General features: G+C 35.1%; 3 protein-coding genes across 4 annotated transcripts; 1 reads left to right on the top strand and 2 right to left on the bottom strand.

Moving 5' to 3' along the window:
• Nucleotides 1–1245: 1245 nt before the first annotated feature.
• Nucleotides 1246–10146, bottom strand: LOC143451572 (uncharacterized). Of its 2 annotated transcripts, XM_076952231.1 has the most exons (10): nucleotides 7608–10146; nucleotides 7173–7377; nucleotides 6797–7047; nucleotides 5396–5504; nucleotides 5073–5299; nucleotides 4857–4994; nucleotides 4602–4772; nucleotides 4277–4419; nucleotides 4058–4160; nucleotides 3680–3763 (listed from the first exon to the last, which is right to left on the bottom strand). In XM_076952231.1, the coding sequence occupies exons 1-9, from the start codon at nucleotides 7623–7625 to the stop codon at nucleotides 4121–4123; spliced, it is 1302 nt and encodes a 433-aa protein (XP_076808346.1). In that variant the 5' UTR covers nucleotides 7626–10146; the 3' UTR covers nucleotides 3680–3763; nucleotides 4058–4120. The 2 variants fall into 2 exon arrangements, with proteins under 2 accessions (XP_076808347.1, XP_076808346.1); XM_076952232.1 differs by lacking the exons at nucleotides 4277–4419; nucleotides 4602–4772; nucleotides 4857–4994; ... (3 more) ...; nucleotides 7173–7377; nucleotides 7608–10146 and adding exons at nucleotides 1246–1943; nucleotides 2033–2220; nucleotides 2523–2594; ... (1 more) ...; nucleotides 3044–3136; nucleotides 3290–3470 and having other exon boundaries at nucleotides 4058–4269.
• Nucleotides 10147–16793: 6647 nt separating this feature from the next.
• Nucleotides 16794–50773, top strand: LOC143451480 (AP-1 complex subunit gamma-1-like). The gene is made up of 20 exons (XM_076952066.1): nucleotides 16794–16828; nucleotides 17127–17340; nucleotides 20384–20508; nucleotides 20917–21058; nucleotides 21204–21300; nucleotides 26518–26594; nucleotides 35122–35217; nucleotides 38291–38470; nucleotides 38603–38658; nucleotides 42279–42392; nucleotides 42902–42985; nucleotides 43052–43163; nucleotides 46609–46752; nucleotides 47125–47196; nucleotides 47275–47402; nucleotides 47491–47740; nucleotides 47838–48066; nucleotides 49417–49574; nucleotides 49904–50002; nucleotides 50081–50773. The coding sequence occupies exons 1-20, from the start codon at nucleotides 16809–16811 to the stop codon at nucleotides 50180–50182; spliced, it is 2499 nt and encodes an 832-aa protein (XP_076808181.1). The 5' UTR covers nucleotides 16794–16808; the 3' UTR covers nucleotides 50183–50773.
• Nucleotides 50774–51276: 503 nt separating this feature from the next.
• LOC143453142 (stomatin-like protein 1) lies at nucleotides 51277–53309 on the bottom strand. The gene has a single exon (XM_076954305.1). It carries the CDS (start codon nucleotides 52733–52735, stop codon nucleotides 51563–51565), a length of 1173 nt encoding a protein of 390 aa, XP_076810420.1. The 5' UTR covers nucleotides 52736–53309; the 3' UTR covers nucleotides 51277–51562.
• Between the last annotated feature and the right edge of the window lie 451 nt (nucleotides 53310–53760).

Here is a 53760-nt window from a genome sequence, read left to right as displayed (position 1 = left end):
TCCAGTCCCCAAATAAGTCGGAATAATAGTTCGCTCACGTTTTGTCGAACTCGAACAGTTGGCTCACGTTTTGTCGACAACTTGAGTCACTACGCAAGAAACGAATATCCCGGATCGCTTTGGAAAGACAAATGATACCTTTTGCTCGGGCACTAGGCTGCTACTCTCCGTAAAAAAGCGATGGTTTTACTTTACTCCATCGCTGAGTAGCTTACTGCACTTGTGTCTGGTGTCGCATCACACAACCACCAAGTACACATTGTCATAAACGGTATTTTGCATACTACGATGTTTAACGTACTGGATGTCTGGGTGCCATATCATTGAAAAACCTTCTCTTCCTTGCGGTCAGCAAGTTGCCGGCATCCAACCTCCTGTGCTTTCACTCTTTTCCACTCAGCTTGATGGGCTGAATAACAACTGGATCACACGACGACAAATACTACTTTTTTTGTTATTTACTAGGTGAAGATTTTGACACGGAAATGAAAATTTTCCATGATTGTAGCTCTAAGAGAATAAAACAGCATTGAAATATTGAATAAACAAATTAGGCATGGTTAATCGCAACAATTTAAAAAAAAATTCATTTTTTGTGCGGACTGTTTTAAGAAAAATTGTGCATTTTTCTTTCATTAAAGAAACCAACGCCAATTATTATAAGCCTTAGCCTGTATCTAATTAAAAAAAGTTATACCGGTAACATTTTTGCTTTGGCCAGCAAAAGTATAGACTAATAAGAAGTTTGTTGATCCCACGCACGTTTATAATTGAAAGTTAAACAAGTAAGCTTACAGCGAAAGAGTGACAAAATACAGAGTGTACTAAATTTTGCATGCTTATTTACTGGACAGTTTCATCGAAATTGGAGAATGCTTGAACTCTGAGGGTTTGATGTGTTCTGGCAACAGAAGCGGGGTCTTAATCCCTAAAATGCTGTTTCTTATAACCGAGTTCTATTTTAACCGTCCATGTGCCTATCAACAACGAGCACGTTCTGTAAGTTTCCTAAAATCTTATTTGGTACAGTATCACCGTGAAACGCATGGTGTGTTGGGTAGCCGTCGTTAACCTTTCACCGTTATAGCACAAAGGGTCAAGGTCTTTCCACGTTTTAGGTCGACGTGCATTGCTCCTTTTTGCAATCATCGTACTCTTCCTTTCCGACAATTAAAGGCGAAATATTTGATAGACTGCCTACTGCCTAGGAAACGTTTCTGAGGCAAAACAAACATATGGCAAGTATATATGTAATGAACGTTTAATAACTGAAATGCGTACAAAAAAATGGAAACAAATGCAGTTAAACGTAATTTTGTGGCATAACTGACTCAAGGACACGGGTTAAAACTAATTAGTTTAAGCTTCATCTTCGTTATCTGAACCTTCGCTTTCCGAGCCAAATTCAGTTAAAATGTGTTGAAGCTCAGATAAATTTATTGGTGATTCACTTTCATCATCTTCTTTCTCCATTGGGTCCAATTTTGCCATATCGGAAGTGCCTAGCTTCTCATTGAGCAGAGGTGTATTTGCTTGAAAAGGTACTGTGCCCTTAATGTCATTTATAAAAGAAAGAAGTTCGATCTCTGCTTGCAACTGATGGGTAACCACATATGGTTCCACAACCTCACAGCCTTCTACAAGATTAGACACTATGTTTATTTGCTTTTGATAGAAGTTCATCACACTTGTCATATCTTCTTTTAAATGACACATTTCTTCTTTGCACCTTTCCCGAATGCAATGTTGTTCCTTGATTTTTTTTTCAATAAAACCAGGTACGTTTTTAACTGGCCCAGACCCGACAACCATTTCAAAAGTTATGCTTTTCATTTCATTTTGTGGAACATTCTGGTATTTATTATACATAGTAATCTGATGACGAATGTTGTTGTTAACCTTCCTGATGCTTCGCACTAGTCGTTGAACAATTGTTTGACCAGCTGAAAAATCATCATGTACAAACTTGAAAATAACAGAACAGTAGCTTTATCGATAATGTAACCCCATGCATAGTGCATGCACAAATTACCTGGGTATTTTTGAATCAAAGTAGATAAAAATTTTCTTTCGATATTTAATTTATAAATGTTCTCCAAAATTTCTGCTCTTTTTTTCTTCACAGCACTTGACAAATATTTAAGCATCATATCATCTTTTACATCCCAACGAATCAATATACCGTTTTCTACTTCAACTTTGGAAAGATGACTGTCAAGTCTACAAAACAACGCATACAATATGTAAAATAGAAGAACATGCAATACATCGATGAAGAAAGCATATATCATGTCCTGGCAAACAATACTCTTGGCAATTGAACTCCCATATACTGCATTTTCACCATCATTGTGTGGGTTTTAACTTTATCACAGTAAATTTGGTGGATACACTGTTGTTACTGTTTTATAAGCTTTTCTAATGGTTTCTGATGTTGCAGCAGTGGGAAGTAACAATATTCGTTTATGTCTGGGGAATTATTGTAGTAACTCAATTTAACATTGATATGTCCTTCAGCTTACTTAGCAATTTGGTCAACTTTTCCAGAAAGTATTTCAGACGTTATTTCCTTGGTCAAATCTTCAACTTCTTCTCTACAAATTAACAAAATTATATAGTTTCCTATACAATTATACAAAATTCTATTCCTAAAGGATTCAGTACTTAAATTTGTATGTTCAACAGTTTCGCAATTTTCACTTTTGCAATACAACCCACAAACAGTAACTAGCATGAATTTTATACACCACAAAATTGTATTGAAAAATGTATCATTCAGAAAACATTTAGTCAACTCACTTCAACCAGTAGTATTCTTGAAGTTTAAGTGAGTATTCTTCTACCCAAGAAAAAGATGCCATTTCTGCAGAAGAATACGGCTCTGGTTGCAGAGCTATTGCTTTTAATTGATGTTGTGTTAATGTTCCTGTAAGGTTTATTGTATAATGTTATACTCTCATTTCTGAAAATAAATAACATGGAATATAATAATTCAAATAGATGATACAAATACAAATATACAAAGACACATAATCATACATACCACCAGGGTAAGAAGCTGCCATAGCTTCTAATTCACTCTTGGCCAATTCCATTTTGCAGCTAGCTCTCTTCAGCTTGTTCATCAATGCATAACCTTTGAAACAGAGCTTAAAGCTTGTCATATTTATTTTAGTTATTTAGTGCATGTTTGAAAGCTGAAGAAAAAGAAAACCTAAATCATGCAAGTTTACTTAATTGCGTGAAGATATCTTAAGTCAATCTGGACCAAATCACAAACAAGGCTTACCCAATTTTTTTTTGATCTTGCGCCCATAAAGAATCAAGCCATCGGTAAGCAAATCAGTACGATGTTCCGGTTTCATCTCTTTTGAGATTTTGTTAAATCCACGAAGGTATGCCCATAATCGCTCCACAGTTTCACCATCCGTAAGTCCAAACCCGTCCAGGAACCTTGGGTTGAATTGTTTCTAAATTTTAAACAGAACAAAAAAACTGAGAGATAATTATCTCATTACACTTGAATACATCATTATATAAAGATTTTGTCATACAGACAACAAGTTTTTCAAAATTAGACCTTAATATTTTCGGTGAATTTCTTGTGCTCAGTGTAATAAAACTAAAAGACTTTGACCTAACAGTTGTACAATATATAGGTATAAAATATCATGTTTACCTGACAAGAGAAAATATGGCCATATGAATGAAAAACAGGTACTGCAAATGTTATTTTATTAAGAATTGCAAAGTTTTTTCGGACCTAAATAATGAAATCATATTGGAATCCAGAAAGAAAATCACAAAATCTTAATTATTATTTAAACATAAATGCAGTATTTTATGTAAGCAAAAATGATTAACTAACTTGCACATACAGCATCGTCTGCAGTATGCACTAACATTAAGAACACTAATGACATGCAATCAATGACCCAGGAGTAGATTGCTTACAAATAAAATATGTTTCGAAAAATGGGTTGTATACCTATAATTTAAACGTATATCAATGTTGCCATACTAACACAATATCATGTGTAAATTCTTAAAGGTATACCTGAAGATGAACTTTCAGTTTGCAAGCTATGTCATAGAAAACTCTTATTTTATTTTCGTTTCTTTACAGAAGTTTTTCAATAGCTAAAACTGCATATGCTAGCCTGCAACAGAATCAGTTTTAAAAACATTGTTTACAAATACTAATACACAAATTCTACATATATACCGTAGTAATACACCTTCCACAAAACAACTAAAGCAAGAATGTACACTTTACCTTTCACCATGTTTTAAGTCAAAAAACATTGTCGGAAACTCATGTTTACAACAAACACCAAATACACCTTTGATAGCCAGTTTACTGCTTTTAGATTTCGATCTAATGATGTTGCCTGCTTGAAAGTCATTGCAATTTTTGGACTAAAAATAATGATTCTAATTAATGCATAAGTATGCAGCATTTATTCTTATAAATATGCATGAAATTCCTTGAAATGTATAATAGGACCATAACAATATGATTGGAAATCAATTGTTGAAGTTATGTACTTGATTTAATATTTTTAATGCATTTTGGTACATACTGTTAAGAAATAACTTACAGCCGAGCCATATTTGTTTTCATCATAGGTGTCTACAAAGCTGTCGACTTCGTTTTGGTTTAAAAAAAAAGATTGTTTGTGGTGAGGATCACAGCTTCTACTCCCGGACAAAATTCTTCTCACCAAACCAAAATTTGCATCTAAGCAATATGTCCGCATACCTTCAGGATTCTACCAACAAAACGCAGTTAAAGCCAAGCATTTACACTCGATCACAGAGGCCTGGGAACTTTCAATCACACTTCTTAGCTTTACCCCTTCACATGCTGGACACAGGGTACCCGTATCTATATCATCAGAAGAGACCAAACCATGCAGATGTTGCAGCTTATAGACATGGTGTCTATATGCCTCAACCACTTCTTGTAGCAAAACTCTTGACAAAGACTTTACCTAAAACAAAAAAAACAAGAAACATCCACAGGTTGTTTCGGATTTTCTTAGAAATACAAAACACTAAAAAGTGCTAACCCCTGCTGTATATCCAGGTACTCGCAAAAATCTATTTTCAAGAGCATGGCAAAATCCTTCAGTGGAAAGATGTTTTTCGAGACACAAGGCTCGAAAGTATTCCAATAGGTCAATGGATACTGCTAGTTTAGGCTTTTTGGGCGAACAGGTCCACAGATTTAATCTTAACAGAGTTTCAGGCTCACTCTCACAATAGCAAAATTGTACAGAAACCACATTTTCAAAACCTAAAATGCAAACTTTGCCAATGAACAAGAAAACAATGGATGAAAGAATGGCAGAGATGATTTATAATAAATGCAAAGGAATAAAAAAAATTATACCTTTGTAATCAACCACTGTAATGTGTCGAGTGTAACTTGACTGACATTCATGACCATCAAATCTCTTCAAAAGTCGTATCGGAGTGACCATTTTGCAAAACATGTTACCCTGTAAAGTGTAAATAATACCATTAACAATGTGTTACAAGTAATATGTTGACTAAAATTGCAAGAGCATGTTTGGATATTTTAACTAAGTGATATTGGTACATACACAAGAAATACAGGAATAGTTCTGTAAAAAAACTAAGTCTGTTTTAATCAACGATTTTAACATGGGTAGAAGCTTACCGCTTAATTTTGTTTTCCTATGTGGTCAAATACCACAACAACACATTTTTTTGATTTCGTGTAACATGGCTTCTACACTGAAATATTTAGGCTGTCTCAAAAAGCAATCATTTACAACCTTATCTTACTCCAACTGTCTTCTGTGATACATTGTGAGCAGAAGCAGCTAAACTTTAACGAAGAACTGCAAAACGTTTTCCCTAAATATATGCTTAACTTAAAATCTCCTTCACCACTTTAATTCTATAATTTCATCATGCCTGGATGCTTCACTTTGTTGCACAGAATTTTTTGTTCCAGATTTGTCTGAATAACTGCCTATCATTGATATAATTGATGACATTGAGCGATTTGAAACAACTTACAGCTAAAAAAAGAACAAGCACAAACATCATTCTCCAGCTGCCAGTCTTGCTATTACTGATTTGGCAGAGACCTGGAGATGTTTGAGCATTTAAAAAAGTTTTATTAGTAAGTAGTAGTGGTATAATGGAAGGGCTTTGAAAAATGTGTTGGAGGGGAATCTTTTGAAGGCCATGAAATAAAATGTGTCATACATATGGCACCAGTATTGTCTTTTACTTTTTATACTTCAGATACATTTTTGACACATTTTGCATTTCTCAGCTGTGAAAATGTTTTTAACAATATTGTAAACAGAGATCTAAGTTCAACATTATTCGATACATTCCGGTAAAAATGTAGGAATAATTGCAAAGATACTTGGTTTACAGTATTAACCCAAACAGTTTTTACATTCTACTGCACAAAAAGCAACTATGACATTGTTGTCTAGACCAGTTTAAAGAAATGTAAGCTACTGTTTCTTTTCCTCTAATATTCTGCCAGTGACAACTTTTTCTTGTGGTAATTAATTAAAGGTATGATAAATTATTTTATGTAGACGAATGTATTTAACTTATTATATATATACATTTGAAATAATTATTGTTGATTATCAACAGACAAATTAATAAACATTTCTTAAGACTGCCTACAGCACTAAAATGTTTACAAACATTAATGGCCTTTTATATCCAGATAAATGAGTGGTCTTTTTGTGAATAACCTTTACAAAAATAAAGATATTTGTATATAATTATTAATTACCATCCATATGTCTGGCAAATGATACCAAACAAAAGAATGACAGTTATCCCAGCACTGACGACAGTAATATACATTTGGCCCACAATCTCCACAACGAATTATGTTGGCAACTTCTTCAAAGCATACACAGCAAGTACGTCGCTCAGGAGAATAGAGGGTTATGGACAACTTAAACAACTTTTCTTCAACTAATCGCCAATCTGAAGACAGCTTCTCTCTTCTGATTTTGTAATTTAAATTTTCTTCCAACTCTGTGATAACATGAAAATTAAAATGCAGTATTCAATATGACTGTTAAGTGATTATTTTCAGAAAAAATGTAGCATAAAAATGTGAAATATATTGTAAATCTCCTTATATTATTTCTTTCATTCACCTCCACAAGAACTGTTAACATTACTAGTGCTTGGTATTTCAGGATTTGTAGCAGTTAGATCACCTTCCACAGAACCTCTTGTAACTATGTGACTGTTTGCATTGGGTTTCAACGCTGGACCAAATGTTTTGCCAAAGAGGTAAACGGGTCGTTTTCTTTTTTTGGGTTCTTTTACCCAATATCGAAACTTAGCTTTTGTAATTCCCTATGCAATGGAAAAGATATATCAATATATTGATTACTCTAACCACTATTATTGCTGCCCCATGTAGAAAAAATAACAGGACTACCCTGATTTAGATTAACAAATTCTTGGTATTAACGCTTGAAATTGGTATGAAAAGAAACTAATTACTATCTTATTAGCTATCCCATTTAAACAGACGTTAGATAAAAAACGTAAAAAACATAGTAAAATATAGTAAATGTACTTACTCCTTTTATTTTTCCCATTTCTTGACACGTAGGTCAAGTTTCCATTTGCAGTAAACATACAGGCAAATTCTTGTGCTATAGATATTTTTGTCTAACAATTACAACAATAAATTCAATCCTACAAAGAGGGAGGGGTTATGTAAGAGTGTGCAATATTCATTTCAAAGTTAGATCACTACTAACTCAGTTAGATTTTGTAGTGTAATTTAAATCAGCTGGGAAGCCTATATCTGAAAATAAAGCTAAAAAGAATACATTCAAATGTATATATAAAATATACTGCATATGATTGCACAAAAGTTGAGAATACCTGGTCTCAATAGCTGTCTCAGTTAAGAAAAAATTATGATCCTATGTCATGATTCATAATTTACAATACAGTGTTGCAGATTATAATTATTATTTAATGTAACTATATTAGCGAGTTTTTCAAGTACTGTATGTATAAATTACCAAACTTACCGGTGATACGAATAAACAAGGCATTAACATGGAGGTACATACCATAGTGTAGTCTATTGTTTATGATACCTGCATACCATTGCAGCGACTTGCTTGCCCAGACAATTTGATATGATATATGCCACAAACACAAGGTATACATATCTCAGCAATATATTTAATACTTGAAAGTTCTAATCAGTGAGATGTGAGTCATCCACATCTATTTGGGTCTGTTTAGCCAGTGGCAGTAGCCTACAATATATACTCATAAACAAGAAAACGTTTTCGTGCAAATAATTTTTGTTCATAAAAGGATTGCATAGGTTAGTAATAGCCCATTGGTTAAGATCTGCTCATGTAGACCAACAATATATAGTAAAAATTGAGTAAAATTCTATCTGCTTATGAAGTAAGTAACATGGAATTCTAACATTTTAAATTAAATTTAAGCAATTTAAGGTAAGTTAAGTCTTACACCACACTTTCTACTACGGTAACCAGCAAATATTTACAAGGTTCATTTCATTACAATTGGGTACACAGGGCCTGGAGAATGAACTATGCAAGACTCACAGGAGCTCAACCTGCTGACCCATGATGTTTAATCTAGCCCTTGAAATCCTGTGCCGGTAACAAAAGTCTGTGTGATGTGTGGAAGACCTTGATTTTCAAACAGTTAGTACTTATAAATTAGCTCCTGCACAAAATGCCAGCTCAAAGATGTAGCAGTTAAAGCACCTGGCTCAGCTTGCTACCGCTCGTAGTTAGCTATTTCAAATTCACTATACAGTTTCAAATTCGAGAAATACAATATAAAAAATTCAAATAAAAAAGTTGAAACTTAGACAAAAACAAGTTCAGTTACTAAACTCTAGTCACGCTGCGCAAAGATAAAGGTTGTGATTCTGTAACGAAAAAGTTGATTATTCTGTCTAACGCTGTAACCGTTAAGTTGAAAAATTACAATGCATGCAATCAATGTTATATTCACAACTACCCAACTGTGAACCGTAAATACTGAGAAGCAAACCTTCCACGTGACAGACTAGCCAAACTGCCATTTTTCATATTTGTATTTTCTTACTTCGGCTACTGGCACCTAGTGAAATAAGTGTCTATTTCAAGACCCAAGTAGACTAGCAAAATACAAATAGCGTAAGCTGTAACCGACTAGGCATGTACAGTTGTAGTTTTTTTCTGAATTTAGAATCTGACCACACTGAAATCATTGCACCTTTCAACGAGATCTTAGAAGTGCAAGATGGCTGAAACTAGAATGACTAGGTGGAGGATGAGTAGGGGTGGGGTGGGGTACACTTTGCAATTTGGTTGGCAAAATCTAGAAACTGTGGCCTGTGTTTGCAAGAGGTAGTGTCTACATGTGAAATATTCGGGTGCAGCAAGCATAGTCTTTAAAAACCTTGATTGTGTAGTTGCCACGCATTCCACAATGGGTATAACTGGCAGTCGGTGAGATAGATGTCACCCAAATTGCAAAGTTAGGCAAGGAAGCACCCAATATTGTTTTTCATAAACGTTAATGTCGCATATTGGGCTTGGCAGCTTTCGGTGAATGTTCATACTTAATGATGGGGAAAAAAGCTCCAAACTCAATTACTCAGCAGTCCGGGATGCTTACCACTACTAGCTGACAATCATCATGATAGATGCAATATTTAATATTCTACTGAAGTGTGTTTCAAAGTTAGTTATAGGGCATATAGGCCTTCTTGCAAACATTTTAGTGTGTCGGTGCAGTACTGGAATACTGGTAGCCTGTACTATAGGCCTAGACTATATACCTATATAATCTGTAGGCATAAGTCATTTCATTACAAAGGACATTATGTAGGCTATAGGCCAATACAGGGTCCTGTATTTCAACTACCGCCAATTGTTTTAGGTCTATGTAGGCCAAGCAACCTAGCTTATATGCGGGATGACACTATTTATTACACTGTAGATGCAATGAAGTCACTGTAAATTCACGTATGCTGTCTGTTTTCTACACAGCTACCAGCAATGTGACGTGCCCAAATGGATTACCTCATTCGAACACGATTAGCCTTACAACAATTATTTTAAGAGATGGAAATATTCTTTTTAGCCCATACGAATGGGTAATCCATGCAATCTTTTTTCCCTTTCCTATGGGCTAATCCTTGACGAATGGGGTGAACATGTTTACAGAACAGGTTGTCTATCAACTATTCTTCGATTGGTTAACAATTATGTCGTGAACTGAGAATGAACTTGCGGTAATTAGGACTTTATGTACTAATAGCGCGGTGAATAGTAGATACATATTTATAACATCACAACTTGGAAGACAATGGAAACAGCGTCTTCCAACTCCACAATAGACATACTTTTATCGGATTTGTTTTTATTTGAGGGGTCTGATCTCCACCACACTTTCCCTCCAGGATTATGAGTATAACGAAGAATAAATTAATTAGTTTAATTGCAAAATCCCTCTCATTAAATGACTTCCACACTTTACTTTAACAGATTTGTGGCCAGCAGGATGTCAGTACACCATGATGACTTCATCTGACTTCTTATAAAGTTGCATGTTCTTCTCGGGAAGCATAACTAAGTTACTTCTGACGGAAGCACGTTGGCCAACGAATAAAAACTGATAAAACTTTTTTTGCAAACTCGTAAACGTAATGTATGGTACTGAATAAAGCTGAAAACACAAGGGTAGGATATATATGGAAAAGTAATAATCAACGAAGGAGTGTAAATTAAAGAAAACGGGTACTTAAAGTCCGAAACGTGGCGCTTGCCGCCACAGTTTCCGTGCAGGCCTTAATTATTCCTTTTTCAATTCGATGACCACACATTCACATTCTGTTCCAATTGCTTACATTTGGTCGTTTTTGTTTGATTCACCCACGTCCATTTTAATCATCCGCTTCCATTTCACTCATAATCCTATGCAGTCCTCAATTTTGCTTCTATTTGGTCCCGATCGGTCCCTATTGATTTCAATTGGTTCCAACCGATCCGTGGACGATTTTCAGCCGGGTCACACAGGTTTTACAAGTAAAAGATTAAACACGGCACTCTTACCGGATAGAAGAAAAGTAAGAATAAATACAATACAGTATGCTTGGGACGCTAACACTGCTTGATCGATTGAGCCTACCGACAGACGTAAATGTTGGCGTGATGTGTTGATGGCATGCACTGAAGGGTTGATTTTTTGTTTATTTATTATAAATTGGCGTTCAAACAAACAGATGGGTAGCACTTTAGGCTAGCATGGGTCTACTAGCCTATACAAATGCATTACGCGATTCTGCACTTATTTTTTAAGTACTGAAAAATGTATTGGTCGAAAGTGTCCAAGATGATGAGGTGTTTTATATGGAGCAATACAAAGCCTGTATTAAGCAAAGCTATTGTTGGCTACTTGGTGGTGCGGTTAGAACGCCGTAATACAACTTGTGTTTGATACAGAGGCCTATTGCGCTCTTGTTATAACGCCCTCGGCCTTGAATAAGGTATGTACGACGCTTACTCCTGATAAGTGGACCTGTTTAACAGTTACAAATTGGAGTAGGCTAGTCGAGCAAAAACAGTGCTAGGATAAATATTTTGACTTTTTAGGTTTTTGTACTGGACATGGGTGGAAATAATCGGTTACCAGTGATATCGGTACGCTTTTTGAACAGTGGTTTTGCTTCAAGATTTTTTCACTTTTGTTCCCTCCCGTCTTCCTTTGATCTCGTTTTTTGTTTCTTTCTCTGTTTTCACTAATGGCAAACGATTCGTTCTAATGCCATGTGGTCCCTTTGGACATAAATGCACTGTAAACCAATGGACTTACACCAAGATTAGTCAATATTATTTAGACAAGATATCTTTGACAACTAGACATAAGAATAAACTGTGAAGAAACAAAACAAAGTCAGACTTCGTTAATCCGGACCACTTTGTTTCGTCATAAAATGTCGGTTTAGGGTGTATCCTGATTATCCGAAAGCGAAAAATCAATCAATCTTGCAAATGCAGCACCGTGTTCCGAAAGTAATACGCACCTTACTCCAATTCGAAGTATGCGTAGGAGTTTAAAGAGAGAAACTGCAACATTATTATGCATAGATAATCGGCTATTGTTTTTGTCAACTAACTACTGTATCTAGGACAATCGTGAATCATTTTCGCTTCACTCTCAATAATACGGTTTATCGGATTTTATTGCTATTTATTTAGCACATTTGTTCCAAAACTTTTGTGTCCAAGTCGGACAGCGGGGTTTCCGAATTAAAAGGGTAAAAAGCATAGGAAGAAATCCGTTTCCAGCAGTTTTGTGTCGAATAACAGGGATTCTGGTTGTTCGGGGTTCGGATTAACGAAGTCTCACTGTATATTACATCATTGGCACGTTATCGTATCGTTGTTTCTTTCAATGGTTAGTTTTTTAACCATAACATGTTACAAATTTTCATCTTGCCAAGATAAAATAATTTTGTCGATGTCCATTGTTTTACACTTTACAGCAATTTTGTTCAAAGGTACCACATGGCATTAGAACGAAACGTCTGCCGTCAGTGAAAACAAAGAAATACTTGGCACATGAGAAAAAAGAAAAGAAACAAACACTATGTACCGACATCACTGGTAACCGAAATAAACTGCTTTATAAATGAAACATATTTAACATATCAAACAAAGGTTTACATCTTAAAAGACACCAAAGATAAAAGGAAAAAAAAACTTTAATTACTTGAAGAACCGGAAGTTAAACACAAAGGGTCATCTCAAGACTGCTCAGGTGCATAGGCATTGATTTTTTTCAAAAGAAAATGAAACAATGGGGGTGAGGCAAATTGATATTTGGGGATTTTCCCATTGAGAGAGGGTACACAACATTATCGTTGTTGTGTTGTTATGTAATGCATTATCACAATGCGTTTTATCGAGTGATCTGGTCTGCTTATCCAACTTGTCCCAAGAAAAGTATTTTGCCTACTTTTATTTAAACTGTAAACGTAAAACAAATTTTTTAACAATTTCTCATAGTTAAAGCAAGTGCTCCTCACACAAGATGTTATCGAAGATGATTTGACGATGTGTCTGGGAACATGGTAACTGCCAAGTTACTGTGCAAAAAGCTTAAAAGCAAACTCTGCAAAAGATTTAGAAATGTTTTACTTGTGAGTGAAAACTCAGTCCGAATGCAATTACATGCGAAACATGTTATTGACCTAAAATCAATAACCTGCCAAAATACTATCCGATAAGAAAGTCAGACTGCATGCAGTGAGCTTATCTTTATCGTGTGGTTAGATAAAAGATAGGTCAACAAAAGGACAAGAAAAGCGATATGACTTTATTGCATAATCCGGTTAATTCAATAGAAATAAAAGCTATTTATTTGGTTAACCGAAACCTTAATTGCTAGATTCAAGTGACAGAAACAATTGTTGTGAATTTTAAACACGCAATGCCAGAATGCAATGTGTGTGCTGAACGCTCTTAAAATGGAAGCCGCCAATTGCGCATTTGTTTCATTTTTATTTGTTCTATACATCGTTTGTGAAACATCGCAGATTTTAGTACTGTATTTTAAAAGAATGGAAACATAACCAAACAAGCAACCAAAGTGAAAAGATTTATCGTTGTTAGACAAGACGTTGTTAGTCCTTGTTGTTAAGAACTGAAAAGAAAACATCTCAAAGTGCAGTTGCTAAAAAGTTTGGGATATCGCAGATGTCACGAGTTTTAAAAACAAAAAAGAAGTTTTTGTTTACTCATCGTAACACCAGGCATTTGATACAAATTCGGCGACGATTACAATTAGAAGCGGTGGACATGGATACATTTTTTGCTTAGAAAAAGAATTACAAGAGAGGATGCTTAAAAACATTAAACAAACAACAATCATTAAGTACTTTACGTGATTGTGCAATAAATGTTTTCCTTTGTTTTGTTTGCATGTTATTACTAATTTCACCAGTTTTAAACCACACGCAATGTGAGCTCGCACACAATGCTCAAGAAAGCCGCTGATTTCCGATGAAAGACAACCGTCGATTTAGTAATTTTGGATAAACGCCTAATCTGGTTAATCGCATAAAAATGCTGGGCTAATTGATTACGCAATTAACCGGATTTGTCTGTATATGTTCCATTTTCTACAGTATGTTTGCAGAGATTGAAAGTGATAGTAAATTGTGTTTAACAAAAATTTGAGCATGGCAAAAATTTGAGGATGACAATGACCATAGAAACTTGAGAGCGACTATTTCACTGTATGTACATCACGCAGTCCTTTGTTTAAGAAAGGCTGTAAGGTTAGGAGAAAAGTTGGGTATGCAAAAGTTGATTTTAGTTATTTGCGATTTAAGTGAAGTAAGATTTAGATTAAAAGGAAGACTTAGGTTAGGTTAAGGTTACTATGTTATACCACTTAAGTTAACAAGAGACTGTAAATCACTGGGCAACAAATTTTTGGTTTTTGTTTTATCTTCATTTTTTCATTTTTCTTTATGGTTTTTGCTGCGCTGAGCCCGAAAATGACTTTTGACCATTTTCATGTAATTTGCAAATTACTGGTTTTTTGAAATAATGAAAAATTTCCAGCAATGCAATATGCTCTAGATCAGTGTTTCTCAAACTTTTTGCGATCGCGTACCACTCATTCGTTTTTTTTGCTACACTGCGTACCACCTGGCTCCTGAATGACTTATTTTACTCAAATGTACCGGTAGTATTACCGTTAATAATATTAGTTATTACCGTTATTACTATACCATAACACCAATGAATAGCAAGAAAACACAATTTAATTTGATAGAAGCAACTGTTTCTTCTGCACAAGCTTGTCTATCCGGGGCAACATATTACTCACAGCACATCGAAAATCATGTTCAGCGGTACGCGGTACCACTTAAAAAGCTCTCGCGTACCACAGTTTGAGAACCACTGCTCTAGATTAACTGCAATTGTTATTGGAGAAAAAGCAAGTTGGCACTTCAGTTTATTTTAAATTAACTCTGAAAGATTAGCACAGCAACACATGAAGCACACACAAAACAAGAATTCTAGCCTGCAGCACATGTTCAATAATACTTGTCATGTCTCTTCGTCAATGTGCAAACCTTGTAGGTAGGATCCAGCAAATTCCATTCTTTGAGGCGAGAAGTAAGAAGCTCTACTTTTGAAGACCCAAATATCTAACTAAATCATCTATTTCATTTTGCCTCAGAAAATATGGAATTTTGCTGTTCATTTCATCATCTTTAAAGTAAACATCATCTGCTAAAGATGTTGTGTATAATAGAGCTTCTTGCCTAAGTGGTGGACTAGGAATAGGAAGATCTGTATTATGAATAAAAGGTGCAATCAATGAGGGATTATTGGGATAAAAATCTTTTTTCTGTCTTTTGGTTTTCTATACTTTGAAATATCCACCATGCAGAAATAACAATCATCGTGGTGATTAGCAGGCTTCTGCCAGATACGGGGTATGGCAAACGGCTTGCTTTTGCGATTGCCTCGCAACCATCCTTCTAATGTGGATCTACAACTTCCGCAACAAAAATGTGGTGCCCAAGGTTTATCTTGGTCAACCATTTTCAATGCCAAAATATGCCTCATATAAGATAAAAAATTTAGTTTTGGGCATAATTTTGTGCTTAATATGTTGTGGATATGACAACCACAGACATAACAAAAAGAGTCCGGAAAAGGTTGACAAGCTCTGTTTTGTACTCATTATTTAACTGTATATAAACATTAAAATAGTTAAAAACCTAGGTCTGAAAAATACAATTATTGTCAAGCATGCACAATGAGTCAATTAGTACTGTAACGTTTTCAGATTAAAATTTCACCTGAAGACACAGCACACTTTACATTTGAGGACAACAAGGTTTTTGCAAAATATTAAGCTATGTATACTCTCACCAGTTGACTTTCTTAAACTAAACGAGATTTCTGTGGTACATATGTGTATCAGTGTATCACTGGTCCTCAGTGTTAGCGAAATATCCAACAACATCACAGTACAATAAAATTCGTTCTCAATTGGCAAAATAATATTTTTTGCAATTATCTTAAAAATTATTGGCATTAGACAAAAAATAACATCGAATTCAGCATAAAAACACTAAAAAATTCAGATAAACAAAAATTTGTTGTCTAATCGCTTTGGACACACAATTTTATCCTGTGAAATATAAAGAGAGCAAAAAATGAAAGTTATTGAAAACAGATAATAATTAATAAAGGTGTCAAAGTGATTATAAATAAGGTATAGGCCACTATTATGGAGTTTAGAGAGTTTTTAGAAATAAGAAAATGTATATTTCGCGTAAATATGAAGATGGGCTTCCATTTACAGGTTAGCATAGCATATCTAGCAAAAGTATTTGAAAATGTTGCAGTCCAATTTGATGACATATTTTAGCTGTAGCCAGGCCAAGGGCTCTGCAAAAACCTCAGCGAAACCTAATTAAAAAGTAAGGTGGCAATACTTAACAACAATTCGCAAGCATATGTCTTTACACACTTGGCTTTGTGTATGAAGTAGTTTACGTGAAGTACCATAACATTACACCCCATTGTTTTATGAAGATACTGTTGCCGGTAAGTAGTCAACCGGGCAAATATCCGCAACAATGTCCGTAACTTGATGACATCATACCTTGCCACACCCCCAAAGATTTCCAAAAGTCGGCACCTATAATTACAAAACATTGGCACTGAGCACGACCTTACTGCTGATGTCAAAATCTTTTTATGGAGTGTTCCAAAAGAAGGTTGTGTGAAAATGAAATAGCATTCATTGATATAAAATTGAATATTTTTTTGAATCAATAATATAGTTATATCTGAGAGACACAGCAAATTACTAATCTAGTAATTTTCTGTTCTCACAATTGGACTTGGAGCTGTCCATGGTTGTAGATAAATTATATTGCAATTATGCAAAAACTAAAAAGATCTGTGTAAAACTCTGTATTAATTTGAAATAGTTTAGTTTTTCTGTTTTGTTTAAACTTGCAGTTTCACTGTATTATTTTATACTGTACAAAATATTTTTTTCATCTTTTAAAGACTTTTTAGCAAAATGCCTGTGCCGAACAGACTACGTGACTTAATTCGCAATATTCGAAGTTGTAAAACTGCTGCTGACGAAAGATCTATAATTCAAAAGGAATGTGCTGATATAAGAAATGGTTTCAGAGAAGAAGACAGTCAATTTCGTTGTCGGAATGTTGCAAAAGTGCTATATATATATATGCTTGGATATCCCTCTCATTTTGGTCAAGTAAGTAAAATGTTGTAATATTTACACTGTTGGTGGTTACTGAACTGTGTTAACCCACTATAACCCAATAAAATGCAGCAATAGACTAAGACAATATTTTTGACAGCAAAAAACATGTGAGTCAAAACACGTTTCGAAAAAAAACCGTCAATGTAACATTAACAATGTATCAATAACATTAAGAGTAGTTGATTGTTGCAAAATGTTGCAACGGAAACAAGTAAACAACAACACATGATCAATATGGTAATTTACATTTAAACCTTTGTTGCCTCTGACTCTCATCTGTTTATAGACTTGACGTCATTGAACACACGTTTCACTGCAACAAACTTTGGAATGTGCCACTTACTCCGTTTCAGCAGTTCTACTATCAATGAAGACCCATTTTTCATGTGATGAATTTATAAATGGCCGTCTCAAAACTACTCACGTGACCTGCATTTTTTTATATACAAACCGCAAAATGCGAATCCAAATCCAAGCGCACACCGTTGCTTCTAACTCTGCAGAAGATTTAAAAATACTTTGCGTGAGAATGCGCCACAACAAAGTTCAGACAATCAGTGTGAAACACGGCCTAAAATCAATATACAAAATACGTTGAGATAAGAAGGTCAGACTGCATGCAGTGAGCTTATCTTTGTGTTTAGATAAAAGATGGGTCAACAAAAGTGTTGGACATGAAAAGCAAGAATTTTTTTGTTTCTGTTTTACAATGGCCGGTGTGCATTTTTTGGGGAAAACCTGAGCGTGCCCAATTTGGGACATTTTGACCGTATAGGTAACAACGTACTTTTAAATCCCAGGATTCATTAAACCATCCAACTTGGATTCAAATACCTGTTTATTCGAATTTTTTCTTTGGTCATTCCTATCGCTAATTTGGTTACTGTATTATGTTTCTGAATATAAAACACATCTGAAACCATAGGAATCATCTAAATAACTGTGGCATTGAGGTTTCTTATTACTCTGATCTAAAACCTGTTTGTAAATATTTTAATTTGGAAGAAAAAGAAGTCAGAATACTACTAATCACTATTATTATAATCACTACTTTATTTACCAAAAAAAGACATAAAAAAAGATGCTAAGTTGTCTTAACAAGAACACAGTAACATTTCCAGAAGAGTTTTTTAATCGTTTCTGTTCTAAGGAAGCATCGTATATTGGCATAGGTGTCATTGCCAATAGGATCCAGGCAGTTTGAATCTGGAAATTTTCCGAAATTGGAGCTAGTTATTTTGGAAGCTGATATCATACCAAAATTGTTCCAGGCATTTTGACATAAAAACGTCACATGATTTCCAACACAAAACCTTGGTTTGCGGTCGGGTTAAGGGATAACTTCCAAGGTTACGAAACTTACTTACTTAAACCAAAAAACTTAAAGCAATTAAGCTTCCGATTGGTAAACTTATGCTGAGTCACGTGACATTTTCACGTTACAATGCCCGAAACAAATTTGGCATGACACCCCAATGTTCGTCTGGTTCAGAATATTCAAGCTTTCTTTAGCCTCGCCTTCAAGACCATTTACCATATTTTCTCAACAAACATGACTCTTTTGATCAAGGAAACTTTCATATTAAAACTTTGTTGTTCAAAATTTTTTAATTACCCAAAAATTTATAGGTTGAAAGCCTGGACAATTGAATGCTTGATATTGGACAATACAAAACAAGAGGCTTTGTTAAGCAAAGCTATTGTCAGCTCCGTGACGGTGAGGTTAGAGTGCCTTGCTGTTTGTAATGCAGCCTGTGTTTGGTACCCATTGCGCTCTCGTTGCCATGCCCTTGAGTAAAATAAATTCGATGCTTACTCTTGTTTAGTTTACTCTTACCTTTGAACAATCCAAATTCTGGCAAGTCTAGAAAAAAAAACAGTTGTGGATAGGGATTACTATACCATACCAGTACGTGATTTTGTCCGAATTCCAGACAGTGCGGGATTTTCCATGTATATTGTTATAAACAAAAATATAAACATGTGACAATAGTAGCTATTGAGGTGAATAATGGGAGTAAATGTAGTCCCCATTTTAAGACCAAGGAAAAAGTAACGTGCGATTTCAATAAGTGTTAGATTTTGATCAAAGTGAAAATGTCTGTACGAAAGCTAAGACAATTCAGACAAAGCCGGGTAATTGCATAGTCAATGTTCCTGGCATTTTTATATATTTAACCAATGCGGTGAATTGAGCAATTTAAGGCCAAAGTTTTTGTGAGTGAATCTGACTCCGTAACAGTAGTTTGAGATACTGGTATGTGAGTTTAGTCATATTCCAGTATGAGGTAGGACCAGACATGCTTTATCCAAATCCAAAATTTGCATGCAATCTGAAAGTTTCTAACGTGCCAACGGCTAAAGTATAATAATCCCTATAAACATCATCAACCGCTCTGCCTTTGGATCGAAACAAGCTTTTAAAGGCCCACATAAGAACCAGAACAAAATCAGATAAGTTTTTATTCTTGACCCTCCTCCATGCCTCGTTTAGAGACAAGCAGTTACATCTAGTTATTCATACATTACTCACTTCTATTCGGATAAATACGGTACTGGCTTTCAAAAATTAAAATTAGTGTTAGTTAGGTGTAAAGTCACAAAATTGATCAAAACCAGGGGATTGAATGAAGTTGGTTTCTTTTCCAACATCCTAGTATAAATTCTCATAACAAACTGCATTAAAAGCAGATTTGATTTGATTTCAGATTTGATTTGAATTCACACTATTATCAAAATGCTTTTTTGAACACACTTTCCCCTTTCTTTTAATTTAATGCATTCTTATTCTATAGTTCAGTGAAATACCACTTGAAATATACTGTAATGCAAATAGCAAAGTACAAGCAAATAATATAAACACCCAACCTGTGAATTTATTTTTTTACAGCTACTATGGGCTCTTGTTTTAAAATGTGTTATAAAATGACACATTAAAACAGCAGATCTTGAAACAGCAGGATATGTATTTTTGTGATATTTATAGTAAATTAAATAGAAGCCTTTGTAATTGCATTTGTGTGCTTGCATTTAGTTGGAAGCACTGAAGCTAATTGTCAGCAGCAAGTTTACCGACAAAAGAATCGGCTATTTGGGAGCGATGTTGTTGCTAGATGAACACCGTGAAGTGCATCTGCTTATGACAAATTCTTTAAAAAAGTATGTATTCTACCTAATACTTTTTAATAACTTTTGTCGATTTGATTCTGTTGAATACTTAACAAACCAGACAATTTTTCTTGGTACTTCTGATTCAGCAGCTGTTTTTTATTTTGTAGTATTACTTTCAAACATACTTGTTACACCGCGTCGCCACTTTTACCTGTTTTATGTTTAGTCTAATACGGCAAATAATATAATTATGTTAACACAAACAGAAATACATGATGCATAAATGCCCACTTTGAATATGTGTGGACTTATGACCGGACACATGTGAAGTAACTCTAGTCACATTATTATTAATTAGCAAGCAGTAGGCGGACAAAAATAACAAAAGGAATTAACAATATCAATATCATTATTTTTATTATTAAATTACTATATCAGTCTTCCTATACTGTTTAGTGACATGGAAAATTCATCACAGTATGTGCAGAGTTTAGCACTGTGCACACTTGGAAATGTTTGCTCCACTGAAATGGCCAGAGATCTTGCACCTGATGTTGAGAAACTTATGAAAAATGCTAATGCATACGTAAAGAAAAAGGTAGATACATGCACTACATGAGATTTTTGTATGAACTTGATTGCTTTGTGTTATTACAATTAAAATTACAATTGCCATTTTATTTAAAGAACAGATTGTATGAATTTTTTCTGTACATATACGTGGTAGTCGTTATTGTTTATAGGCTATTCTATGTGCATGTCGCATTGTACGAAAAGTTCCAGAGATGATGGAGAATTTTATCCCTTTAACAAAGCCATTATTAGCAGATAAAAATCATGGTAAGTGTTCTTAAAAATTGTTTACTTTTATCCTGGTGTTTTGTATGTTGAATAGTGTACTGGTAGTAGAGCAGATGCATAAATACGGTAATCTGCAGCTACTGCAAAATGACTTAGGACATACCTCAGTTTTGGTAGTAGTTTGGTAAGCCAAGAAGGTTTTTATTAAAAATATTCAATGTACATTATTAATATTTTGTCATATTGCCTAATTTTGTTAATATGTTGTGATGCTTCATGCTCAACAATACGAAAAATTAATGTTTGGTCCTAACTAAGTCATTTTGTGTGGAGCTGTAGGTTTAGTACTTGGTAATATTATATTCACAAGGCTATATGTGTTCCTGGTGTTCTATGATGTTCCTGATGAACAGTGCCAAGAAAATTCGACTAATACCACAACTGCAATGTATTAATTATGTTTACGAATAATCGCAAAATTTTTAACGCACAATTACTAATTGTTGTGTGGACCAGCCACAAGGAAAATGTGTTGAGCAGCACTGCGCCGTGCTGTCATCCAAGACCTCACATCATTTAGTTTGTAATGTGGAAGACAAAACAATAGAATATAACATGACCTATAGTTTGCTCCACTGCGCCATACTCACAGGCTACAAAATTTGACATTCCCCTTTTGTGCAAAGTTAAGCAGAGGTGCCTGACGCTGGTTGGCAGACGGTTAACCAGTACCCAGGCCAGGGTTGCAGTAATCGTTATTTGTAATCGATTGTCAATCATTAGCATATTGCTGATAACCGAATTTAATTTGAATAAATTCAGGATTCACCTTTAGTAGTCAGTTGAATATTCAATTGTTTAGACACCAAAGGAATAGTAATTGATTGATTAATTATTCAATTTTTATGGTACAAAAGTGAAAATTAATCGACGTATTTGTAATGAGTTTGCTGTTAATTCAAATTGTAATTGATCTTGCCGTTATACATATCGATTAACTTTTTACCATGTTGAATTGAATTTAATCGTTAACCACTTGGCAGTTTTACGCGGCCAACCATGATTGTTGTTTGTCAACACTTCATATACTGCACGGTCGATCATACATCTTTCATTGTAGCAAATATGCCATTGACCCATCATAATAACATAACTGTAGAACAACGTTCACTGGGAAAAATCTGAATTGTATCATAGTAACGGCAAAACTATTCAAGCTGGCTCAAAAAACTGTTGAGCTTGTTGACGATTGAGTTCATCTTACTACGTTGAAATGTTTAATTATGTTCTTGTTGAAACTTGTAACATCAATGTTACGTCTCTCACTGCATTATCCTTAATTAAAATTACTTAAAAAGTGACTACATTTGTTTGTAAGTAAATCATACAATCCATTGTTAAAGATAAGACGGTCAAGATAGTTCTGAGACATTTAATTGAAGTTAGATTGAGATTAGAAGGGGTAATTCAATTGGGTTAAGGTAACTACCTTATATTGTTCACGTTAGGTTAACTGCACACTTTGAAAAATCATTTTCAATATGTGATATTGTTTTTTTGTAAAAATGTGACTGCTAATTAATTCAATTAGTCAACTAGTTGTTCAATTCTGTTGCAAGTATATATTTTGCAATAGGTAAAGCATTGTAAATTTGAATACTTTAAAGGTATGTTTACGCCATTGACAATTAGTGGTTGTGTTGGTAACAACTTTTTGTTAGTCGTGAATTTCCTTCATCGACCAGGTGTTATACCAGTGGTTTCCAAAGTATGGGTCGCGTCCCAAATAAGGTTACAAAATAGACCCCGCTGGGGCGATGCAGACCTAGGTCTCGAAGGGCAAAAACATTTCGCTCCGTATATCTTCAACGTTCATTTTTTCTAGCTCATTCAATCTCTTTCATCATAGAATGACATTTATGATGCAATAATAATTATGAATGCGACGAGCGAGAGAAAGAATGACCTTTATTGTGGCCTAGCCCAACAGGTGAGATACTTGCAAAGATTGGAAGATGGTCTAATGGTGCTGGATGCAGACATCTATTTATAGTATTCAATGACAATGTCGAATTGGTGGTTGTGTGTACTGTAGCACCATACAAGTGCTCAGTATTCAGTGATGGAGTAGACTAGAGCCTGAGCTGTTGCACGAAGACTAGCAGAGCTGCCCATCATTTGCCCACTCAAGGTGTTGGCGAAACTTGGGCGATTTGTCCAAGATTACCCCGAGGTCCACCTATATGCTTTGTTAGCTAAGTACCTATAATAATAATATCAGCAATAAAAAAGTTGCCTTGTTAATTTTTTTTTTCAACTCAACATCTCTGAACTTTCATTGTGTCACCAGGATACAGTAGACAATGAAATGACTGGTTAACCTTCGTTTCCAAAATAAAAACTTGCATCTTTTACTGCTGGGGTCAATTGGACCCCAACTATCTAATGTTTGACAGTTTTACCAGATTATACACAAAATATTATTTCCTAGTTCATAATAGTGTAAAATAAATCAATCTTTTTTTTTGTAATTGTTTTTGAAATGTCTACGGTTTCAATGATTGAACACTGAAGATATATTGTGCACTTAGTTTAGTTTACTGCATCATAGAAGTAGCTCATGGCAATGCAGGCAAATGGTGTTGGAGTGCTCTCCACAGACAGTCTTCAGACATTTGCAACAGATGGTTTTGCATTTTCGATCTCTACATCTCTCACAAATCCAACATCTTGCCTTTTTTAATGGGAGAGCATCTTCACTATCTGCAGCTGTATGTCGTTTCCTGACATTCCGTGGAGGGTTGTTTATGAAACTTGTTCCGTTATGAATTTCGATATCAAACCTGCCAACTCCTTACCAGGCGTATTAGAATAGATCTTCTTCGTTTTACTGTTACTGTGCTACTCCTGCCGTTTAGATCCTACCAAACAATAAAAGCATTGACAGCAGAAACGTCAACCATGTTGAAAAAAAGTCTTAGAGGCCACCGTCTACTCATTCTCTTGGTACTGTATGTTTTCACCATTTTGTCAACAATGTTGAGTCTGCTTTTGGTTTTGTTATAAAATAAGATAACATTGGGCTTCTTTTTTTCGTATTGGCTTCAACATCTAGTTTATCCTGCATGGTAGAGAGCAACAACACTTTCTTCGGTCAGTACGAAGCAATCATTGCTTCTTTTTGATATCCAAACAGGGTGCTTAATACATGCTTCCCTCTTGCTGTTGTGATTTCTAGTGGCAGTCCTAGCTTGTTTTTCTCATTGTGCCAACAATTATTAATTTTTTGCTTAGAAACTGCCTTGGGAGTGAGAGACTGGTAAAGAAGTTGTCGCAAGTAGTATTTTTACCAGCCTTCTCAATTTCTTTGACTATATCCTGGTTGGCTTCTCGTCCAATAGTTAAATTGTCTTTTCCTATGTAAACTTGCATTTTGCAGGTGTAATATGAGGCAGCGTTACAAATGTTCCAAATCTTTATGCCATACTTGCCCCGTTTGGATAGGATGTACTGTCTAAACGGACAACGTCCTCGAAAAGGCAGCAGCTGTTCATCTGCAGTCATGCAAAAACCAGGTGTGTAAGAAGCAAGCATGACACCAATGATTCGAAGACTACCCTTATTGGCTGAAGCATGTCAGGAGACCTGAGTGCTCTACGCGACTGCGCATTATGAAAACGCAAGTCTCAAAGTAGATAGATACTGATCTCTAGATACTGATCTCAGCTCATAAGCTGGTTGGAAGCAGTTCTACCATGGTCCCTATTCTACAGTTGAAGAATGGTTTCATTTTTGGACTTGTAATCGCTGATGAAGATCATTATCCCAAGAAATGTTTTGTACTGAGGATCTTGTATTTCCTGCCATCTGTGATGACTGATGATACATTAATTGTCCTTCCCGGTTTGTCCACATCCGAATCGTATCCAACAGATTTTTCCTCAGATATAATAGAAATTAATCCACTGCTTAAGAGCAAAAAGATCTAACATACCGAGTTGGTCCTGGTCTCGCTGTGACTATATTATGGTTGATAGTTCTTCCTGTTGGAAGTGATTAAGATTCCAATTTTCTAATTTATTTTTCGTAACTAAGTTGCTTGCGGTTGATATGGATGGTGCCACATGTGCCACGCCCACACCAACATCGTCATCAGATAAATCCGAATCTGACGTAGAAGCTTCACTAACGTGATCTATCTCTCCATCATCGTCGGATGCCTCGTAGTCGCAGTTGCTAGCTTCTCCCAGAAGCTCAAGGTTCTGCTCATCAGACAAAATCTGACTGGTCATTTTGTTTATTTCAAAGACTAATTTTACTTAGATCTAAACACACCTGGAAAGAGAATTATCAAGATGATAGATCGAATGAATAAATGGATATTACTGCTAATGCAGATTTGATTGGTAGCCTGTACTCTGGAAGTTAAGCGAGAATTGAGCCCACAATAAATATTCAGGTCTAGGTATTGTTATATAATCTTCTAGCTATTGCTGAATAGCTCTCAGCCTTCAAAAACTACATTATGGCAGAGAAAACAGCAGGTCAGCAGAAAAAATAGATCACCACTCTGTAGAAGTTGTCTAGTTACATCCTTTGTGATGTCAAAAAATTCATGAAGAACGCTGTGTGTGGTCTCACATTGCTACAGCAATTTAAAATACTTAGCTGTCCATTATGTTCAAACCAAAAACAGCTTCATAGATATTGGGGTCCAATGACCCCATTAGTAAATGCTGCTTTTTAGAGCATCTTAGCATCAGATTAAGACTATGGACATACACTGTCATAAGTGTCTCATAAATGCATTAAAAGTCAAGAGGTATCAGGCCCAACCATTAACAGATGTAGAAGATCCCTCAACTCAAAAATGATTTTGGGGTCTGTTGTTTAGAAGCACTGTACTTTAAATTGCGAGTTTTTTTAAAAAATCTGCTCGCAAAAATCTTGTGTATGGAAATCCTGGCTTAAGACTGTTAGTTTTCCCTTAGTTAGTCTTACCATTGTTTATACTATCAAACTATGATCAGACATAGCCTGACAGTTTAACAACAACAAACAAAATTCTGGTTAGATGAATGATTATGTTCTGTAAAGCATTATAAAATGTTTGATCAACAAAATATTCCTATAGTGCCCTAACTTTAATATGTCTTTTCAAGGATAAGTACCTGTTTTACCAAAAATGTGACTGTTAATACTGTGTCTTGTTTAAGTAAATTGGAAAACTTAATAAAATAACTTTTTATTTTATAGGTGTAATGCTGGCCACAGTGTCTCTTATTACAGAAATGTGCCGCAAAAATCCTTCTATGTGCACCAGTTTTAAAAAGGTTATTTATTGCTTATATTACTAGAAATATAAAATAAATAAATTGAAGGTATGCTACAAGTTACGTTGTTTGGGTCTGCATTAATATTCCATTGTCACCCAGTTGTATTAACCCCATAATGTAATATACAGCAGAACCTCGCTAAGTTGACCATCCACAGGAAAGGAGATCAGTTCAGTATAATAGGGACAAACATTTAAACTTTTTGATCGACCCAATTTTTTTTTGCTAAAATGATTGTATTCAATTTATTATGATGAATGGAAAAATTTTAATGAACATTGGATTAGCAGTTTTCGAGTTATGGGCAAAACTATTTTTGACCACTAGGTGACTTCAAGTTGAGGAATAATATACAAAGTGTATTATCTCGAGATCCGCTCATCATAGGCATCATTCCCTTTATTGCAGACAGTGTGCGCACTGACGGTTTCGGTATTCAGTAGTATTTTGAAAAAGAATTTCGGTACTTTGTTGGTACTCAGTACCGATACTTTTTGTGTAAAAGATGCTGCTGCAAATGCAATGTTTGCTGCAATTATGTTCCTGGTAAAGGTTATTCCATGTCAAACCATATGTGACATTAATCGCTTGCAAGTCAGAAAGCTTGATTTCTTCATAAATTTTTTGGTTTTAAGTTTAATTTGAGACATTGTAAGTTATCCCTTAGCCTGATGGCAATATCCAAGGTTTCTGATTGGAAAACTCACAAAAAGTCGTGCCATGTTCTTACGTCATAATGCTTGAAACAATTTTGGCATGACATCAGCTTCCAAAATGTCTAGTAACAATTTTCAGGTTTGTACTGCCAGTTTTTTTCCATTATGACGCCTATTTCACTCATTGTATTGGGATATTTTTTTAATATACTCCCTTGTTTTCAGGGGTGGGCTTTTTACTTATCCACATAAAAATGCGTAGCAACCTATAGTTTTTGAATTAATACTTAATATATGTCCTAACTTTTCGTGACGCGACACCTGATCGAAAGACACTTTATCGAACGACACTTAATCGAACGACAGTTTATCGAAAGACACTTAATCGAACGACAGCTGATCGAAACGACAGTTGATCGAACGACACTTTATCGAACCGACAGCTGATCAAACGACACTTTATCGAACCGACAGCTGATCAAAGCGACAGTTGATCGAATCGACTGTTGCTTCTCCCGCACACAGTCATAGCAAAACGTGGCGTACCGTTGCATTGTTTGCTGTAGAAAATTAAAACTTGGTGACTTTTCATAAAAAATGTTCAGCTATCTGTCCATGTTTGTTTGATAAAGTTGGATTTTGTAATTTTTGAGATATTGTGATATTTATATAATTTTGCTCTCTTTCCGCATTGAAGCGTATTACTCATTTACGCACCAATAACTTGACCAACTATTCTCTTTCGTTCTCTTCTCACAGCGGGGGCGCGGCGTAACAAGAAAAATTTATAGAAATGTGTCACTTTTAGAAATACCTAATTTACACTAAATTCACTTTGTTTAGTTTTACAATTATGATGTATACAGGAAGCCAGATGATGTTTCTACTAACCTGTAAAAATCTCATCAGTCTACGACGCATAGTTTTCTATTAATTAACGATTGCAAATGTGTGTGCGGGGTTGGCCACACCTAGTCTTTTTAGTAAACTCGCGAGCCTGGTTAGGATAGGGTTAAAATATCCACAATTTATCGAAACAACTGACGATATGCACTATTAAAAGAACGACAATTTATTAAAAGAACCACAATTTATCGAAACAACTGACGATATGCACATTTCAATCGCATTCATTTAATTACAAGTTGTGTGCAATTTCTCGAAGATAACTTTTTATGTCAATATTCGTTGAGTCATAATTTTCGACTATGCTCTTCAGCCGTTGGTTGACAGCGTCGTAGCGCTTCTTCCGAGGTGGGCCATCAATTCCAGCACTCAACTGCTCAATTAACATTTCGTTGGAACCTTGTTCCCGCTTAATTTTTTTGACGAGTCTGCGAAGCGTCGGATGGGATATTGAGACACGCTTGCTGAACGCATTGTGCCATCCTTCAATGCTATTATTCGTTCGTGGAAGGTCATCTTGAACCCGGTGGAAGACATTCCAACACTGGATAGGAAATAGAGGTTGACGACGATTCCTGCGACACAATCGTCCAATCCAAGTAGTTTCGAAATAGTCAATGTATTCAGACAAGTGCTGCTCATCGTCGTCACTGAACGTGGCCAGGAAGTCCTCGAACCGTTGTACAACGTCTTCAGGCGGAACGAATGCCAGTGCCTGGAAGCATTTTATGCGAAGGGCGTGCTCTGCATCTTCATTGAACCACCGCTGCAGAGAGAGAGCCTGAATTTTCCGGAAGCTACATTGGCCAAAATGGAAAAGGCAGCCGAGAATTTCTGCCCGAGGGAAGCTGGAAGATTTGAGGTAGTCCTCACATCTCCAGTAAGTTACGCCATTTGTTGTTTTGTCACGAACGTACATGAAACCGTTCAAGGCCAACTTTCGTTTGCCTTTATCACTTAAAATGAATTCTATTTCGAAATGTATACAATCGTTATTAACGTGGAAAAAATTACAAGAATTCTTAAGATGTCTAAAATCAAATAGTGTGGAAATGTAAGTATACACAATATGATCAAATAATGTAATTATAATAGTCATATAACTCATAAATAAATAATAACATATAAATAAATGAAATATTTCTTGTTGATTATGAATTTATAGCACAGACTACGGTAACACTTTTTCCCTTCTAGCGGTTAGTCACTTTATTTACTTACCTGATGCCTCATTAATACTATAATTCACACTCACTTCAGTATATTACACCACATTGCTGCAATCTCAATCGTACCAATCACAAGAAGAGCAAAATATCTGTATTCACACTTCAACAACACAGCATTAAAGTGACACTTGATGCTGCTTGCTTTGTGAAAGTTTTTCAACATCTGGTGACAAGTCATACGGCCGCCATGCGAAATCGTACACTTTATGATACAAATATAAAATATAAATCGTCAACTTTATGATATATACATCACAATTCATTAATGCACACCATTACAAAGACTGCACATCACAATGGCTTATTGTTTCAATGTTTGAGAAACACGCAAAAATCTTGCTTGAACTGTCGGTTCGATAAAGTGTCGTTCGATCAACTGTCGGCTTGATCAAATGTCGGTTCGATAAAGTGTCGTTCGATCAGCTGTCGGTTTGATAAAGTGTCGTTCGATCAACTGTCGGCTCGATTAACTGTCGTTCGATAAAGTGTCTTTCGATCATCTGTCGTTTCGATCAGCTGTCGTTCGATAAAGTGTCGTTCGATAAAGTGTCTTTCGATAAGGTGTCATAGTACCTAACTTTCAATGACAATAAAACAATGATGCAGAACTTCTAAAAGTATATTATTTCTTAAAAATGGAAAAGGTTGATAAAATTGTGCCACAACAATATATTGTTACAAGAGATGTACCGATGCCGGTTTTTGCCGATGTATTGACCCTTCTCAACATCGACACTGGCCAATGGTTTTGACCTTTCACAAAAGCAACATTTAATGTGATGTGACATTTTTCTTGCCTACTGTGTCATGTAATGTATGATTTTTAGGTTTTTCCAAACCCCAACTGGGAAGTATGGAAGTTTTTGTCAAGAAACTGTGCCTGCAAAGATGCAAATTTTAGCATGCACCGAAACTTCAGTACTTTATTTATTATAAATTGACACAAAGACAAAGTTTGGCGTGCATGTTGGTAAATCTCATGCATACAGGTGCCACACTTTCCACTATTGTCCAAACCTAACTTGCCATTATAAACCTGTATTTATCTGTTCACAGTGTTTTGTTAAGTTGTTTTGGTGGCCGAATCTCTTAAATACTTTTCAGTATTTTGAAATTTTTAAAATCTATGGGGTAATTCTAAAAGTATCAATATTTTTACGCTTCGCCTGTCCTTTTCCATATGAAATTTGTGACCAGTTTTGATTTGCAATAGTCACATGATCCGCGCGATTGCACAACTTGTGTTTTTCTATTGACTTTGGTTTTGCTCATGACACTTTTAATACGTCACGTATTTTAATATGATTTTCTTTTTTGTGTGTGTTACAGTCTAATCACTACTCACTCTTCATTGTTAATCTCATCATTCATTCTTAACTTGTACGTTAACAATAGGGGAGCGGTAGATATAATATTTAGTAAAAATATTTTTAACACAGTATAGTATGGTTGTACTACTCATGTTGAGCACAGTTATTTGCGTAATGGTTAATATATATGTATCCAAAATTAATACACTTGTTAAAGGAATAAAAACTCATTAGATTTTGGTTATATTAAGTATAGCATTTGTACAATAAAGTATAACTTTCTTTTATGCACGTTGCATTTCATTCTAAAATTTATTAACAGCACATCAGATAACCACCTTCAAATTTTGGTTTTGTGCGACGCGGTAACCTTTGTGGTAAACTGCATGTACTGTTGAGCAATTGCAGCATACCATAAATTGGGCGCTGCAGAAGTGTCCAGGACCCGTTTGAGTAATTGGACTCGACTCGGGCACTCGGCCCATCCCTAGATACGAGTAAACGTTCTTTGTTAAAACAGCTAATAATAGGCGGAAAAGCAATTTCAGAAAAAAGTAAAAGGTTATACAAAACACCAACCAATGCATTGGCATCGCCTCTTTTTGCAGATGCATCGGACATAAAATTTTTTGGCCAGTTTTTAGGTCAGGTGTATAAGCCCCCTCCCATATATTAGCCCTATATTTTTGCTGGTATATATAAGTTAATTTTTAAAATGGAGTGTTCAAACACCTGAACACTTAGGCTTAGGGCGTCACTTGACTGAAGTGCAAAAATGAAGATTGAAGACAAGTTCAGTTTTTCATTTCAATATCTAAATTCATTTCAATCCTTGTGTCATGCTTGATGATAATTGTCACTTTATAAAAATGAACGATGAGTGCATGACAATAAAACTTAGAATATATAGTACCCCTTAGTAGTGGTAGATGAGCTAATGCGGTTTGGATGGAGTACGATTTCGCATGTGTGCAGTAAGTTGTTAATGTTTATTTTTAGCATGTAAATATCACAGGTGACACTACGTCTATGTGTACTAGTGAAGCATTTGTATCTGTGCTGTAATTGCTGCTGCCAGACTAGGACATCACTAGCTCCGAAGACTGAACTTACTGTTCTTAGGTTAACCAAAATGAATACAGCAACTTTAAGTTAGGTCTCGTATATAAAGCGTTCTATTCATACTTTATGAAAACAACAGTGTCATGCCCAAGGATTTCACATTGTGACATCAAAATTGCCACATAACATAATTAAAGCTGAATTTTGTGACATTTTTTGCAATAATTTCTTTGCAACAACTCAACTTGATTTAGCGGTTGCCAGTTCCTCCCTAGGACTACCACAGGGGTCAATTGACCCTTTTGCAATTTTATTTTTTAATTTAACAAGAAGTGTTTTCTGCTAGGAACCTCAAACTTTTTTACTTTTATTCTTTCTGGGTATTTGACACATCATCAACACGACAATGGAAATTTGTTTTCAAAAAAGGTGTTTTGGAATGAAAAACGGTGAATTACCACAGGGGTCAATTGACCCCTAAGCCGAAAATATTCATTTGTTCAGTTACATTTCGAAACAACTTTTACACACAGGTGTACTACACGTTCCACAAACAAACTTTGAACAGTTAGAACATTGTACCCTTGTTTTGTTTGACTGGCATATTTTACATTTGGTTCGTTTATTGAGTGGTAATTCTTCTTCAGCATGTTCTCGTGTGCGTTTCAGATGAAAAACTTGGGGAACTGTACGTCTTCTGTTTTTCTCTGCTAGGCACAGCTTTTCACCCAGTTCGATAATAAAATACCTTCTCTTTTTAATTGTTATTTGCACATCTTTGCATATTACGTATGCATCCAGTGTCACAATGTCCAACAAGTTGAAAAATGCAGCAAGTGGCCATCTTCGTGATGCTGCCTTAGTAGAGTAAGCGCGGAGCATTTCATCAGCGGTATCCACCCCACCCTTACTAGCGTTGTAGTCTAGAATAGCCCTTGGTTTCTTCTTGGCTTTATCATCTACCTCCATAACATTGTGAAGTGAAGAAAGTAGATACTACTAGATAGACACTACTTTATTCTTCTTCGCTTTATAACTGAGAAGCAAAATATTTTCTTGGGAATGTGTGAAAACAAATTTTGAAGTGTACAGTGGCGTATTTTTTCCAAGCTGAACATCAGAGGGAATTTCTCGACGATGGGATCTGATAGTGCCAATAATTGTAGTGTTCCTTTCCAGTAACTTCCTAGCAAGAGCCAATGATGTAAAGAAGTTGTCAGTAGTTACATTGAGCCCACAGTTCTTGTAAGCTTCCATCAACGACAATACCACATGCTCCCCAAGTCCACCTTCCCGGTCTTCTTTTCCAACATAAGGAAAAGCTTGCAAAACGTAGTAGGTCGTAGCATCGCACAACATCCAAAACTTTATACCAAATTTTGCTGGCTTTTGGGGCATGTACTGTATGAATGAGCATCTAAATGTTGATACGAATATAAATTGATACAGAGAGTACAGATATGGTAATTGTATGCAACAACAAGTATATGTAGCCTTACCTTGATCTGCAAGGGAAAAGTTGCTCATCGACTGTAACATGTGAATGTGGAAAATAAGACTTTTGGCAGTTGTCCATCAATGCATTCCACAAATCTCGAATTGCCGCAAACTTGTCAGATTGTCGGCGACGCTGCCTTGAAGTTTTGTCATCAAATCGTATGTATCGAATAATTGATTGAAATTTGCTCCTACCCATAGTCTCCGAAAACATAGGACGACCATATTCTAAATCCCAGAAATTTGTTAGCGGTTCATCCCTTCCTTTCAAAACTCCTCGAAGAAGACACAGGCCAAAAAACGCATCCAACTCTTCTTTCCTGAGGGAGAATTCGCTATCCCCTTGTCGCCGAGCTTCGGCTATTGTGAATTCCATAATGTGTTCAATGTTTCTATGACCCCATAACTCTTGAAACACATCTTTTGCATTGTCTACCCGTGCAAGAATGAACTGTTTAGTACCTGGCCTTGTTTTAATTATATTTCGTTTACTTGCACGTTCATTTTGTGTTGGAAACTCAGGTGCCCAAATGGTACCATCTCTACTGACTATCTTCTCTCTGTTTGGCGAAGTAGGGACATCATTTTCCGAACTACTTTCTTCTTGCACAACATCTTGCTCTATGTAACACTCTTTGTCAATCTCACGTATGCTTGGTTCTGGCTCATCAAAGTCTTCTTCATCTGAGTCTTCATCAACTCGAAGAATTCGAAGAACTTCTTGTGAATTATACCTTCTATCTGCTGTAAACCTAGACATAGTAGATAACTGCACACTACAAATTACAATTTAGCATTTGCCCTAACAGTAGCAACAGCGTTAAAGTCTGAAACAAAAACCGGTGTCTGAGACTAATAGCTACAGAATGTCTGTAGAACACAGTAAAGGCCGCTATCTAACGCTCAACTATGAAATTTCAGATACTCGCTGGCTAGGACTGCTATAAGATTACTGGTATCCTTCAAGCAACTTTACAAGGCTATCAACTAGATTAGTTTCTTGCTGCTTGTTATCAATGACAAATTCCTTGTCTTCCGCAAAGTTTACGCCGTCAAAAAGTCACTGCATTTATCTCAAAATCACGATAAGCACTTCAAAAAACTAAGCAAATTATTTAAATACAGAGAACATTGACTTCACACAATGATATTGTTAGTGTGCAAAACGAAACAATTAAAACAGTGTGAGGTCATTAAAGACAAAGGTCACAATGTCTAATCTAATTTCTATAAAAATATTTGAGAAAAATGGTGATATTTCCTTAAAATACCTTCATATTAAACGCAAGGGTCAATTGACCCTTTTGGTAATTCTTGAAGTAAAAAATTTTGGTAGTTCTAGGGTTAAGGGGGCGTCAAACACCAAAAAATGTCATGAAATCTTTTATTTGTTTTATTATACAGTAAATTTAGTAAAAAACTGTTTACTCGAAAAATCCTCCATGAGGTTCTCTGAAATTTTGCATGTCAGTTTAGTATGCTTTGAACTACCATTCCATGAAATGCCATCAGAAAACCATGACTAAAACTTTTTTAACAGACGCCCAAACTAAAACTAGAAATTTTGGTCTAAAAAACCCAATTTTAGCTACTTTCATGCTAATTTTTAGCATAATTCTGCACCCGACCTAGGATATTGAAGCATGCCAACTGCTAGGGTAATTCCCAGGCTAGAAAACAACACCAACAATGCTGCCTTCTGATCGGTGTAAACATGTTTTTAAAGCCCTACGTAGGAGTACAACAAGATCATAGAGATCTTAGTTTTAGGTGTTTGACACCTCCTTAACTCATTTGATCTTTCCGGTAGCTCTGCCAGTGATAAAGGGTATTTTCTTATCTAAACTCATATACTTGGTTTTAGCTTGTTTCAACACTGGTTCGCATTCTTAAGAATTTGATTATGGCTGGATATTCACCAGAGCATGATGTTAATGGAATTAGTGATCCCTTCTTGCAGGTACGTTGTTCTATGTTATTATGTGATAAAAATCACTTGCGTACGGTGTGACTCATTGTTATGAAGTCACGATCGTAGCAGTACCGTAGAATGCCTACACTTTGGCCTGGTCACATAAGACCAACCGCCAAGAAATGTCAATAAAGGTGTTGTAACTTTGTGAAACTTGGTTTTATACAGAGATTTTTTGTAGGTTTGTTGTCTAAAATGTTTCTTAGGTTATAAAATTAATTATCAAAAGTTTGTTTTCTTTCAGACTACATGTGACTTTTATTTCCAACATTTTAATTTCTTTTATTTCGTTCTTCGAATAGCAGAAGCTGTAACTTAACACACATTCAAGTTACATCCTTTTTGTTTCTATGTTTATAAACCTTGTATAGATGACTATTAGTGCAGTGAATATGAAACTTGTATCCTGTTCTAATAATGAGATACATTTCATTTTCTGTGAAAAATGCTCCAAACGTAAGTTCACTCTTATTTAATTACGAATAGGTGCCAAATGTTGCAAATTACAATTTACATCTGCTTTATGTGTCAGTGCACTGTTTGTCTTATACTAATCAGAGGATTGGGATCTCAAATAGAACGTTATCATTGGCAGGTCAAACAGAACATATAATAATTACACTAAGGATTCTTCGTGCAGGCGTAAATCATGCTGTAGAATCTCAAGGAAGTAATAGTAGTTCCCCATCCACAAGTAGTAGGAACTATGTGGTTTTTTAATAATGAAGTTTAGTGTGATGACTATGTAGCAGCTGTGTATGAGCAACAAAGGCTAATAGCAAAGGCAAACCAAAGTGAAAGAAATCAAAGCGGAACAATAGTTAACTTAAATTAAATGGAATCCAAAGGAGAAAATGATTTCATCTGGCCAAACAAGCAAGATATTATTAACATCACGCAAAAATATCCTTTGTAAAACAAGCCACCCATACCTGTTTCTTCAAGGTTTCTGGGAGCACAAGAAGATGACTTTGAAAAAATTAAGGCACATTTTCTGAACTTCATTCAAATGTGGGGTTGATAACCAGCTTACTTAATATATTAAGTATATATAAAATATATATTGTGTGCATTAATTCCTTAAGTGTTTGCAGTTCAGCAATTTTTTCACCAGTTGTGGGTTGGTTTACGTAAAACTGTTCTTTGGTGTTTGACCCTTTATAGTCTCTTAACTGCTGTATTTAGTAGTTCAACTTTCACAGCATGTATAAATAACAACCTTAACCAGCTATTTTAAATATGTAACAGTATAAATTGTAGCACATTTGCAGTTTTGAATTTTGTTTTCAAGTGTTAGTTGTTCGATGTAACCAGTTCTTTGCAGTTTTTTGCTCCTGTAAGCTATCCAAATATTTAGTAGTTCGATCTACAAATTAAAAAAGACATTAAAGGTTTATGTAAGGATTAAAGAATCATAAATTCAGCCATCCCTTCAAAATACACACAAAACACATGCTTTTATATATTGGACCAAAATTAGGATCTTGGGTCATTACAAAAACCCACTTTTTGTCAATAAAAAAACTAAGGTCATTACCTTGGTTCTGCCTGAATTTTAAAACCTATTTAATCCAGTAATAGAGTAAATAAAATAATCTGCATTGAAATCTGAAAAGTTAATGAAAAAAACGCAAAAAAGAATGGACCTAAGTATGGTGCATTTATGATAGCGGATTACATAGAATTGTTTAAAGCAAGGGTCACCACACTACAGCCCTGTGGGCTAGAGCCCGCATGTTTAACTTCTCTGGTCCGCCTCACTGAATAATCACAGATGAGCTTATTGTACGGTAGCCTATTAATCAAACAGGGAATTTTTGCCCATGATCGTCAGTATTCAAGATTATCTGGCCCTTAGTGAAAAAAGTTTGGTGACGCCGCGTTAAACAATCTGCCCTGGTCTCAGTGAATTTTTTGTTTGGTAACTGTTGATTTAAAAATTGGTCTGTCTTGTAGTAATAGAAATAAAGCATTGCATAATAGTTTATAAACATTATCTGACATACTGACAAGATAGACAAGTTCTACTGACAAAAAACAAATGAAAGAAGATGATGACACTTTTTGCCGAAATAGAATTGAGATCGTTGATTGTTACAATATAGAAATGGTTTTGAAAAATGTAGTTGGTTGAGCTTGGTTTATTAAATTTTGTAAAAACTATTGGAAATGGGTTATTAAAGCAAAATCTGCGCTCAGAAACTTGGTTATGTATATGTCTCTTCCCAAATCAGATTGAATTCATTGGCTTGTTAAGAGGATTCGACAGTATTGCTGGCAGACATTATTTTAATTTGTCATGGTAGTAGATATTTTATCAATTACAGAAAAAATTTTGTACATTTTGGAAAGATATATAGATTATACGGATATAATTTATTTGCAACATGCCACAAGTGGACTTGAAGTAATGGAAGTTCATTTAGTAAAAAGCATGCTTTTACAGTATTATTTTTGTATAGTTGACCCTGAAATCAATCATTATGATACATACTTCGCATGGCACCAATAAACGTTTTGTGTTAGAGTGCACTTGCTCTTTAAGTGGGTTTACTATAATTGCGCTCTGTTAAATTCATGATAAAGTCCACGTAATTGGAGTAATTGCCATCAATGCTTTACACAGGCATTACCAGTGCTCATGCTTTGAAAGCTCAACATTGTAACTTCAGCATTCCTGACGTTGTAACTTGTGTTATTCAAATGTATGACTTGCTGGCAGATTATGTGCATTATATTTTGATTTCACTCTTACTCGGAAATTTAAAAAAAAATTATATTAATGGAATATATTTGCATTAAGCACTTGAAAAACATCTTTCCCGTTAGTTATAAAACTATAGCAGAAGAACTTGAACTGCATATTCATGCATTTATACGGAACAAGACTGGTTTTAGGGAAGTGTAGATAGTATAAAATCCTTCATGTACCATAGAGATTAAAAAATATATGATTGTGGATTCTGATTAGTCATCCCATCACTAGCTTGAGTTTTATAGTTCTAATAATGTTAGTAAATTTTTATCAAAGTAACTTAAATGTTTCGATGTTTGACTGTAGGTGCACATTATACAGTTAATGAAAATTTTGGGTCAGAATGATGGAGATTCAAGTGAAGCAATGAATGACATTTTAGCACAAGTTGCAACCAACACGGAAACAAGCAAGAATGTTGGAAATGCTATTTTATATGAAACAGTGTTGACAATTATGGACATCAAGTCAGAGAGTGGTTTAAGGGTATGATACAAAAATTCAATGAAGGCATCATGATTTACGTTCCTGAATTATGTAATGAGGCTCAACTTTAATTGGGTTTTACGCTTTTACAGTAGTTTACACAATATATAATAATTTCAAGCTTATTTGCAGGTGCTTGCTGTTAACATACTTGGTCGTTTTTTATTGAACACAGATAAAAATATTAGGTAAGTGAATAACATTCATACGATTTGTAGAAAAGCGTTTAATGTTTTGTTTATTGTCCAACATAGTTGGAACTTGGTCTTTAGCAATAACCAGGATTTTCGTAAATTTTTAAAGCGGTTTGTGTAATGGTAAATTTTAACAACACTAGTTCAAAATTATGGTCATCTTATACCAGTTGTCAATTTTTGAAATAATTTTTAAGGTACCAGTTGTCTATTGTGCAATTGTTGTATGTGCTTTGAGTGATCTTTTTTTACCCGACTACAGAAGCAGGGTTTGATGAACAGTATACCAGCCCTGTTCTGATACAACCAACAAAATAGGCCTATTCTAGTAGGGTCATATTAAGGCCAAGTTACTGCACCCAGTGTAGGAACTACACCTTGGTTAGCTATTTTAAAGGGTAAAATTGCTTTTGAAAAGAAATCTGATGCAAAAATGATTCCGTTGTTATTCATAAAATTCATGTTTTGATAGTTTATATGTACCATGGTTGGATCTAAAAGCTTGTTACATTTTTTATTAAAGAAGTTATTAAACAGTGCACTTTTTTTAATTCAACTATTTAGATATGTTTCTTGGAAATTATCAGACCTTCATTATCTATGATATTTCGTGTGTACAACTAATTTCATTCATACATACATACACTGGTGCCGTACTTGGGCAGACGGGGCGGATTTTTCTTCGCTACCATTTTTGTTCCTGACAAATAGTAGCGGTTTAACGCTCTTGTAATCAACATGAATTGCTTAAATTTATTGTTGCTGTTTATTTGAAGAGTGTCAACTACAGTCTGTTCACTTCGACTAGGATTTCCTCATAACTTGCTCATCTTAATAGCAGATGCGACAAGCTTTGTAGACCTAATATTTTTATCAATGCAATCCAAAACTAATGGACTTTCAGCACTATCCCATTCACTTGTTACACGTTACAAAATAAACATTATTATAACAATGCAATTTATTTTTAAATGAACTCTAAATTAAACACGTCATGCAATAAGATGACCAGTGGAAATTTCTAAAAGAATAGTAAGGAAATAAAATTTTCCACTGTGCAATTTTCCAACACGGAATTTTACAATTTGGAAAATTGTCATCACAAAATTTTCCTACGTCTACGTAAGTATTATACTATAAAACCGAATTTTACAAGTACGAATATGCCAAGATTAGGCTAAATTTTCTGGTTTTCTTTTAATTTTGTTTAGGCATGAACAATTTGAGTAAGATGAGCTCCGTAAAATGCAACAAGGCAGAAAACTCAGGCAGGCAAACGTTTATTAGGTCGTTTTTTACTCAGAATAGACCAGCAAAATGACAATGAAGTTAATTTGCCACATGAGAAAGAAGACGTTTCGACTTCAATTCCGTCTATTCGTGGTTGTTCCGAAAGGTTCAATATAAGTATTTGAACGGAAACTTCAGCAACCTCGGGCACTGCAGAGAAATATGTTTTGCTATTGTTTGAGCAGCAGGAATAGATAAAATATGATCGAGAAAAAGACGTGGCTATTTGTGCAGTGTGCAACTGAGCTTCTTCAGCAAATCATGTCATTCCCGATGTCATTTCGACTTTCAAACACAAGTATCCAGTTTAGCGGACAGGATACAACGATTGGAAGCACACCAAATGTGCCGCCAAGAAACACAGCGAGAGTTCCCTTCACAAGATCTGTCTTGGTTAAACTTAAACTACGCCTGAAAAAGGAAGGTTGCCGCTATGGTTAATTCAAAAGCATAATAGGGTAGCATTTGAGAGTATAAGATTTCTCGCTCAGCAAGTTCTAGCGCTAAAAGGACATGAAGACAGCAATTCGAACTTAGTGCAAACAGTTTTACTACTGAGGAAATATAATGAAAATGTGTCACTCTGGTTTGAAAGATCAGCAAAACCGAAATGAATAAGCCATGATGTGGAAATGAAATTTTGCAAAGGACAGCAGAGACAGTAATTCGAGTTTTTGCAGCTGATATTAATAAAGCAAAGTTTTTCAGTGCAATTGCAGATGAAACTACTGATGTTTCAAATCAGGAAAAGGTTTCCATCTGCACTCGATATGTTGACGAGAATTTATGTGTACAAGAAGAAAGTTTAGGGTTTTATGCAACCGACAGCACAGATTCTCTCATCTTATTTAACGTTATTAAGAGCTGTGTTACTTTAGTTGGACTCGACTTGAAAAATTATTGAGTGCAAACATATGATGGTGCAACTAACATGCGTGGCCATCTCACCAGTGTGCAAGCACGATTTAAACAGACTAATCCAGCGATGACATAATTTTTACTGTGCAGGTCATCAAATAAATCTTGTTATACAAGATCCTTTCAACACCACTGCTTTCAAAGTATTGCTGCCGTTACAATCTTAAGTGCTGTGGTGAATTTTAACGTAGCTTCTCCTAAACGATTATCAAGCTACAATCAGTCTAAACTCAATAGCGACTTCAGCTCATTTAAATCTCTCCGACCGTTGTGTCCCACAAGGTGGGTTTTACGCCTTCCTTGTTCCAGATTCATTCCTTTCTCAGTATCGAAGCGTTCGGGATTGGTTGGCGAGTTTGTCAAACGATTTCTCATTTGACAGTTCCACTCATAGAAATGCAAATGCTCATCTCCACTCTATGAAGAAATTTTTAACTTATTTCATGCTTCGAGTTTTACAATTTCTTTTGATGCATGTGGCGCCTATTCATGTTGAAGTCCAACATCGTGGCATGAGTGTAGGCCATTTTCGCTATCTTATCGAAAATATGCTGATCATCTTGTCTGGTTTTGGCGACCAACAGCGTGCGAAGCAGTTTTTCGAAAAATGTGAATCAGAATCACGAGACTTGGGCCTCCAACATCCAAGGGTCTTACCCTGGCTTTAGTAGGGCAACCAGTTTAGATCTTCTTCAACCTTTTGAGATCTTCTGTTGGTAAAGTCAGTTGTTGAAGAACTGGAGTAGCCAATGTTTTGCCTTGGATCCAAAGTGCTTGATTTCTGTCACAAAGAGGTGTTTAGCTGTGTTCTGTGTATAAAAATGTGGACCTGTAGATATTATGATGAACAAAATCGGTCAATTTTTCTTGAAATACTTTGTATTTGAATATATCTTTTTGTAAATTTTTTTTCCCTAAGATTTTTGGTGGCAGGTGATGGCAGCATTGCTACACCATAAATGAATGATTAGCAATGATGACATGATCACCTACAGCATTCAACAATGTTGTCTACGTCTCAATAGCGTTAATATGTATCTTGAAATCTAACAAAAATAATTGTACAAATACCTTAATTAGTAAAGATGAACTTTATACAGCCAGAACTAGTACTCCCAAATAAAACGGCTTTATACTTTTGCTTAAAAGCATTGGAGTGATGTATGTTTAAAGTGCCCATTTTGTTGAAGATCAAACTGGCTCCTGAATTATTCTATATGTTAATTTTTGTGCATTGCAATCAGAATTGTGATAACTTGGATAAGTGCGTTTTTAGGAAAGTTACACAAGTTGATCCAGATCAAAGCTGCCCTCAGACCACACAAACTTCATGATAATCAACATCAGCATTGTTTTTGTGCTATGCAGTATGAACATATTTATGAATTTTATTATTGATACTATAGGTACGTTGCTCTTAACTCATTGCTGAAAACAGTACACACTGACATGAATGCTGTTCAGCGGCATCGCACAACTGTTTTAGATTGTCTTAAAGACCCTGATCCTTCAATTTTGAGGTATGACCATAGATATGTTTTAATTAGTCAATGTATTGTAAATGGTAAGCAATGCAAAGAATGTACTTGTGTATAAATTGCAAAACGCTCGACAAATTAATTCTAGCTGGAATCTGGATTACTATTAGACTTCTCCAGTAATAAAATTCCACCTAAAAACGTTCCATACCATAAAATAAGCTAGACGACAAAAAATACTGAGGTCTTGATGTTATTCAGCTTTTTTCTACATTGTAACATCTGTTATATTTTGTTAAAATAAAAAGTAAGCAAAAAAAACGCTATTTTGAAATTGATTAAATGTGTATAAAAGAAGCATCCCTCTTTCCTCGTTATGCAAACACAAATTGTTATAGTATCGGCATATATTTTTAACATTGTTTTCTGAAAAATAGATTTTGTTCCTTGGCCACGCTTTGAATAGAAATCGTTTAATTTAACAGAATTTCATCATACTAAGGTACTAGTCTCTTATCAGAACATTATTCTGTGATGCATGTTACTCGCAGGAGAGCTATGGAATTATGTTTTGCCCTAATCAACAGCACAAACATTAGAGGAACGGTGCGTGAATTAATCAGCTTTTTATCAAGGTTAGAAATTTACTTTTGTTAAACTCTTTTGTTATGTTATTTGCAACTTTTGTCCAATTTTTTAAGATGTCCTGTGGAGTTCAAATCTGACTGTTCATCAGGAATTTTTTTAGCAGCAGAAAAATTTTCTCCTAACACAAGATGGCATATAGATACTATGCTTAAAGTTCTCACAACAGTAAGTCATTCATGTTTTATTACTTGAAACAAATTACAACCATTCATGCGATTAATAAGTTTTCTTGTGAAATCGCAGACAAGTTGATGATCAATAAGTGGACGTTTTCTGTTGTATACTTAGTAGAAAAGGTGTAGAATTCAGCACATTTGCAGTTTGTGGCTCGTAGGCTGTTTTTTGGTAGGTTTGGTGGTGGTGGAGTTTATTTTTTGTGAGATTGCTTGTTCAAGTTTAACAAATAAAATATGGATCAGCTTGAAAAGTGTTGCATCACTTTGGCAAACACTTACAAGCCAAATAGTACCTAATGCCTCAGCTAAGCATTACAGCAAAGTTGTGGTAATAGGAAATGATTACTTTGGAATGAAACTAAGTCGGGAAAGAATGGCTTCTGCTTGTAATAAGGGTTGGGCCTATATATCATAAATATAAACTACTGGTAATTTCACTTTTAGTTTTATAGGAATATTTGAAATCCTATAGCCGTTAAAATCCCACTTTGATTATTTCCATCTGCAACATTTATTTCCTTCCTGCAACATTTCCTCTCTCAGGATGTTAATAGTGGATGTGAAAGGAAGGGTTCCGGGACTCTTTGTTGATTTTAATTAGGAAAGCTCAACGTATCTTTTTAAGTACAGTTGTTGGGGGGTATTTGGTCAAAATGAATTTTGTTTATGTTTCCAGATGGCGTGGTAAAAACAATAATTATGTAGGAGACAGCTTCCTTTCCGTCTTTGTTAAAAATTGGTGGTAGGAACCTGGTAGTGGGGATCGAATTTGATATTATTGGTAGGGTTTTGCCAGTCGATTTATATATGAGTTTTTTCTGCTAAAAGCCAAATATTTTTAACTTTCTTGTATGTAACAAAGGTATGGTGAGGGGAATCTGGGCCAAGCTTACAAAATTGGCAGGCAGTTGTAGAAAAAAGGTTTGTAATTTGAGGGTTTGGCTTGAAACGGTAGGTCATTCCAGGTGAGCCGGTAGTTATTTTGAGTCACCAGTGATTCTTTTATAAATTGGTTTTATCCTGGTGGCAGCTATTTCTTTTAAGGTTAAGTTGTAAGTTTTAATAATACTGAGTATATGATGATAGTGGGACAGCGTGTGGTAAATGGTAAATTTTTTTGGGGCATTGTAATGTCACTATTACTCCATACATATGAATTGTTTCAAGCCGATCAGCCATTTCATTCTCTCTGTGTTAAGCAGGTATACAGTATGCATTATATGCATTAAATGCAGGTATACAGTACGTGTCCGACGAATGTTTTTCACGCAAGATCGCATTTCAATGACAGAACGCATCGAACAGAGGTATTGGATCAAGTTTTGCCAAAAGCTTATTGATAGTCAAACTGAAACAATTCGAAAGATTCAGCAGGATTTTAGAGATGAGGTTTTAAGCCCAACTCAGATAAAGGAATGGTTTAATCGCTTTAAGATGAAGATGGAAAGATGGCCGAATGTCAGTGGAGAGTGAGCCACGCTCAGGGAGGCCATCCACAGGAGGGAGCCAAAATGAGGAGGTGATTTTGAAGGTTCGCCAATTAGCACTGGAAGATCGTCACTTAACAGTACGAGAAATCGTTGCAGATGGGAGAATAAGCACAGGTTCAGTTCATTCCATTATAATCGAGAACTGACACCTGCGGAGAGTGTCAGCGAAATTCGTTCCCAAGCTGCTTATGGAGCAACAAAAGAAACTCCAGACAGACATTGCCCAGGACATGCTGAATTGTGCGAACCATGACCCAGAATCACTGGCGATGAAACATGGGTTTTAAGCATGTGGAATCTCCTAGGCACAAAAAAGCACGACAAGTTTGCAGCAATTTGAAAGTGATGATGACCTGTTTTTTTTTGTTTCCTGCGGCATTGTGCATCACGAATATGCACCAGAAGACCCGACAATCAACAAAGAGTACGATTTGGATATTCTACGTCACCTTCGTAAAGCTGTGCGAAGAAAGCGACCATAGATATGGGCAGCAAAGAATTTTCGGCTTCAACACGACAACGCATCCGCTAACTCCGCTCATGTGATCCAATCTTTTCTGGCTAAAAACGGCATGCCACTCGTTCGCAAGACTCCTTACTCTCCAGACTTGGCACCATGTGATTTCTGGCTTTTCCCCAAGTTTAAAACCACTCTAAAAGGGACACGATTTCAATCACGAGAAGACGTAGAAAAATCGACGTAGGAGCTATTCAAGAGATGTTTCCAGAAGCGCTGGGAAAAGTGTGTGTCCCCTGTGCCAAGGAGATTATTTTAAAGGAGATTAAATGAAATTTCTGAAATTCATTGTTTTGTGTGTTTTATGCCAAAAGGTTGGGTACTTTTCCAACAGACCTCGTATTTTAAGTCATAAACTTAGTAGTAAAACTAAAGTTGGTAGTACTGTAGTATTAATTTTCACAATTGTAGTGTAATTCATTGGCACAATGGCACGTGTATGAACCCTTCCTGCCAAACTTCTTAACTACAGAAGTATGTGAAATAAACTCGATAACCATAAGTCACATAGTTGAGTATTCGCACAGAAATCAGACATATTTCAAACTTGCCAGGTTTTGTTTTATCTTGGCCAAAAACTGTATCTTGATAATGATATCATTTAATGCTTTTTCATCTGAAAACAATTCGTGTAAACATGGTTGCCATTGATTTTATATAGTGAAGGCTAAGTACAAAATGTACTAAAATTGCTTGTCTGCTTCGATATGGGTTGTCCATAATACATCCGTCAAAGCATAACATTTAATATGCAACTGCAGTGTTTTTTATACAGTTTGAATGGTCATTCAAAGTTTGCTAGACAACAATTAGGTAATATAATCTGCTTCACACACTTAACAGGACTGTTAACGCAATATCTCAATGTTTAAGATTATGTTACTTAAATATGATATACTTGGTATGCGGAAGCTGTATGTTAAACCGAATGTTTAGGTCTATGAATCAAGTTAAAGTAAGGGGCAAGTCTAAAACAAAGTTGACCTTAAATCAAAGAGCAGTTTTCATAAAAATTACTGGTGAAAGAATTTTTAATAATATGTAATAGTTAAGCAGTTATTGCCAAAATTAATATATGCATGCTAAGGTTGACTTGGTTTGTTTACACCTAACAAATCAAAAGTATTTACATATAAAATACAGCTTTCAGCTGTGAATTGAATATTTCCAAGTCCTATTACTGTTATGTTCACTGTGCTTTATTGAGGCATAAGAAATTGAATGGAGTGACAGCCAATGAAAAACAGTAATGTATATATGCTATAATGTTCATTTTGTAAACATATTATCCTGTGAAAATTGTTATAAAAAAATATTATTGCAGCCACCCTTTAAACAGCATTATTATGATCATCATTTTCAAATGTCATGTTACATATTAAAATGCTGGTTTGTTTTATATTCTTAAATCATATTTTTCTGTATAGGCAGGGAATTATGTGAGAGATGATGCCGTTCCAAATCTGATACATTTACTTTCAGCTACAGACAAAATGCATTCTTATGCATCACAAAAGCTCTACATGGCATTGATCGAAGGAAGTGATTTTTCACAACAACCATTAATTCAGGTAATTGATATTGTGCATAATGCATTAAGCTAACTTCAAGATGTGGATAACAACCGAATGTCATTATATATTTGGTTTAGTATCACTAGAAATATTTTTAGTAGAAATAATAATGTGACAACAAATTGCATTCTTATCACAGTAACATATTTCTTAAAATTTCTGAAAAGTTCACTTTTCTACCATGTCTCATACTAACTTTATTATAATATAGTTTAGTATTTTAGTATGATATAACTGTGAAATTTGTTAAGCATCTTGTTAGCTTATTGGCACATCATATATAGTTAATAATTAGTTAGAAGTTTTGGCGAATTCTTCACAAATAAGAATGAGAAAAACATAGCTTTATGAATTTAGTATTGCATTTAGGTTGCCAGTTGGTGCCTTGGTGAGTACGGAGATGAACTTATTTCAGGACCACCTGATGGAGAGTTGATTACGGTAAAAGACTTCTACTGGCAATAAAATTGTGAATATGGAAAAATACAATCGATTCGATAATATGTCATGCTATTACAGGTTAAAGAAGATGAAGTGTTGGTGCTGCTTGATAGGATATTGAAAAGCTCTGTAACAAACTCTGTCACCAAGGCCTATGCTATTAATGCAGTCATGAAGCTTAGTGTGCGCTTTCCTTCACAAAGAGTGTTAGCTATTTGGAATTTTCCAAGTGATTATCTGTTTCATTGGTATTTTGGAATACTTTTAACTCCTTGTTGTATTACATTTTTTCAGAAAAGCTCAGAACGTAATCCGACTTCATTCTGTTTCACATAATATGGAAATCCAGCAGCGTGCAGTTGAATATACTGCACTCTTTATAAAGCATGATGTACTAAGATCAGGTGTACTTGAAAATATGCCCCAATTTGAGAAACCATCCAGAGAAGAAAATGGTGAAAATAGTGAGGATGATGATGCAAAACCTCCAGAATCTGAAGTTGTGATACCTAACTCTGTTGGACAAACAGGAAGCCCCACACAAGTAGGTCACATTTATTTTCTGTGTTCTTTCATGTACATTAACTTGTAGTTGAATATACTCTGAGAATTATATGTAAATATTTCATACCATTTTGCAGCCACAAAGCAATGTTGACGTGCTTATGGATCTGGTAGATCTTGGTAGCTATGCAACTTCTACCTATCATGAAAACAACAGGCCAATTACAGTGCCGGGAGACTTAGATAATTTGCTTGACCTAGGTGTTCTGTCTAATTCTGATTCTGGATCACAGTTTCCACCTGCTCCTCAAAATATAAATGGTGTGCCTTCACAACATACTGATTCTCAAGCTGGAAGCTTGCAAGGTAAGGTAGAAGTACTTGATTTAAATGTAATGCTGTGCAAGTGTTTATAAGGAGTTGTAGTATCAAGGAAACATTGGATAAAGCGTTCCTGAGATAATACTGTGCTTAATAGCTGTGAAAAATTGTTTCCTAGTTTTGTCGTAACTGGTGTAATGAAAATTAGCACTGCTTAATAACAATGTTTTTTGAAAGCTGTATGTGCGCACACCACACACAGAATATCAAAATGTGTGCACAGGATGTAAAAACTGAGTTTAGCCATACCTTTGCAAATACGTTTGAAATATAGCATGTAATCGTGCCTTCTTTTGTAACCGATTATTATTACTGTTTTATCAAAGTTACCATCACCATATGTACCATACCTCATGCCTATATTAGAGCATGAGCACTAGCTAATGCACTAGCATTAGTTAGTTTTCTTGCCTGTTATGTGATAAATGCATTTGTAACTTTACAGATGATGGTAGGCTGGTTATAACGTCAAAATAATCAGCTACGATGTAAGAAAGCTATTAGTTGCAACAAGATATCTTAGCTTATACAGGCATTCCTTACAAAATCTGTAGAAAGAGTAAGTTATAGAGAACGACACTAAAAGCAACACACTTAAGATTTCAGTGGGAAATAAACATCACTTGCCATACCGGAATTACAGAGACTGAAGATTTCATTATTAAGCGAAATATATATATCTCTAACACACTGTTTGGTACCGTTAAAAACAAAAACTTTGCTGAATTATAATGCAGATCTTGCCTAGCGTGTGTGTAGACTGCTTAACTCCTGGGTGAGTTGTTTTACAAGAAGGCCAGTCATGGCCAGTTGTGACACGAAACATGTTATGCCAAGCCCAGTCATAGCACTTCATATGGCAAGAAGAACATTAGAAGTGGTGAAAAACTTTTGACATAATTTTTAGTTGTTAATGTGCAGCTGCAAAAAATTACATAGTAAGACTGTGGTAATTACATAATAAACAGTTAATTGTGAACAAGTACTATTAATGGTCTAAAGATGTTAAAGATAAAATAGAGTTGAGTAACTTTGGAGTACTGACTCCAATTCACAGTAGAGCATAGGACCAGGTAAAGTAGTAATAGGACAGTATTGTAGACTGAGGACACGTATGGTGAGGTGTTGCCTTTTATTACAAAATAAAAGGTACCTTTGTAAAATCTTGTTAACTATTATTATCTTAAAGTATTTTTTGTGCTTGGATTGCACACAAATTTGCTGAAGTACAATGTTTTGCACACACAATATGAAATGTGGAAGGAAGGTATATATATATATATATATATATATATTTAGTGTATACTAAAAAACATATATTGAACTGTTTTGTAGATCCAGCCGAATTCTCTGCTTTTGATAAAAGTGGATTGAAGATATCATTTTTCTTTGAGCGTGATCCATCTTCAAACATACTCAATATTTTACTTTCAGCAAGAAATACAACGGATACCAGTTTCACTGATTTTGTGTTTCAAGCAGCCGTGCCAAAGGTATGGTGTACCATAACTGTGTAGTGTGTACTCCATGTGGACTATGAAATGTATGCAGTTAATTGACTATGACATAAATAGATTCTGAAAAGCTGTCATAATCGAGATTAGGGGCCACATATTATACTCTTCGAATAAAAAACACCAATGTTCGTTATTCATCATTTTGCTATACTATATGGTCATCGGTAAGAATAAAATTTATGAATATTCATGCAAAGATAGTTTTGGTCATATCTTTGCGCCCCTCACTTAGTTTTCATGATTTGCTGAGGATCTCAAAATTTACCAGCACTTTATTTCATGAATGTTATATAACTTTGTTTCAGTCTTTTGAGCTACAAATGTTGCCACCAAGTGGAAGTGTACTTGCTGCTAACAGTTCAAACTCGGTGAACCAAAAGATTAAAATCACTAATCCTAACCATGTGAGTAATTTTGCAGCTATAATACATATGGGATACAGGGTCCCCATTATTTATATCAAACATCTTGATTTTTTACAGGTGCAACCAAGGATAAGAATGCGTATCACATACAACTGCAGAGAAGAAAATATTGTAGAAATGGGAGAATTTAATAGATTTCCTTTGTATACATGGCAGTAGTTAACCTGCTGGTTTCTTTTAATGGTTATGTCAAGGCAAAAATAAATTTATTGATGTTCATACTTCTAAATCTGACTTATGTGTTGTTAAGATCAGTAGTATGATATCTATTCAGAAGTTAAGATGTTTCATTCAATAATGTCATACCATGTTGAATAATTTGTACAATTAACCATAGTTTTGTGACGCTATTAGGACACATTCTTGATGTATCATACAACTTAAAAATGTTTTGTTTAATGAACTGGCAATTTAACGCAATAAGTTTTACTCCAGTTTAAGGTATTTGCAAAAGTTTTATTGTTGTATATCTATCACCTTCAGAAACTAAAAAGGTGAATGAACTTGCGTTTGAGTGTCATTGAAAGTAATTTATACATTATAATCTTTATGATCAAGCAAAAATATATGTACTTACTGACAAAAAGTATTGCAATTAAATCAAAGCTTTTAGTGCTGCACTGGTGCATTGTGGTACTGTCCTTACTACTTTAACTGTAGCACTTAGATATTTTAATTCTGGAATGGTATATCTTGTAATCTCTAAGCACTATGATGTATATATATATACAATACAATGGCATTATGTTATTTGGCACATTAGCATCTTGCTTTAGCAAAGAAGAATAGCAGCATCGCAGGGTTAAAATGCCAATGTACGCGAACTGCATTTACAGTTGAACTAGACATATTGTGAAAGGAGCTGGCCGCCCTACTGCACAGATTTGGGCAAAAAAACTTCAAACTGATTTCAGTCGAGGCCCGATCAATCAGACAAGACACTGAGTAAGTTGCTAATTTGTCATGAAATTTCCAGCTTTACTACATGACACTGACAGATCCTAACCTATAGCGGCAGTTTCAGTTTACATAACAGTGCGGCATGAGATACTGCCAATTCATTATGATCAATACAATAGGTAAATTGTATTATAGGTCATTGCCCTTCAAACTTGTCCAATCAGTATCAGAGAGTCATGCAAATACCTCATGATAAAAAAATGAAATAACATGTAACTGGAGAAATGATCGATATTTTAGGCTTATTTGTCATACTGTACTTTCCCAGCCATTAACCAGCAAAAATTATAAAATCATATTATACTTTTTATTGGAACATTTATTATTTCACACAAAAATTCAAAAAACAAAGAAACTGTTTATGTGAAACAATCAGAGTCAATCAATCAATTTAACAGCAAAATAATGTTATCAAAGAAGGTATTAGATAACAATGAATAAAAACATGTTACGGAAATCAGCGTACAATGGTTATGAAAAAACGGAAGACAAAACAAAATCAGTAAATTATATATCTATCAGTCTGTTCAATATACACAGTGACAAAGCTTTTCACATATGTAGTACAGTTTACTATCTTTAGATAAGTTTAAGAAGCGGTTCTAATTTCATTACATCAGAAATGGCACCTTGTAATAATAATTTTCCACTGGCGTATGCAGAATAATAACTTAGGGAACCTTCAATAAGTTCTTGCAAAGTTTCGCAAGACAGTGTTACTATAACATCTGGGTTTCCAGACGGTAGCCTTCCATCACCTACTATCCCTTGTTCGGATTTTAGGTCAAGATAGTATCGTTTCTCTACTTGCCCAGTAACTGAGAATTCATATGTTAATCCAACACTTTTAACACGATTTTTTTCTAAGGCAGCTTGCATTTTACTAAAAATGTCTTTTGTTGAATACTTGTTTAACTGTGTGTCATTACTGATGTTCTTTGTTGTTGTAAATTGATTAAACTGCTGTATGATTTGTGTGATACTATCAAGCATACTATTACCACTATCAGCTGTATGTAAGTTTGGTGGTGATGCAGTTCCATACATTGCCGTTAAGGTCGAACTTTGCTGAGCTTGTGGTGCCATTAGGAGAGTAACTTCTGATAATTCAGCACGGCTTATTTCTACACCCCATTGTTTACATGTTATGTTGATACCAGTTTGCAAATTGTATGACAATCTCTGGCGTTTTGATTTGAGATCATAATAACTAGTTTTTGATAACAAGTTATTCATCTCTACATGAGCCCCATCTCGCACTACATGGTTTATATCTTGGACAGTTGAGTACATTAGCATAGCATCAAAAATTCTGAAATGAATTATTGCTCCAACGGATATGATGCATCCATCTACAGTTTGTAGTTTAGAGGGTGGAACATGGAAAGCTTTGGTTCTCAAATCAACTTTAAGCCATTTGTCAATGCAAGGCAAAACGAAGACAAGTCCAGGCCCTTTAATTGGACAAGGCCTTCCAAGGCGATAAACAATAATTCTTTCATAATGGCGAGCAAGTTTTAAAGTGAACATAGTTGAAAATGGAAATGTCATCAAAAAGATTAAGAAAGTCATTGCAGTGACAATTGAGGTACAAATGAAGTTTAGCCACGTTTGTTTTTCAGTGCTAAGCAATTCAGTTTGACTGCTGAATGGCTTGTAACTCACTTCTGTCCTAGCAGGCTCATATGTGAACAGTGAATCGAAGTCCATACCATGATGTGCTTGGAGGGGGAAATACCGAGTTTTCTCCATGTGTAAATCTGTTTTACCAGTAGATAAGCTAGCTTACTTCTATATGAAATATATAGGCTATGCACTGAAAAAAAATTTACAACTTGGGCTGAGACAGCATATAACAGTATAGTCAAGCTAAATTATATCATATACAAATAACAGTGTGTCATATATATTGTTAATTTACTCCTGGTTCACAGTTTACAAGTTCAATTTCTTTACGAAGAACATGAGCCTGAAGCGGCCTGGGTGGTATTTTAAAATAATTTCAATACCGTTACATCATCTCTTGCAAAAGTGTTTTCTAGTTACTGATTGAAATTTTGAAACTGTTTTGGAGAAACACTTCAACTGTCCATTGATATTTGGGAAACTAGCACTGAATAAATTCCTGTAAACACTTTTAATTACCGGTAGTACGTTCCCAGGTTGTTTTCCAGAATCTGTGCTGATAAGAAGTCTTTATTGCAAATGCCCGCTTGTTAACCTTGACACTGATTATTATATATTTGTGTGTCAGCTTTAGCTATATATATATATATCTCATATTGTTAAAACGCTTTCCCGTTTTGTAAGCTCGCACATCTACCAGCGAGCAGAGAGTAGAGACAGAGAGCGTTAACTGAATGAATCATCGAAATCAACAGATGAGCTGTGGGCTAAGACATAAGCTAGTCATGGTCATTGCAACTCAATAGACATCTTATAAGCAATAGTATTACTTATGTTCTTGGTTATTCGTAATATTGAGAAATTGTACAGCACCCATACGTGGGAACTGGGAAGTATCGCGGTACTTTTGAAAAAAACACCGAATCTCTGTACCGAATTACTTTTTTCAAGAAATTTCAGTCGGTCCCAATACTTTTAAGTAATAATTTAAAAATTTTAGAAAGTGTATTTTCAAAAATACAAATGAATAATACAAATTATAGAAACTGTAGATCTTTTTAAATCGAGAAATCTCAACTAAAATTGCAAGCAATTAACAACACATATGTTTTGACCTGGAGTGACCTTTACCGGGAGCATAATAGCGGCAA

The sequence above is a fragment of the Clavelina lepadiformis genome, chromosome 4, assembly GCF_947623445.1.
Source record: "Clavelina lepadiformis chromosome 4, kaClaLepa1.1, whole genome shotgun sequence".
Classification (NCBI taxonomy): domain Eukaryota; kingdom Metazoa; phylum Chordata; class Ascidiacea; order Aplousobranchia; family Clavelinidae; genus Clavelina; species Clavelina lepadiformis.
The sequence above is the reverse complement of the archived record's forward strand: the minus strand, read 5'-3'. Positions and strand labels throughout refer to the sequence as shown.

Bases quoted from the DNA above. Each gene is read 5' to 3' on its own strand.
- LOC143453142 (XM_076954305.1), bottom strand. From the start codon at position 52,735: ATGGAGAAAACTCGGTATTTCCCCCTCCAAGCACATCATGGTATGGAC.
- LOC143451572 (XM_076952231.1), bottom strand. The intron at 5,505-6,796 runs GTAATTAATAAT...TACACTTTACAG, and splicing joins ATTTGCCAGACATATGGATG to GGTAACATGTTTTGCAAAAT. The intron at 4,995-5,072 runs GTTAGCACTTTT...TTTTTGTTTTAG, and splicing joins TACCTGGATATACAGCAGGG to GTAAAGTCTTTGTCAAGAGT.
- LOC143451480 (XM_076952066.1), top strand. From the start codon at position 16,809: ATGGAGTGTTCCAAAAGAAG. The intron at 21,059-21,203 runs GTAGATACATGC...TATTGTTTATAG, and splicing joins ATGCATACGTAAAGAAAAAG to GCTATTCTATGTGCATGTCG. The intron at 38,471-38,602 runs GTATGATACAAA...GCTTATTTGCAG, and splicing joins AGTCAGAGAGTGGTTTAAGG to GTGCTTGCTGTTAACATACT.